General features: G+C 32.3%; 2 long non-coding RNA genes and 1 pseudogene across 2 annotated transcripts; 2 read left to right on the forward strand and 1 right to left on the reverse strand.

The window, feature by feature from the left end:
* The window catches only part of LOC101267736 (receptor-like protein 9DC3), a 5,905-nt pseudogene extending 1,721 nt beyond the window's left edge, over nucleotides 1-4,184 (forward strand).
* A 31,516-nt stretch (nucleotides 4,185-35,700) lies between these two features.
* On the reverse strand, nucleotides 35,701-43,864 carry LOC138348524 (uncharacterized). Its single transcript, XR_011221176.1, has 2 exons — nucleotides 43,759-43,864; nucleotides 35,701-36,170 (listed from the first exon to the last, which is right to left on the reverse strand). It is a non-coding gene; the product is annotated as an uncharacterized lncRNA (long non-coding RNA).
* LOC138348520 (uncharacterized) lies at nucleotides 36,143-38,214 on the forward strand. Its single transcript, XR_011221175.1, has 2 exons — nucleotides 36,143-36,281; nucleotides 37,930-38,214. It is a non-coding gene; the product is annotated as an uncharacterized lncRNA (long non-coding RNA).
* Nucleotides 43,865-72,089: the final 28,225 nt, after the last annotated feature.

Below are 72,089 nucleotides of genomic sequence, written 5' to 3' on the forward strand. Positions count from 1 at the left end.
GTTTCAAAGTGAATTTTCGTCGTTGTAAACATTATAAAATAAGAAAAAAGTTTACCAAGGAAAAAAATGTGAAACCTTAGCCGCGAAATGAGGGAGAATGGTGAAATCGTTTCTGGAAAATAATGAAATGAGGGGAAAATGAGTAATTAAGATTTAGGGATTTAGTCAATATGACACATGTGGAATTTAACAACTTTCGCTAATAAGAAGGTCACTTTTGACCCAATAGTTTGATGGAAGGGTAGTTTTGAGACGAAATATAGTTTAGGGGTAAATATGAGCTATTTCGAATAGTTTAAAGGTACTTTTGACCCTTTTTCTTTTAGTTATGTGGCAGTATAAATTTATTAGGGTTTCATGTGGCATCCAAATGACATTTAACAATTTCCGTTAATTAGAATGACACTTTTGACCCAATAGTTTGACGGGAATGATAATTTTAAAACAAAATATAATTTAAGGGTATATATGAGCTATCTCAGATAGTTTAAGGGTATTTTTGACACTTTTTTATTTTTTTAAATGATAGAAAATTCTAGAGATTATAATATTTAAGTTGTGTATTTATATAATTTTTATTAAATATCATCTATATATAACTTATTCTACGACTCTTACGTGATTTGTACGTAAAATGACAGTTTTTAGTGCAATATTATTAATACTGACCCGGCCGGCCGATAATTCACGAAACAACGCTAGTGCATTGAGTTGAGAAATGATTTTTATAAATAAAAAATAAACATCTTTCAGAAAAAAAAAATCTTAAAATTGAAAACAACAATTGTGAAGGACTACATAAACAAATCTCTCAATACCAACAAAAAAACAATTTATACCTTGAGACAAAATAAATTAAATACAAAAGTAGACCAATGACTAGACCGGTTTGCAAGTTACACTCTTCATTTTGTTTAGTTGTCATAAAAAAATTTTAGTGTTAAATAATATAAATTTTAATAAATATTTTAAGATATATTTTTTTATCTTATAGATATAAAAAAAAATACAATATATAATACTTTTCATATATTTTTAAAAAATCTAAAATTTTATTTTAAATATAATTTAATTTAATTCTAAAAAAATAATCAAATTAACTTTTGAAAAGCACATAAACATAACTAAAAAGGAACCAGGGAGGGAAGTATAATGTTTTCCCTACCTACTTATTTGACTTTTTATGCTTGACTAAATCCAAAGTCTGGTTATTGATGAAACGGAGTATTTGTTGTTATAACATCATATCTATTAGAAACGATTTTAAAAAATAAAAAATCATAAGTATCAGTCGTATATATGACGCTCGTTAAACAAACTATTGTCCAATAGGATATATAATTTATTAAAATAATAATTATTATAAGAATACTGACTTGTCATTGACCAGCAATACCTTTAGAAAAGTTCTCTACAATATAAATACTTGCACACTACACAAGTTCATCAAAAGGAAACAAATCCAAGAAAATTGCATATCAATATATTTGATGATGGTTCCCAAAAAAGTTCAATTTCTCATTTTCTTATATCTCTTTACAGTTACTTTCGCTTCCACGGAGGAAGCAATTACCATCCTAAAATGGAAAGCAACTTTCAAGAACCAGATTAATTCCTTATTGGCTTCATGGACTCAGAGTTCAAATACATGTGGGGATTGGTATGGAGTTATGTGTTTAATGGTAGGGTAAGCAAGGTGAAGGTGCTCATGTCATTGGTACACTCTATGATTTTCCATTTTCGACTCTCTCTTTTCTTGAATATGTTGATCTTAGTGTGAATAATCTCTCTTGAACTATTCCACCTGAAATTAGTAATCTCACTAATCTTGTCTATCTAGACTTGCACACCAATATGATTTCAGGCACAATTCCATTACAAATCGGCTCACTAGCAAAGCTCCAGAACGTTAACATCTATGACAACCTTTTAAATGGTTCCGTTCCTAGCTCATTGAGTAAGTTGACCAACTTGTCTATTTTGTCTCCTTATCAAAATAATCTTTCTGGCTCGATTCCTACTGAAATAAGTTATTTAAGGTCTCTTACTTCTCTAGATTTGGGTATTAATTCTCTAAATGGTTCTATTCCTACTTCATTGGAAAATTTGACCAGCCTTTCTATTTTGTATCTTAATCAGAATAATCTTTCTAGCTCCATTCCTGAAGAAATAGGTTACTTAAATGTCTCTTAGTCAACTAGATTTGGCTAAAAATTCTTTAAGTGGTGCTATTCCTGCTTCATTGGGGAATTTTACCAGCCTTTTTATTATGTACTTTCATCAGAATAACCTTTCTAGCTCCATTCCTAAAGAAATAGGTTACTTAAGGTCTCTTAGTCAACTAGTTTTGGCTCTAAATTCTTTAAGTGGTGCTATTCCTGCTTCATTGGGGAATTTTACCAACCTTTCTATTTTGTACCTTTATCAAAATAACCTTTATGGCTCCATTCCTGAAGAAATAGGTTATGTAAGGACTCTTGGTTATTTAGATTTCTCTACTAATTTACTTAGTGGTTCTATTCCTACTTCTTTGGGAAATTTGAATGAGTTGTATCTTTTGTCTCTTTTTTCTAACAACCTTTCTGGTTCGATTCCAAGTGAGTTGGGAAATATAGGAAGACTTGTTACTATGTATTTAGTTACAAATCAACTCATTGGTTCAATTTCAGATTCCTTTGGCAACATGAGAAATTTGCAATGGATGTATCTCCACAACAACAATTTTACTGAGAAAATTCCTTCATCTTTCTGTAATTTAATGAAATTGGAAGCGGTGTATTCGCGGAGAAACAACTTGAGGGGAGAAATTCCAAAATGTCTAGTTAATATCAGTAGACTCGAGGTATTGAAATAGAATATAATAATCTTGGTGATGATATCTCTCCATCTATTTGCAATCTAACATCACTAAGGATTTTAGATTTGGATCGAAACAATTTGAAGGGAGCTATTCCACAATATTTTGGCTACATGAGTGGTCATCTTGAGGGTTTAGATATCCACCAAAACAATCTTTATGGGACTCTTCCAGAAATTTCTAGCAATGGAAGTGTACTCAGAAGCTTACACTTAATTAGAAGGGAAAATCCCCGATCTTTAGCCTATTGCAAAAACTTGGAAATTTTGATTTAGGAGACAATCACTTCAACGACACATTTCCAATATGGTTTGAGACTTTATCAAATCTGAAAGTTTTAAGCTTGAGATTGAACAAATCTTATGGGCCAATTAGAGCTTTAAGTAATGAAAACATGTTTTCTGAGCTTTGAATCTAGATCTCTCTTACAATGCTTTCACAGAAAACTTGCCGTCTAGTCTATTTCAAAATTTGAAAGCCATGAGGACAATTGATCAAACAACGAATGTACCAACAGATCTTGGTAAATCTGGAGAGAGATATTACAATGCTTCTGTTACATTTTCAACGAAGGGAATGGAGTATGAACTGAATGGAATTTCGACACTTTTCAAGACTATCGATCTTTCAAGTAACAAATTTGAAGGACATATTCCAAGTAGTTTGGGAGATCTCATTGCACTTTGGGTGCTAAATTTGTCTCATAACAGATTTCAAGGTAATATACCACCATCACTTGAAAGTTTATCTTTAGTCGAATCATTGGATCTTTCGTTCAACCAGCTTTCAGGAGAGATACCACAACAACTTGTTGTCCTACATTTCTTTCATTCTTAAATCTCTCTCACAATCATCTCCAAGGATGCATTCCTCGAGGACATAAATTTGATACATTTCAAAATAATTCATATGAAGGTAATGATGGATTACAAGGATTCACAGTTTAGAAAGGTTGTGGAAGTAATTGAACACCGGAGACAAATAATAGCGATTATATATGAGTTAGATGATGAAGAAAGCAATTCTGAGTTTCTAAATGATTTTCGAAAAGCTGCTCTTATGGGAATATGGAAGTGCGCTATGTATTGGAGTATCTATTATATATATCATGATCTCAACTGGAATTTTTAAATGGCTTGCTGTTGGGAAAGACAAGGCACTAACAAAGAATGCCTGACAGGATAACAGTGGAAGAATACCCAAGTCTATACTTTCCCTTTTCGATTTGAACCAAGAGAAAACAAACAACCACAAGCAATATGATAGTAAGGCAGAAAGTAATTCAACCAAACAAATATAACAAGGCAATGATAAACCAATCACACAAGACACCAAGATTTACGTGGAAAACCCTTCGATGTGAAGAGTAAAAAACCACGGGACCAAAAGCTCCACTATAATCACCAAGAGTTACAATATTGTTCTCCAAAATTGGCCACAAAACAAGTGCCAAACAACGAGCAACAACAAAATAAGATTGCACCAAATCTAGAGAATTAAAGGAACAAAATCACCAATTTCGCAGCTACTATTCACGACAGCAAAACTGAAGCTGCAGACCACCAAATCCAACTCTGTCAGTTCCTAATCAAAGATTGAGATGAAGATAATATGCTGTCCAAAAATCAGCTCAATCGGACAAGAAACGAAGCGGGAATCGCAATTTGAAGTTGGTTGTTATGGCTGAAATTTGACTGCGAAAATCTGCTCTTTTTCTCTCTTTTTGGCTGCTAAAAAACTCTCTGTGTATTTGAAAATAAGACCCTAAATAGGTTTATATTTGCCTCATAAGAATGGGCCTATGGGCAAATATGGGTTGGTCCAAATTGGGCTTTTATTTATCCACATAGGAAGGGAAAAAAGACCCATAACCCAACACTTGCAATAATTTTTAGAAAGATGGAACACAAATTAAAATTGTTATGCGACAAATAATGAAGAAGTAAGTCAAAGGTAAGTGCTTGTTTGATCTTTGGTTATATCAACAACTAATTGAATGATCTACCAAAGCATATTTCTCTTTCCAAAATCAATTAGTAGAAGCAATAAAAATGGATTATGTTTCAAAATAAAGGTAAGACTTAATTTTCTCTTTGAGTAAAAATAAAAATCAAATGCTAATACATAGACAAATTCGAATATGCAGGTGCTCGGAGGAACATTTGGTTGAATACTCATGAGAAATGTAATGTCATGAACTTTAATTATATATCAAACTAGGGAACATGTCCGCTCTTCGCGCGCGGATTAATTAATATGTGGTAGGAAATTTTTTCTTGTCGATGTATTATATGATTATATTATTTAAGCATATCATTTTGTTTTCATTTGAAATGATGATACATGAACTTTAGTATCTATTTAATGAGAATAATACATTGTTAATGAATAAACTTAGAATATATACTCTGTTAAAAAGTTTGTTTTATTGCTAAAATATATATAGATTTACATCAAATACGGCATATCATTATTTATTAGATGATGCTTAGAGAATATATTTTCTGATCATAATTTATATTGATTATTTGGGGGCGATCCTTATTTGTCTTATCTATTGTAGTACTTCTGTATAAGTTTCAGGAATTGAAAGAAGGTTAATGTTGAACGATGATGTTTTTTACCTTAGGAACTAAAATAAATTAAAAAAAAACATTTGTTTTTGTGAAGGTGAGTACTCTAACTTCTGAGACAGATCAACTTTTAAGAATCACTGAAATTATCATGCTTAGTTGCACTCATCATGTCGAGCTCCAACATAGAGAACCCAAATTAGTAATAACGCCTAAAATATAACACAACTCCTCCCATTTCCATCTTGTTAAGCATGAATAGGTCTTTGCAATACTCAATGCAGTTCACTTAATAAGATTCCTTCTTGCCTTTTCCTATCCGATTACCTGATTTTTTTTAATAATCTGCAATATGTTGTTATCCTCTTCAACAACATAAACCCAAAATTGATTGTAACAACAAGTACTTATATGTGTTTAGTCTTAGTCTTAAAGGAAACTTATGGAAAACAATTATAAGAACTAAGTCATCCATGAGTCAACACCTACTTGAAACTATTCCTCAAATGCAACTGGCGGAAGGAAATTACAAGTAACTATGTTATTTTTTCGGAAGTTATCTCGTGGATGGGGTGGAAACCATCATTTGACAGGTGTATAAATACCTAAAGCATCTCCTCTTCAACAACACAAATCCAAAAGTGAATGTGACATCAAATACCCCTATGTGTTAAGTTTTATAGTTAAAGACAACTTATCAAAGACAATTTTAAGAAACTAAGTCATCCATGATTAAATATCCACTTAAATTACAGTTTATGTTAGCACCTCAATGTCTTCATTCCAATACTGATAAATAATATGCATCTCCATACATTCTCATGTATTTAACACTTCCCATTCTAATTTGATGAAAAACTACCAGCCGGGAAGTATTAACTCATTTTAATTTTGCAATAATAAGTGGCTGTAAAATGAATAGTAGGAAAGAGTACAACTCTGTACGTACGGCTAGATACCAAGCACCAAAGGAATGAATTGAGCAACATGGGAACTGATATAGGGATATATAATTGAAGAAGAAACATATCTGATTTTGTTGACAGTGACATCATATGCAAACAACGAAATAGATTAATAATATAAGTTGTCTAAGGTTGGGTAAAACCATACAAGTATGAAAATCATCACTACGCACAACATGGAGCTACTTATTAAACTAAAATTAAAATGGCAAAAGGACGAAATAACTTAACTAAGCTCAAAGGTGGCTAGTTATTATACTAAAGTGTAAATTATAATAGGACAAAACAACTAAAATTAGCTCAAAAAAGCAGAAAACAATCAGAAGCAACAACTATCGCTCTACTTCTTCAACTTATTTGTGTGATGAACACTTATTCCTCGTCATTTATGACCAACAATAATCCTTTACTTCTTGACCTTATTTGTGTCTTGAACGCTTAATTCCTCATCATCTATGATTAGGTTTCTTCGTTTTCTACTCTAGCACCATTAGTTACATGTACTTCATCCCCATAATCTTCCAAGTCAGTCAACAATACATCAACAAATACCTGATTGTTCTTCAAAAAGTAAATTTATCAACATATTTATTATAAACCATATTAATCCTTAAAGTGATTTGAATTTTTATATTAAACATTAAATGTAATTACCATATGTTTGGTCAAACCGTTGGTTCCCTGATCTTTTGGGTCGGTTTCATTTTTGGATAAGTTCTTCCCCTGGAAGAAGAACAGTATGAAAAATAAATTACAAAGTAATCATAATTGTAAATTACAAATTTATAGTCTATATTGCAATACCTTTTCTTCTTTCCTTAGTTTGTATTGTACTTCCAAATTATCATCTGGAATCCAAAGCTTTGATATTGTAAAATTCTCAAGACCTTCTTTCAAATTATAGTGATTTAATCTCAGTTTAAAAACAAATTATTTCCCGCAAAGGCTTTGGACTTGGACAGGAACATCATTGTTAGTTGTAGTAAGCTTGTTGAACAACTTGTGAGCAGATGTATCAAGGAGTTTCTCAGCCACCGCATTAAATAAGATAAAAGTAGTGTCTCCGGTCCTATCTGTCACTTTTAGGTGTATCTTGTACCTATGTTTACATAATAAGTTAGATTCATTCACAACATATACAAACCTAATACACAGTCCTTCGTAAATGGTTACCTGACCAAAGGAAATTTGCAATCTTTATTGCAGTTGTGGCATCGATAAATACTATTTGTTGGTTCAATCTTCTTCGAGCACACATTACATGAAATGTAGTACCAACCAAAATAGTTATGTATTTCTATTATCTTGCTCTTCACTGTAACAATGTATTCCTGCAATTTTAATTAATTATCATGAAATAGTGTAATGATCATGTTTAAATGGTAAACCAATAATATGAGAATCCTAATAAGAAAAGAACCTTAGTTCAGAGCTCCACTCAGCCTCCAGCAACTCCTTAATGTCCATACAGTTCAAAAACATCTCTTCCTCACGAGGAAGACTGTTAACATTAGAGCTTTTTATAATTTGAACTTTTGTGGACATGGTGGAAAAGTTTGGAGCCAAAGATCTGATGCAATCTATATCAAGATTGATATATATTTTGCTTGCATAGGTGATGGAGAAGCTAACCTCACCTATTATCAATGTATGGGTTAAAAATGAAAGCATGTCATTTCTTCAAAACGCTTGGAGTTAAATTGCTAGTTAGTACAACTAAATCTGTAACAATTACCACGAAATTCCTTAACTGTTGTAAAAGTCACTATCACTATATATGGGCCAGCATCATTGTTATAAAAATAAGAACAAAACTTCTCCCCAAATTCTTCCCATAAGATAATTTTTGCTTTAGCCAAACAATGCATAGAAACCATAAATCAATAATCAAATAATTTTATGGTAAGGAGATAACAAAGTAAAACAACTTAAAATGAGATGAGTGACTTACTAATCAGTAAGAATGTGGATTTCCCTCTTCTACCATTTTGAACCAACACTCTCGATATCACCAATTTCATATAAACAACCAACAACATCTACGAAAATTGAAGAGGAAGATTCATATGCAAGTGTTGTATTTGAATAGTTTAGGCAATTATTTAGCATTTACACGTAAATAAGCAACCAACCAACCACATCTATGATTATTGAAGATGAAGAATCGTATATAAGACTCGCATTCAAACAATTTAGGGTATTATTTAACATTTATACACAGAGAGGTTAGATCAACAATCTGTAATGTGATAGGCACCAGTTAAATTTCAATGCCTAGTTTATCCATAGTCTTTTTTTCCCTTCCTTTTTATACTAAGTGTTTCTCTTGAATATAACTTTTGAAATGATGAAGTTCTTTCTTTTTCAATATTATTAATTTTATTAAGTATGTGATAGAAATTTTAAGATATATATGAAGGTCATGAATGTCATCAAACACAATATCATGAGTTTTTTATTAATAAATTGTGCAGTTATGTATAACTTTAAATGTAATCGGTAAGACTTTAAATATAAATATAGACATGATAAGACAATGTTGTTGTTCACCCTTGAGTTAGTCACATCTTGATTAATAAATTCAAAACCGTTTACTGGAATTTCAACAATATCTTCAGACAGATTCTTGATTGCAGTTGAGGCAAAGAAAATGATTTTCAATGAGTTTTGAACAGGTCTATATCCCCAATGCTTTCAACAACTTTGAAGTTCTTGATGATAAATACAGAACTTCATTCAACTTGTCTTTGAACCTGTTAACCTGATTTTTTCTAATTATATCATGCATCAAATTACCTTGATAGCATAAGTAATTAGTAAGTAATTTGATAATTGAAACTACCCAAAAAATATGATATTTGGTAAATGAATCACTCAGCAATGTACCTTTTCATCGATAAATATCATACCCATACTGATAAGCTCACCATTTTTATTGAGATTAATGGCGTTCCACATTCTACAAATTTTTACTCTTATTGTAAAGTCATCTTTACCAGTAACCAATTCTGAAAGAAAAGAAATCGTCATTGTTAAAACTCAATTAAAAGAAATAGAGACAATGTAAATTTGAATATGGGAATGATTCACTACCCATGTATATATACTACAAGAATTAGGGTTATGAAAGGGGAGAGTAAATCAGTAGAGTAATTAGCAGAGCAATTATCACAGATTAATACACAATTTAATACATTAGAGTTACAAATAAGGATGAAACAATGAGTTTTATGGAAACCTATCTCTTAGATTCTTGGGAGGTAGAAGGTTGAGAGTAGATATGAGAAGAACGTTCTTGAGAGGGAGAAGCTCAGCAAGAATTGGATGCGTTTGGATGTTTTTAAAATGACTGAATTGGGTCATTATAGTCATGTATATTCAATTGGTTCATTTAATTTGGATAGATAGGACTGGGTTTAACTGTAATTAAATATTATATGTATTTAATAGGTGAAATATGGGCTGGAGGTAATCAATTATATTGTGGGGTAATTTTTATGTGATTATTATATGGTGAAATATTACGAATCAATAATGGATACGTAGTTGAGAACTTCCATAGTAACACAGGTCATAGAGATTACAAAGTAGTACACAATAATGAGTTTACTCATTTCGAAATTGTATTTGTCTAGATTTACCTACCAAAAGTCCTATATGACACATATTGTCGCCAAGAGGTTTCAGGTCGAGTATGAGACTCTGTTGTATATTCTAACCTAACTAAGCATGGTTTGTCTGATAAAAAAATGGCCTAAATTATATCTGTCTTTATCAGATTTTGATGAGCTACATATGGACTATATTGGAGTCTTATCGTATTGCAACTTTTCTTGTTCACAATGTTAAATATTTTTTCCCTCAACCTTAAACCTGAACTGGAAAACATGGAGAAAGAACTTATTTTCAGAAGACGATAACAAAGCATTCCAAAAGTGCAAATGAAAGAGACTTTTTGTTGTATATGCAAATTAGATTTACTTAGGATTATGGGAAAAGGATAAAATCTTACCAAACCACCACATGGTCACAAGTGTAAACAACCCTATATAACCGAACATTTTTTGCATATGTACTCCTTTTTCTTCCTCACATGTTTCCAGCAATATCGCAAAAAGATAGACGCAAGTTGCACAAAGTTCAACTATGTTCTTAATATTGATACTATCATTATATAACTTCTTTTACCTTGTGCAATCTTTTCAATGTACTTTCTGCCTCCAGTATTTCTGATATACCATTGGTCAGTCATTCTCTGTGTAAAAATCTTGATGGCTTCTCTTGTTCATTTTTAAGGTTTTCTTTCGGTTTTTCCTATTTCTGATTATGTTTTGGTGATTTTGCAATTTCATTTTACATTACTGATGGCAAACAAATATCTACTGCTTCTTCTAGCATCACAGTTTGCAATGCTATTACTGACATGGTAGATGTGCGCTAGCTGGTTGCCTAAAAGTACTTACCTTGTGTTCTTTTCTAGGCAATTTATGTGTTTCCACGTTCCATTTGATGACCATTTAGAAAGTATAACGTAAAGAGTAAATATGATTTGTAATTGGAATATGGAAGCAGTTGTGAAATTCTATTGCCAAAAAACTTGAAAATGTGTTGTGCGTGGAGAGTACTGCAGCTGCAAATATAAGGTAATCACGTAGTAGGAAATACATTTAAAACTGGCGCCTAGAACTGTAATTAACATATATTGTACAGATACTTAGTATCAACATGTCTAGGTTATGTTTGGATCAATTTAATTGACCCTACAATTCTCCAGCTTACGTTTTAGATGTGTACATATTCTGAATTTAATTGTATTGGCAACTCTCTACTCAAGAAAATTTTATCCTTTAAATCTATTCACTAAGGAAATATTATGTGGCACCTAACATTATCCAAAACTTTAGAGATTAAGGACCTAATGATTCCTTTGTATCCAAAAAGAGAATCTAAAGAGGGATTAATTAGGTACAATTGTTGAGAGGAGAATGCAGACACTTTGCAAGTGCATTTGCAAGGTTAGCATATTACTATAGATGCTTCCATTTTTTAGATGGCTTCTTAAATTAACCAACTGATTAATGATATCCATACTGCAAGATCATTGACTGAGAGTCTTCATCTGCACTCGACTTTTAGCTAAGTCTACATCAAGTACTGTCTTTTAAGATATTACGCTATCTAGCCAAAGGATGAGCAATCTAGTTACCAGTATAATGGAAAATGAGTAACACCCACAACCTACCTAAATTATAGTGTCAATCCATATCTATAGAGCCTCTCTCCTCCTAGTTTTAGTGATATCTTCTTCTTATTCCTGATTGTAGCTAGGGATCCATTCTTATAATGACTTCCATGTTTCAGGCAAACAACCTTTTTTATAATTAAGAGAGCTGGACATAAAGCTTTCATTCAGCTAACATCAATCTTTAACTTTATAATTAGGTACCAAGTACCAACACGTTATTTTTTCAATTTTCCTCAAATTATATAAAATAAAGTAGCAAAGGTAGGAGTAACGTTTGTTCACATCCCACCCTCTCCAGATCTCACTCGGGGAAAGATACTGGGCATGCTGTTGTTGAGAGTAGCAACAACTGAAATTTTGCTACTATAGCACTAAATCTATCTACCATCACAAAATAATAGAGCGCCAATATATGATGGTAATAGTCCAACATTGTCTTGGAAAACACAGCTCTACTTGACCCCTCTCGTCCGGTTGAAAGCCTCCTTGACCTCCTCCGGTTATTGGTTGGTCCAACGTGTTCTATAAGCTTGGTCTAGTAAACAATCGTGCTAGAATTAGAGAGTTAGATACCAAACGATATAAATATAATGTTGGTATGAAACATTTCCTAATAATATGCATTTTTTGATATATTATGTTATCGATGAGTTGATTGATATTTTCTTAGATAAAATTATGTATATAGAATTAGAAACCTTCTATTGTTTTTTCTCACTGTCACTTGCTCCATGTGCATCAGCCAAGTTAAAATTCAAATTGTCTCTCATTGTTCTAGCAGCAAATCTTGTATTTCCCTTCTTCATCATTGTTGCAAATTCGCCATAATCTATGCGTCCATCCTGCCAAACAGAAAAATTTATCAGGTTGACTTAACTCAGAAATGTGATGCCCATGACGAAGGGCTGGTTGATGAGGTCGGGTCAAAGAGAAGGACAGACAGATTTTTAGGCTGACAAGCTCCTCAAGAAGGGGTGCATATTAGTAATGACACTTTAGCGACTCACTTTGGAGTGGGAGAGGAAAGTGAAGGGCTTTATAAGGCATAACACAACTTCACATAATACACACATTCTTGGAATCAATGAGGATGAGGTGCAAAGGTCAAATATGTGAGGTATTTTGGGCCAAGGCCACCACAGCATACATTTGTAGAAGCAAGAAAACTGCTTATTGTATTGGATAATACCTTTTAATCTTATGTGATATGTCGTGAGGTATGTGACCTATGTTAGGTTCCAATTTAACATCACCAAGGCCAAATTCTATGCAAGCCTGTTGAAGCTCATCAATTGTGATATAACCACTGCCATCTTTGTCGAAGTAGGAGAATGCAGCAAGCAGATTCTCCTCTCTCTATCCATCTTATTCAAATGCAATGTTGCAGCAATGAATTCACTGTAGTCAATCATGCCACTGTTGTCAAAGTCAGCCTGCAAAAATATCTCACCGAGTCATTTTGCTACTTATTTTAGAGGGACTAAAATCTTGGACTGCTGTTCCCACTCGTGCTCTAGAATTATTGTATCCTGTAAGTAGGTAGGATCAATAAACAATACCTAGTGGCTAATGAGTGCAGCCAAATTCTCATGCTTTTATCTGATCATACACAATCTATGTGCCAAATGGTTTGTAAAATATAACTGAAAATGCATTTTGACAGATCTATAGAGATTCTAAAACAAACGATTTAGCAAGTACCGCTTTCATCATGGCCTTGATGTCTAACTCTCCTAGGTCAGATCCTACTTTTTTCAGACCATCTTTCAGTTCCTCATATGTAAGTGTTCCACTGCTATCTGTGTCAATCATTTTGAACCACTCTTTAGGCCTCCTATTTCTTCCTCCGAAAGCGTTTCTTCTATGACATGTTTGTATTAAGTGCTACAATTATAAGAAATCAATCTAGTATGCAAAATCCAAGAGTACACAATAAGGGTCTGCGCAACAGAAAACAATCTATTGGAAACCATCACAATCCACATGCTGAAAATTCAGATTCTGGAGTGAGATTTTTGTTTTGAGACGTTGGTAGAAGCAACATATTTGGCTGAACTTCTAATTGAGATACAATTATTTAAATTCTACATTTAACTTAAAGTCCTATTAGTACTTGAGAATTGAGAGCTTTGAACAACCTCCAAACAAGTATATCTTATATCATAGATACTTTTAACTTTAGTGTGTCTTGCTAGAAAAAGTCCCGGACATAAAGTTAAAATTGGTTCCACATTAATAACAACAATACTGAAAACATAGCAAATTAGTGCCCTTTGCAAATGAGACAACATAATAATATCTCGAGAAGCTTACTTGAAGGACATCCCAAGAGACTGTTCACCATCTTCAAAGATTTGCTTGAAAGAATTTTGAAAACAGAATGACCAAAGCTTTCTGCTAGAACAACTAATCCTCATATTTTTTCAATAGCTACTTTCATCTCAGCAACCCCAACCTGAAACACAAAATTATTAGTACAAAACCAACTATGACATCTTCTGCTGACATCATCTGCTGAAACACACTAAGAGTTTAAATATCACACACCAAGCATATGATGCTTATATTTTGTAACATTTTCTCAATCAGCTAATAAAAATACACGCAAGTCATAACTCTTATTACTACTTTATCTATTTAAAACTTTAATCTAGATAGATTGTATTTCATAAACTTGACCTAATAAAAGTGCCTCATTCAGTGCAAAAATTGCCATTCCCTCACCGAAAGAGAAAAGCATTGTTAGTGCAACAGAACAGAAAGCCACTAACAACAATCCAACGGAAAATTTCACTTACGTGCCTCTGCCATTACCTTTGGGTAATCGAAAACCAGTGGAGAATTAGAAATTGATGAATTCAGCTCCTATTATTGAAGTGCCAGCAAGACGAGAGACTTGAGCAAAAGTAAATAAAAGCACTAGAAATTGACATAGAGGACGCTTACTTTGAAGATCCTAATGAAATTCCTTGCCTTAACTGCAGAGTTCACAAATTGTCATTTCTTCATAGGATAAGTTAAAATATTTGTGTTTGTGGTACCATAAGCCAACTTCGAAAGGCACTAATAAGCGATTGTTAGCACCCAATTAGAAGTTATACACAAAAGGGATATTTGGGTAAAGTATGGAGGAACTTACCAAACAGTTCATGTTAACACCTCAATGTCGTCATTCCAGCACTGATTATCAATATGCAGCTCTATATATTCTCCTGTTACCATTATAATTTAAAGATAATCTGTCAGCCGGGAAGAATAAACTCATCTACGTCCTCAACTACTCATATTATTCCCTTCTTTTCTTATTGACCATTCAATTATTGAACTATTCATTTTCAACACATTTATTGATCTACAAATCTTAGTAAGATGCAGACACATATTTTTAATTTCTGCTACGAGTCATTACCACTTTAATTTATTGTCTCAGTTCCCCCAAGAGTTTCTGTGTCATCCTGGCTATGGGCGACATCCATACATTAGAAGCCATTTGTAAGTTGATTCATTTTGTGAAAGTCATTGATCATTAAGCTCCTGAGGAATGTTAAAAAGGTTAATGTTGAACGATGATATATTTTTTACCTTGGCAACTAAAATAGATAAATTAAATAAAACACTTGTTTTTGCGAAGGTGAGTACTCTAACTTTTGAGACGAACCAAATTTTAAGAATCGCTGAAAAAACCATGCTTAGTTGCACTCATCATGTCAAGTTATATCATAGAGAACCCAAGTTAGTAATAAAGCATAAACTATAACACAACTCCCATTTTCATTCTGTTAATCATGAATAGGTCTCTGCAATACTCAATGCTTCTTCTCGATTGCACAAGAATATCCAGACAGATGTAAGAAGAACATTCACTGCATGCTAAGATAAAGAGTTGATACCTAAAACATGAAAGAAGGGTACTCCCTAAACCAGCAAACCCTTGGTTTAATCACTTTTGTAGGTAGAATTATGCACATATTGTTTCGATAACCACGGTACCAGGTTCAGGTTGCACACACCTTGACTAATTTCACATAATATCTCCCAGGCGCCCGCCGTCAATAAGTACGAAGTAACTCTGTCCATCTAGATTGGGACAAATGGAAATTTCTCAAGTTATATAGTGTTTGTGTGACCTCCTGGTATTTCATCTACATCATTAATCTTCAAGTATACCTATTTGTTCCAAAACAGAACACTATTAGTTGAACAGTTATGAATTTGCATAATAAAATAAAAATATGGGATGAAATAAAAAAATACCTCATTTCTTTTTCAGCTTTAAGGGCATATATTTTGAAATACGTCTGTGTAAACGATATTTTTAATGAACATAGGATCTTCCATGTCGTCGTCAACATTTAGAATAGTTAAACCTTGTCTTTTTGTTACTCGGGATAGTGCTACATATAATTGGCCATGAGTGAATACTTGTTTAGGAAGATATAATCCAATATGGTTGAGAGACTGTCCTTGAATTTTACTAATTGTCATAGCGATACATGGTGCTACAGGAAGTTGACGTCAGTTTAACTTGAATGGCCACTTTGAATCATTAGGAGACATAATAATTCTTGGTATTGTTACTTTCGAGCTAATATTTTTTCTGAAGACGATATTTGCACTAATAGACCAGTTACCAAGATGTGTGACAATCAATCTTGTTCCGTTGCATAGTCCTTCACTTTGATTTAGATTCCTCAGAAGCATAACTGGAGTTCCTACTTTTAACTGTATTTCATGATTAGGAATTCCAAGAAATCTTAAGCTATTTAAAAATTCTGTCGGGTACAATAGATCTTCATCATTAGTGTTCACACTTTCTTTACACACATTGTCAGAGCTAAAATATGTTCTTCCTTCACCTTGAATCATTTTCATAATTGTATCATTAAATTGATGGACCATTTCATTCTTAGGAATAAGTATTTTTCTTTCTTACAAATATGTTGGGTCATTGTACTTCTGTAAGAGGGACGGGTAAACTGCGTTGATGATTGATCCGATTGGATCATTGGATGGCAATATATATATATATCAGTAGGCACTTTAATAAGGTCATTGTTAACATCACTATAAAAGGATCCATCCCCAATTTGTAACAACCACTTGTCGAAAGTAGTAACTTCAGCGGCTTAAAAATCAGATACTCTTCCACAACAAAGTCGCATATTTTGTTTCAACTCATAAATTTTAAAGAATGGCCCCAAATATGAGGTTTTGAGTGATGCATCTAAAATATCATCTCGTGTTCCTTGTTGAATCATCGGTAGTATTTGACGAAAATCACCACCAAATACGATTGTGAGGCCTCCAAATGGTTTGTCTGCGCTGTTTTCATATTTTAATCGGAGGATATCTCGTAGAGTCCTATGTAAGGCTTCAAAACAAAATTTATTTGCCATTGGCGCTTCATCCCAAATGATTAAAGATGTTTTCAAAAGTAGTTCGGCTACTGGCTTCCTTGTCTTATTTCACAAGTTGATTTTGCACTAATGTCCAAAGGAATATGGAATCGTGAATGTGTTGTCCTGCCATTTGGTAATAACAAAGCGCCTATTCCAGAAGTAGTAACTGGAAGAACTATTTTTTATTCTGATCTCAGCCTGGAAATTATTGTATTCCATAAAAATGTCTTCCCGGTACCACTATGCCCATTTATAAAAAATAATTGTCCTTTTTCGTTAACAACTGATTTTATTACTGCTTCATAAGCTATGTTTTGATAATCATTTAAAAGAGCGAATGATTTATCATGTACTTCCTTTAATAAACCTTTGTCATATTCTAGTTCCTCATTGATTAAGCGATTCCCTGTGTCATTCATCAAAGTAGAATTTGGAAGTGGCATTCCATGTATGTCTTTAAAACTTTTTCCTAGCTTCATATAAGTATGGTTTCTATCTCAAATAACGTATATGATTCAAGTTGTTTTTCATTTAACTTTAAATCTGCCAATTGAAATCTCTTTCGTTGTAATGATGTTATATCTTCTGATAAAATTTCATAGTTGCTCCTCCAAAGTTTTGACGAATCAGACACTTGACAGTGAATTATATCATCACAAACAAATTTCTCAACTCATTTCCTGATGCCCAATTTGCACCTTCAGCCAAGAAGTCATTCCATTCTGTATCATCCTCCAATAATCCCAATGCGTAGCATGCCTCCTTATAAGTATCATACCGGACTCCATTAATTGTTCTGATGCTTTTAAAAGAAGTGCTTCCTTTGAAAAAATTAAGTAGCATTCTCATGTAAAATCATTCTCCACTTGCAGGATGTGCGAAGTAAATTCTACCAACTGACTTCCCCTTTTTTCTTCTAGTCCATCTTTTGCATGTTGCGTCCCAGACCCAACGTGTAGGAAAATTTGAATATGTTAGCTCTCGCGCATCCTCATATTCTTTGTTTGCCTCAAACTATTCCGTGAATTTTGTTTTTACTATATCGGGTCAGTTTAGTATGCTTTCAGGACACCTTTCTTCTTGGAATACTATGGTGTTTTCTCCTTGTAAATGGAATGGAAAACGCTCAACTGCTGGCTGTCTATGATTAATGTCAAATGAAAAGATCCTCCAGCAAGCTTCTGTAGCTGATATGTACCTACAATCTAGATATCTTTTGATCTCATCATGTTCTGTGGGAGTATCTTAGCATTCTATACCAATTGTTGCTCTATCAGATCCCTTATTGACATATTTAAATAGGTACTTCACTGATCTCGAGTGATTGCACAACTCGACATTTATATGTGCATCAAATTTGACAATCAAATTCCTGTTATAAGGGACGACATATCTGTCATCTAAAAAGACATTATTTTTATTGACTTTTGTACCTGTGTTTCTTCTCCTATAAATTGGGAACCCATCTACATCAAAAGTCGTTTGATTATTGAACTTCTTTGGAAAATGCTTGGTGCATTTTCCTTGCTTCATACATGGGCATCCTGGATTGAGGTCTCCACAAGGTCCATGCATCATGTAGTTCTTTACAGCTTTATAACCATTAAGGTCTACTTCCATATCGGGTATTTCAGTTGTTATCATTGTGTTGATATGATCTATAGATGGACTTTTTAATGTAGGATGCAGGAAGAGTAGTATACGTGCATGAGGTAGTCCTTTTTTCTGAAACTCAATTGTATATAAACCTGCAAAGTTAAAGGTATAATGTGTTTGTTAGGATGCCGGTAAAGTGATCATTTGTTTTTTTAGAAAAATGTAAATGGTTGAATTAATAACTGATGTATTCTGTTAGTATGTTTAAGTTTGAACTTACATGCAATTATTTTTCCAAAAGGTTGTTGCTTTTTCAGATCTTGCATTAATTGGAATAACTTGATTTGGAACACTCTGTTATCATTACCAGATTGTTCTATTAAGCGAAGCATTTCATTTATTTTCGGCCACTTTGGATTGCATGTGAAAGTGAGGAACAAATCTGGATATCCAGCCCACCTGCAAATTGCCATTGCATCTTGATAATTTTGTGCCCGATAGTGAGGTCCTCCAGTGTGAGATGAAGGTAAGATAACTATTTTTCCTACCAAAGAACAATCTAAATCACCACGAAGAATGGCATCCATTAAGCCAGAGTAAAGATCAGCTCTGAGTTTTGGTTGATTATTCCAAATATAACGAAATCTTTCTTCCTCGATTGCCATGTAACCGTCAACAATGTATTGTTGTCATAGTCTACCGGCTAGCAAGAGAGTCTTACCCTCGGTAAGTCTTTGTTGTATTCTAAAGCAATAGAAGTCTCTCATTGTTAATTTTTGTCGCTTGTAAGTCTTGTCGATGACATCTCCCAAATTTATTCCAACTCTACATCTATCTTCACCATATGGGTGTATTAGTGGATATGTCATAGACATAAAACTTCGGTGTAGATCAGAAATTCTTTGAAGTCCATTTTTCCTATGCTCTACAATAATATCTTGCTTTAAGTTTTCTTCCGTAAGATCACCCACTATTAATCCAGCTACTTCAGAAGTTGTGGGTAAATTATATTGTCGACCATCCGTTGTCCTATTATATAGGAGACATAGGCGAAATTCACATTCAAGATGCTCTTTATATCTATCTCTAGCTATTCGAAATGTTTTAACCAATATATTATGCTCCTCCAACATTACTGACAAGCCCTGAACAATTTCTGGATCTAATGTCTCCTTCCAGCAGACAATTCATTCTGTTGTTTATCTCATTTTCAGTATCATATCTATATAGCTGAGCAAACTGGGGTCTTTTACCAATTTCAGGCAATAAAGATCCTATACGATGATAATTCTGACCACACATCCTGAAATCGTATGGCCCCTTTGAGTGATTGATAGATCCATCAACTCGGCCACCCATGGATGTAAATGCAAGCATTGAGTTATAAGCTCTAATATTTTTTCGATAATTAATACCTAGTTGTCTTGATGATTTACCCAAAAGATACTTCAGATAAGGTGGTGGTTCCCTCAATAAAGGAAGTTGTACACGACCTCCTCCCATACAACAAAATGAGAATATCGTTTTTGTTGTTTGTTTTGTTTTTATTGTTCGTTCTCATACCATAAAAGAGCTCCACAATATTGGCATGTGTACTTTGGGGGGACAAAATTCCAAGTTGTTGTGTAATGGCCTATCAATTTGAACAATTAAATATAAACATAATCATATAGTTAGTTAATGATTTAGTCATTCAGTTTCTCATATGAACAATCAGTCAAATTTTGACATTTAGATAAGAAATAAATGGGGATGCATATTACCATACCATTTTGATGAATGGGAACATGTCTGCTTGAAAAGTTTGTCAACTTCGCCAACTTTGTGAATCTTAACAGAACGTATTGGTTGTATTATTAGTTTTTTGGAAGGTTCTTATATTGTTTTTCAATTAAAACAACTTTTCTCTTCAATCTGGAATACTTTCATCTGCTGTTTTTGAGAGAGCCCACTTCCTTATTCACTCGACTACACTCGCTTGTTGATGCATTTGTATTTTTTTAAAATTTTAGAATCTGTTCGAAGGAAACTAATTCTGGTAGTAGCTGTTGTAGGAGGTTAACTTCCATCGAAATATTCAATGATCTATTGTATTCTTTAATGATAGCAGATAGCAATTCCATTGAACTTGTTATATTTGTTTTGAAAGAATATAATATGTTAGCGGTAGATATTTTTGGCTATATCGAAATACAATATACCCGAGTGCTACATATGTGAGAATACTTGCTGGAATCGTAGCTTATCTGAAACGCAATATGTGTTCTAAATAATGTTATTCAAGTAGAGTAGGATTGAGTATACAAATCACTGTAAATCAAAACACTCACCGAGATGATCTTTAAGAAATTGAATGGGATTGCAATTTTTGAATATGTTGCTGCATAAAGTTTTCTCAATTATTAAAAATTAAATAAATATCGCCCCTTCCTTGAATGTGCACCCTGTTTAATTTGAAGATAAAAATAAATGGATGATCGAATGATTGTAGAATTTTAATATAATTAATGAATGTTTGAATGGCTACAGATTTTGAGTGTAATGAATTTGAATATGAATAGAGGGAAGATATGAGAATTGCCTACACATTTAATAGGAGTGATTTGTGGAGAAAATGTAATTGGATAAGATTGGGAGAATGATTTGGGACTTGGTTGGTCATTTAATAGCATAGATCTACTAAATCATTTGGATGGTAATTGATATTAGCTATAATGTTTCAACTAATGCACACCTACGAATTTGATAGGGATTGTCTATGAAATGTATCAGATTTTAGCTCTAATTTGTCCTTTTCATAGGTAGTTAAAGCGAGTTATATATTCAGCTACACTCAACGAAAACTTGATGCCACCTATAGTGCATCCATTCTTGATGTGTCATAATTAGGCCATGTGCTCGATTAAACAGATTGATTGTTTATATAATTTGCAATATGATTTGGAGCTGTAATCATCTATAAATGAATAAAGCTTCTCATTTCACAGAAAACTCATGGCTTGAAGCTCATTGTAGTATTCTCTTTAAGTTTTCTAAAGCAACCGCAAATCTCTTTATCATGATTTATGTATGCTTTTTGGAATCATCAAGCACTCATAGTACATGTTTTGGGACAACAAAAAACACCAATGATACGATACAAGTGAAAAATTATAAATATTGACAAGGTAGTACAAGGGTTAATCAAAATTGATATCAGTAACGATAAATAGGGCGTCAAGCCTCACGTTGTACATTCATAGGTCTTGAAAACATAATAAAGGGAAATCACATTGATATCAAATTACTTCTTGAATTTAAAAATTGATAGGCACTTGGATTCTATATTTGTGCCTCTAGCATTGGAAGGATATACATAAGTTAATATGTAGAAAAAGCTCATTTTCTTGGGCCATGGATTTGTTTTCCACTCAAAAAAATGAAGTGCTCTTCTTATCGTCTTTAGCTGCTGATGATGAACGGTCTTGTTGACCTCTTTAGATACTAATGGTGAAAGGCAGAATGATCGTCTTTAGAGTTTGTACTACCTGACTCATCTTGGGCCGATTTTTTGTAGATTTCAACAAACAGGTGTGAGCTAACTTTGCCATCTTTCGAGCTGCACTGATGGAATACCGATTTTTCTTTTAGATCAGAAAATAGTTGGCCATGTTGCTTGCTTTCTCAGCCCATTCCCTTCTTGTGAAAACACAAGTAAATGCGATAATAACTATAAGTTAAAAGTCTTCATCCTCATTTAAGGGGGAAATTGAGTTGAAATGTCAAATATTACCACAATGTCAATCCACATAGATGTAGAACAGCAACGTTTCACAAAGGAGATATATAATTTGGAACTTTGTGCCATCCAATACAAGCAAATTAAAAAGTAAACCATCTGAAACAATGGCAATCGATCCAAGTAGATATAAAATATCAATATTTCTACAGAAGAGATAAATATAACTTGAAGTTTCTCCAGGGTAGATCAATCAAAGACTGCTTCTCCTTGGAAAAACATAGGCAATCCTCATACAAAAAAATACTAATACTATATCATAGGGGCAGACACATAGTCACAAGCGAAAATTCTAACCCCCGAACACTTCTTTGACAGGAGTTCTAAAAATAAGAAAAATATAATACGAACACACTTATATTAAGAGTACCTAAAGAAGTGCCTCGTGGCGGAGTATTCTATTAACTTTTAACTGCTAAAAGATTGGAATTCCTTTGAACCTAAATACTTGAGAGGTAGAGTAGAAATCTACTAAAAGTAAAGGGTGGGCATATGTAGCCATGAGATTTAGTAGTGCCTGTCAGCCTGTGTAATCCATAACCATCTCACACTTAGTGCCAAAGAAACAGTTATCCAGCTGAAAATGAACAGACGCAATCAGGTAACCAGTGTGTTCTGCTTTTGCCTTTTCGGAATACTATAGATCAAAATAAGAACTAAATTACATTATCAAACTGACCTTGTCTATAATGATGCAAACTCTACCAAACATATTTTCTGGGATGGAATAGAACCTCAATACTTCTTGCAAGACCTATCAAATAGCACATGATACTTTCAATACAAAGAAACAGATCCAAATTACATAGAGTTGTTTAAGCTTAAACAGCACCATAAATGACATCCTTAGAAGAATAAATTGTATGACACGCATTAACTCGAACTTATTTCCAAGGAGATTTGCCTAACTTCTGTCATACAAGGGAATTCGCTACTCACTGAACTCTACTCTACCCACTTTTCCACTCAATTCCAAGACAAAACCACTCATAAGGTAATTTTTGATGTATAGCAGAACTATGCAGAGAAAATATAAATCAGAATGTAAAAGTGAACAAGTCATCTGATTTATCATAATTTAATAAAAAGAAGTGAAGTTATCATCAATTAATACACATGTGCCAGTAATGTATATGGTTAAAATATGTTAGCAAAATAATTTCAAATGAATTCCCATTTAGTAGCACCTAAGATTAGCTATCATAAAAGTATCTAACTATTATTTTGTAAGAAGATGACGTAATCAAACTAATTAAAATAAGATGAGTGACTTACTAATTTGTAACAATGTAGATTTTTCCTTTTTTCCCGGTTCGCACAACCACTTTCCATATCATCGATTTCATGTAAACAACCAACCACATCTACAGATGAGGAAGACGTTTTGTTAAAAATGACGTAGTCATTTAAACATTTTAGTGAAACACACTATATATAAATATCGACTTGATAAAATACTATTATTTTATACATATAAGAAGAATTAGGGTATGAAAACCCACAAAAATCAATTAAGATTAATACAAATTAAAAACATGAGAATTACAAATCATGAAGATCAAAACAGAAACCTAACATGAAAACATAATACATACCTTATGAAACTTAGGAAGTTGGGAGGGAGAAGATTGGCTACTTACTTATGAAGTTGGGAGGGAGAAGATATCCTCTACTCTTTACCATACAATTTTGTATTGTGCCTTGGATCTCTTAGCTATTTCTTGTAAATGCAATTGATTTGCCATGTTTTCCTGCGAGTTATCTAGATGGTTTGAAGCTACCACAGACGACGAGTTAGTCACACTTGAAGCTTTAGTATCATTAAGCACAGTATTTCTATTTGCATCTAACTCGGAGTCAGTTGAAAGTTCACGAGTTGTTTTTACTAGTTGCTTTATAGAAAGGTCCCATCTAGATTTATTGTTCTTCTGCATTGAAGTTTCCTCGTCCATGTCCATCATTTCATCAAATAGATTATATTTTTAATAGTTTCATCTTCAAAAAAATCAGAGTCATTTTCCATGGGTTTGACAACTGAATGATTGCTCTATGGTTTTACCTCATCCTTCTCATTTATGCTCTCATCGATTTACCATCTTCACTCACATCACCGTTATCCACAGTTTTCAAGCGATGAGCCAACATATGTACATCATCAAAGCTTGAAAGCGTTCCAGAAAATCTTTCACCAACCTTAGTTGATTCAACAACAGAAGGTTCTTTACTCGACTGGCTTACCTTTTCGGGTAGCTAAATATTGCTCTCGGATAACAGAGAATGAAGAGCATTTCCATATGGAAGCATCAAGGTCTGACAAAATAAATGAGTCACAGCCACCAAAACCACTACCAAAATCCATTTCCTTTTATCAATTTGATAAACATATTGAAACTCCAAGTTGTACTCCATTCTTAAAGTTCAGCTCAAAATCAATAGCTCGTCATAGCAATAAGAATCCGCTTCATCATTTCCTGCATAAAAATCTATTATTCGTAATAAGCAATCTTTGTTCGTGGCTACTGCCTTCCACTTAAACAATACATATTCTTGAAAAAGATTTAAGGTTCAAAAGTTAGCCCAATCTCTATATAAAGATAGATTTTGAAAAATATGTATTTTACACTATATTCAAGATGTATAGAAATTGAACTATCTACTGCATAAGAGCTTGACTACAAAAACAACATATCCAATGTAGTTCTACAAAGTGGGGTTTGGAGAGAGTAGAGTATACACATATCTTTCCCCTAGCTTAGAGGTAGAGAGGCTATTTCCTTAGATCCTCAGCTCAAGGAAAAACAGTCCAGGAAAAGAATAATCAGAACTGAAAGCATACTAAAACATTCTGATCAGTAACTACAATAAAATAATACGATAATCGAAGTACAAGAAACAACAAATATTGGTCAACACCCAATACAATACAGTTGGTCTAACTACCAACAAAATAGCTTGACTTAGCTGTCAAGAACAATCTTTAGCTGCGAATTCAAGCTCCAAGTACTAAAACAACAACAGGGTATCTCTTAAATATGAATATAAAAGTTGCTAAAAGCAAGAAAGAAGCTGAATTTTTTTTATCAACAAGCTATATCTTTAGCTTCAAATTCAAGCTCTATGAGCAGAAGACAGGTAATATGTACCAAAGCTAGTATATATCAATACTCTAACTATATATTGTGAACTGATATGTTGAAGGTCTATGATTGTTGCTCTAAATTATGTTTAAATTTCTTACCTTAGGTTGTATCCGCTGACCTCGTACCACATTTCTGTGCGGGAAATGTTTGCCCTTCATTTTTATCAAATATGTTTTCTGATGCAGGTTGGGTGGAAGTGTGAAAGTGATTTGCTAGTGGATGATATTGTTGTCGTTTGCCTTCTGGTAGCGTATTAAATTGGATAATTAAGAATATGTTAGTGGGCTGGATTTGAACCGTTTCGAATGGGCTGAATTTGAGTGGTTGACAGAGAGAGAGAGAGAGAGAGAGAGAGAGATTTATGCAAGATATTAGTGTATTCAATAAATGTTGTGTGTATTGGATGAAATGTATGCATTTCTTGATTCAAGTATGAAAATTTGTATCAGGTATAAGTTTTACTGTGCATTGAGATGTACCACAAATTTTTATGTACCACTAATACAAAGGTTAACACATGTACATGTATTGGATTAATTAATGACATACTAAACTTTTAAATCCCTATAAAAACATTTTCCATTATTCAAAGCTAAAAAGTGTGGAGAGTATTATTGTAAAGAAATATTTTTATTATTGAAGTTATTCAATGATTTTATAAATTATTAACACGCTAAATCAAACATTACATAAGAAATAATCTCAACATAAGTAATTTGAGTATTAACAATACAAGCATTATGAATGCACGTTATTAATATATAATAGGGAAAGTGACCCCACAAATCAATTTAAGGCTTAATATTACAACCTGTAGATGTAATTTTTTTTATATTACTACTTATCAATATAAATATGAAGTCGTCTATCACTACAAAATGAAGATTTTCAAACAAAAATAATTAGATCGTGAGTGGAAAAAATTCTGAAGAAAAAAAAACAAAAAGAAAAACTTTGAAGAAAATCTATAAAATCAGATTTTTTAAATTAATTTTAACAGATTAGAGTGAATTAAGAAAAATATGTATTCTTAATTAGTTTGAATCTCCAAAATTTATGGTAATCAACAATTATCATTGATTAATTCAAAATTAATTAATGCATCTTTATCCGTTTTTTATCTTCTTTTTTTTCAAAATCAATTTTTTGTCCTTTTATATCTTTTTATTTTTTTATAAACAGTTATTTTACAATTATTTAAAAAATTACATGTTTCAATCTTAATTTTTTTATTGTTACAACATGAAAGTATTATTTTACCGCTATAAATTAAAAATATTTGTCTAATAAATGTCTTTTATAGAATTTTCACATAAATTTTATTCATTATTATTTGTATACATCCAACTAAATGATCCCAAAGAATACAAGTAATGCTTACCAAATAACATACTAATCAAGGGTGAATCTAGGAAGGCCTAAGGAGTATCACAATATTGCTTTATCGAAAAACATACATATATACATATATACATACATACATACATACATACATACATAGAGAGAGATATGAAAGATATATACAATATAGTGTTAACTTTTGTTAAAAAGTGGCACACGGTTCAATTGGTTAAAGTGTGTCCATGGTTTTTGTGGGGGTCGTCAGCTCAGACTGAAAAACTTGTAGAGATGGCTATATTGAACGGTGCGGGTTGAGCTTAATTCAAAAAAAAAAATTAATTTGTCTGTTTAATTTTTTTTTTTCATTTTCAATCAGCATAGCATAATTTGTAAAATGTTCTCTTTTTCTGATTAAGTTAGATATTAAAAATAAAATTCATGAAAATAAATTCATTATTTTATTAAGTTGTGTTAATTTAATAGATAATGACTTAAAAATTTATTTTTTAGAGGTTAATTAAAAAACGTGTAAAAAATTGTATTATTTTTTATTGAATCATTTTCATTTACCATCTTCAATATTTAAGTATTTTAATTTAAAAAAATTATTTTAATTAATAATGCTCTATGACTTTTATTATGTGTAAAAATTATAGTTAAGTTTGAACCTACTTATAATTAAATATACCCTCCAGGAATGTTCATGGTGATGATTAAAAACCAAATCGAACTGCATCCAAACCAAACGATTAAAAAATCGATATTTATTTTGGTTTGGTAGGGTTTGATTTTAAATTTTTAAAACCGACACTATTTGATTTGGTTTTGATTTTGATAACTAAAAAATAGAAAAATAATCCAACTGAAGTGATTAATTAGATATATAAATTTAATAATTATTAATATATTACTCATAAATAAAATGTAAATATTTTGTCAAATTTTAATTAACTTAAGTCTTTAACTTTACCATTTTCTCAAGCCCAACACTTTAGCCAAACTATAGCAATCCTAAGTCCAAATTGGTCAAATTCATTTTAGTCTTTAGCTAACCTACTTCACATAAAATAGTCATACTTTCTCTTAATTGAATCACTTTGTTCGTATAATGATAATTCTAGTACTGCTTAATTGAACCGACAATAGTTTTTTTGTGGATTGTTCATATAGTAGGTGTTTGTGTCTATCGAGATATGTACATTCTCAAAAAAATGATTACTTTCAAACAGAATAAACCAGAAAAACTGAACTAAATCGACGGTTATTTTTTTGGTTTAACTTGGTTTGGTTTTAGAAATTTAAAAAATCGACTAGATTGGTTTGGTTTTAGAAATTTAAAAAATCGACTAGATTGATTTGGTTCTGGTTTGAAGCAATAACCGATCTAAATGGAACGACGAACACCCATAATACTCGCAAATCGGCCCACCCCATATTAATTTTGTAAAAAAAACCACTTCAACCCGCCCAGCTCCGCACAGCCTCAAACCCACACTGCCCCCCATCTGCCCTGCTCCATCGCCATCTCTAACAACCTAGTATTATATTTAATGAAATTATTTTTGAAATGAAAACTTATCCAGGAAAAGTTTTAATAATAGACATAGCTAATACATGCATTATTTTATCTTATATACTCTATTAAACGACAAAGAACTAGAATTTATCTGATACCAAGTTCTAATATGAGAACTTATGAACTAGATTGTTGAACAATTGAGAGAAGAAACAAGACAGAAAGAGAAAAAGTAATCGAAAGATTATATTGTTATTGATGTTTCATCTATTACAAATTGATTTTCTAATACAACTATATATATTTCAAGGGATGTATCGCGTTCTCCAATGGTTACTATTATCAAGGGTCGTATCGCACGCTGCGGTGGATGCATGGACAGATGTCCCCTATACGTCCCAGACTAAAATACAATAGGTGTGTACCATTAGGTCAAACATGCATCACTATACTTGACATTGCATTTCATTGCATTGCACTTATTATTGGTGAACTTGATCTCGTGTGTTGCTGATCACGTGAGTACCTTTCTTGTGGAACTTGTGACCAATGAATATTGAGTTTGTTGTTGAAGATATACAATTGTTAAAGTGTTGATATTGACGAAATGAAATTGTTAGAGTGTTGTTGTTGAGTATATAAAATTGTTAGAGTGTTGTTGTTGAGTATATAAAATTGTTAGAGTGTTATTGTTGAGCTATGTGTTTCGCAAACTGTGAACTGTTAGGTTTGGCGGATTTTATGCAGGTTGTAGTTGTGGACGTTCAGTTGGGGTGGTAGGAAGTAACCGTATCCTATTCTCTTAACTTGCGTTTAGGAGTTTACTTGTTGAATACCATGTGATTTGGTACTCACCCCTTGCTTCTACAAATTTTTGTAGGTTATGAGCCTGGATTTTTGTGGTACTTGTCATTCTCTTCTTTCCAAGGCTTCTTGTAGAGGTTTATGAGGTAGATGTTTTTCATGTCAGCGGACCTTCTTACCTTATCTATGATCTTGTTTTGTTCTAGAAACAATGTCATTTGAGACTTGTATATTTCTTTTGAATTAATCCTTGTACACGTGACAATCAGATTTTTGGGGAATTTTTGAGTGGATTATGAAAATTTTTGCATTTTATTGTAATGGTTGAGTTTTAGGTTGACTTGTCTTGTGGGATAAGACGAGTGTCATCACGTCCATTTTTGGGTCATGACAAATCATAAAAACACCTAGATTAAAAAATAAATATATAATAATACAAAGAAGTATTAGATACATGTGATATACCTAGGATAAAATGGACAATGCATATAATAATTTTCCTAGATAGTCACGCCTGTTTGAGAAATTACCTCATGATATCAATTTTATTTATTTTAGGATTATAATATCGCCCTACTTTGTAAATTTTCTTCAAAATATATTTGACACAAAAATATATCTTTCTCCCTCCTAATAAGTGTCATGTCATACTATTCCGTTTTTACTAATAATTTTAAAAACTAACTTTTCAAATCAACCCGTATAATATGCTCGGTAAAATAAATAATTACATAACACAAAGTGAACATTTCAAAACAAATTAGAGTAAATTTTGTTATTATAATTTAACATTAATTATTTATTCTAAATCGTTTTTCAAATCATTCAGTCTCCAAATTCTTATAAAATGCGCAAGGTAAACATCAAAAACAAGTAAAAGTGAATAAAAAAAAAGTGATGTTAAGGAACAATTTTCACGTACTCATTAAAAATACAAAGTATTATATCAATCAACTCTTTCTAACGGTTTTTTTTCTAGCAACTATTCTCTCTGTCCATTTTTATTCATTCAATACATTATAAATAATTATTCATTATCAAGTGATAATTTATTACTTAATTCCCAATTACTGTTATTATAAATTGTAGTCATTTTTAAATGCATTATTTAAAATATAAAATTTATTATTTTTGAAGATTAATATAGTAAATTATGTTCATATTTTTCAAGAGATATGTCAAACTAATATTGAAGAAATAAATATGAACAAAAGAGAAACAAAATTTCCTAGTTTAAAAAAAAAGTAATAAAGATTATTAAGAAAAATAGAATAATATGATATGGCATTCCATTAGAAGTGTGCACTTTGCATATTGTTTTAGAAATTAATGAAGGAATGAATTGAGAAATGATTTTTAAAAAAATTAATTAATATTAAATCTAATAATAGAATAGAAACTATCTATCTTGTTATACCATATAAATATTATAGTGAAATGTCTAATATGTGGAGTTCTTTTAGGATATGGTTAGGAATTCTATTTGGGGATCAAGTTAGCTTTTTTTTAATAAATAAAGAAGTTTTTCTTCATTGTAAATAAGATCCCCATGAATCTTGAATATACTTCAAGATGAATAAGAAGTTTTTTCTCTTCTCCCTACTTTATTCTTTTTCTATATTTATATAGTTTCATAACACATTATCAGCACGAAACTCTAATCAAGGTAGGGGCCATGAATGATTGACCCAATTGTAAAAAATATGGATCTGTAATGTTTTGTGTATTCGTTGATGTGTTACACATGATATACTAGCATTAATTAATGTCTTTTACCTTATTGGAGGTATGTTTACAATTCTTTTTAAGTTTGTGATTTTATTTACATTATTATATGGAAAAAGAAATGTGATGGCCAACAGAGGCAAAGTAATTGAATGGATCTTTTACTTCTTATTTTTCTAATTTTTAATATTATTATCATTACTTATTAGTAATATAATTGATTTTTCTCATTAAATTTGAGAAACTTAACTGGTTTAGGATATATGTATGACATATACATATCTAATTTAGATTGTTAGAAGACTTTGCAAAGTGAAAATAATTTTAAAAGCTCAAGAGTGAGCTTTGTTGCACTTTAGCATATTACGTCATTGGTTGAGGATAAGACGATAAATTCATATACAATTGCATTAAGAGGGTAAGACGATTGATTCATCCATCACACTAAGAGGGTAAGACGATGGGTTCATGTCCAATTGCACCAAGAGGATATGACATCGAATTAAAAGTTTCGATCACTACAGTGATAAAAGATGTTGAGTTCAAGTCTCACAATTTATGACCTAAAATCTCTTTATATGGATAAGACGTTGAGTTTAGTCTCAATACAGTATATTGATGATATTTTGACTACTAAAGCAAAAAGTGTGTTTTTGATAAACAATTGTCATGAACCCTATTCAATTGAAAGCTTCTATTCCCTAAAGTGAATGTGATAGTCGTGCATATTCTGTCTGAAAGAAAACAAGTGATTGAATAATGAACATGAATATGAAGTGAGGTATTAAATCTATCATAATTTGATATGCTCACATGTTTGTGTTCCATTCATGAACACTATTAAAAAACAGTGAATACCGACCTCCGGAGGTCAGTATTGTTGAAAAGAATAAAAAATTACAAAAACTTTAGAAAACCGACTACTTTTTATGCAAAATAAAGCAGAATAAATTTCGACCTCAGAAAGTCAGTATTTTTCAGAAAAAATGAGTTACAATTAAAACCGACCTCTTGATGTTGGTATTAAATAAAATAAATGAATAACCATATTTTATTTTTTTCAATTAAATATAAAAAACAAAATTGAAAAATATTTTTATTTAATATTATTTAAATCGTCTTCCGGAGGACGATTTTATGTAAAATAAAAACAAAAAATTTATAATATCGTCATCTATAAGTCGGTAAAATTAAATAATATATAATTGTATTAATTTTTATTAAAATATTTATATAATGACTTCAATAAAATTAATAAATTAATATTTTTGATTAACTTTAAATGAATTGTCTTCCGGATACGATTTTATATAAATTAAAAAATAAATTAATATAAAATACTGATTCCAAATTCAATTACCGACCTCATGATGTCGATATTTTTACTTCATCCAAATACCGACATCATGAGGTCAGTATTTTTACTTCATCCAAATACCGACATCATGAGGTCGATATTTTTACTTCATCCAAATATCGACCTCATTTTTATTTCATCCAAATTCAAATACCGACCTCATGAGGTCGGTATTTTTACTTCATCCAAATACCGACATCATGAGGTCGGTATTTTTATTTCATTTAAATACCAACTTCATGAGGTCGGTATTTTTATTTTATTCAAATACCAACTTCATGAGGTCGGTAGTTTTATTTCATCCAAATACTGACTGCATGAGGTCAGTATATTTATTTCATCCAACTCCAAATACGGACCTCATGAGTTCAGTATTTTTATTTCATCCAAACACCGACCTCATGAGGACGATTTTGCGTACGATGAACAAAAAAAAAAGATATTATAATATTGACTTTCGGAAATCGATAAATTTAAATATTATGCAATTAAATTTGTTTTAATTTAAATATTTATATCATGTCTTTCAAAAAATTAATATTTTTAATTAAATTTAAATAAATCGTCCTCCGAATTACGATTTTATCTAAGTTAAAAATAAATCAATATATAAAATACCTACCTCTCAATGTCAATATTATTTAATTAATATTGTTACTTTTTATTTAACTTAAAATTTAATCTGATACCGACGTCATGAGGTCGTTATTTTTTTTTTTATTATATCTAGTTACTTTTAATAAAAGTGACATTTGGAGGTTGGTTTGTTTAAAATATTTCTATTAATCATAATTTTTGCTATTAGCATAATAGTAAAATTTCATTTGAATTTTACAATTCATTGTTAAAAAATGTAACAATTTTGTATACTTTTATAAATAAGAACTTAGACTTCGTGGAATAAATAAAAAAATATCTATAATTTATAGTTAGAATATGGAACTACGTTGATATAAATTAGGATATATAATTATACTTCTAGTTCTAGAGTAATGTACAAATCTATCAGTCTGCCGTCTAATCATAAACTTAATATATTATGTTATGGTGTAGAGGTGAAGAGCTAACATATAATTGATTCGAATATGAAATGTGAGAAAGTATTATGATGTACTTTCGATCGATCTTGAATGTATGTCAAGTGTAGTGATCACTTCCTAATTATGATGACATGCAAAGGGTACTTCATCTAAGTATAAAATACGTTAATTAATCATATATCTAATACTATCAATCCAAAAAATATCAATGATCAATTTAAGGAGATCTTTATATTAGATTTGATATTGATAAGTTTTCATTGATGAATAAAATTAAATTTATATAATTAGGTGTACAATTTAAAAATTTATAGAATTAACTTGATCAATAAATTAAATTATATAATTAAACTTCTATTTATCTCTCTCTCTCTCTCTCTCTCTCTCTCTCTCTCTCTCTATCTATTTATCTATCTATCTATCTATCTATCTATCTATCTATCTATCTATATATATATATATATATATATATATAACTCTATCTATCTATCTATCTATCTATCTATCTATATATATATATATATATATATATATATATATATATATATATATATAGTGACCTTTCGATGTCAATATTATTTAATTAACATGATTAGTTTTTATTTATCTTAAAATTTAATGTGATACCAGCCTCATGAGGTTGATATTTTTCTTATTATATTTCATTAATTTTAAAAAAAAAGCGACATCCTGATGTTGATTTGCTTAAAATATTTTTATTAGTCATAATTTTGGCTATTTAGCATAATACTAAAATTTCATTTGAAAATTAGAATTAATTGTTGAAAAGTTTACAATTTTGTATTCTTTTATAAATAAAAAGTTAGATTTCGTGAAATAAAAAAAAATCTATAATTCATATTTTGAGTATGTGACTACGTTGATATAAATTAGGATATATTTATACTTATATTTCTAGAGTAATGTACAAATCTATCAGTCTGTCGTCTAATCATAAACTTAATATCTCATATTATGATGTAGAGGTGAAGAACTAACATATAATCCATTCGAGTATGAAATGCGAGATGGTATTATTATATATACACTTTCAATCTTGAATGTATGTCAAGTGTAGTGGTCATCACTTCCTAATTATAATGACATATAAAGGATACTTAATCTGAGTGCGAAATACGTTGATTAATTATATATGAAATTCATTATCAATTAAAGAAATATCGATAATCAATTTAAGGAGATTTATATATTATATTTGATATTGATAAACTTTTGTTGATCGATAAAATTAAATTTATATAACTAGGAGGTATATAATTTAAATTTATAAAATTAACTTGATCGACAAATTAAATTAATTAAATTAAACTTCTGTTGATTTATATATATATATATATATATATAATTTGAGATATATATTTTGACCTCACGAAGACGGTCGAATCGCCTCTATATTATAATATTGTAGTATTTTAATTGGGTGTCATTTCTTTAAATTCTTTCTAAATCATTTAAAATTTAATCTTTTTAATTCTAATTCCTTTCAATTTAGCCTATTCAATTACTATTCTATTTAAATTTTAGCCCATTCTGTTTCAATTTATTTCAATTTTATTATGACTTATACTTAATTAATTGACTTAAGTCATCCACAACCACTTAAAGTTGTCATCATATTTCACTTAAACACCTCAACTAAATAATGTACCTATTGTACACTTAAATCTTAAAAAATTAATACCTATTTGACACAAACTGACAATCAATTGAAAAATAAAAATGAGTGTAACTCAAACGCAAATTCCTATTAATTTTACCAATAATATGATGACACGTGGCATTACATTTAATTTTTTTAAAACCTCTATATAATTAATTCATAAAGTATTTTAAAAACTTAAGAAAAAATCTATTTTTAATTAAAGCCTCCACCCTTCCCACTTTCCTCCTCCTCCTTCAGAAATACTCATTTCTGATTTTCCATAGAGCTGGTGTCGCTCCATCTCTTTCTTTTCTTCCATTGGTATAAATACTACAATAACACACCATTGTTGTCTATTAAACTAAATATGCATTCTATTTCATTTCAATAACATTAAAATTTTTCACTCATTGTCTCCATCTTTTATACATTAGAAATTATTTATTAGAATTGAAAAAAAATTAATAGACTTGCCCAAAAAAATCTATTCATATTTTTTTCATCATTGTAAATGAAAATTCTTCGAGATATTTGAGACGAAAATCGATATAAGAAAAAAGAGAAAAATAGGAAAGAACAATGAGGGTGAGAGAAAGAGAGCTGGGGGGAGTGTGGTTTGCGTGTCTGTGTAAAAAAAGAGATAAAAATGGTGAAAGAATAATATGAGAGAAAGAGGGAAGAAAAAAACTTAGGGGTAAAAATTAAGAAAAAAAAAGGAAAAATATTATTTTTAATAAATTAACGCATTCAAGGAAAGTGAATTACACGTTTTTTACCATGTCAACATTTTGTGCTTAATAGAAATGACTTTTGAACAAATAAAGTGTTCAATTGGCACAAAAATTAGTTGAGATGTGTAAATGAATTATGCGAACAACTTTGAGTGCAGTTCACTTTTCCATCTCCCTTCTTTCTCCCTCTTTAACCAGCGCCACTTTTGCCCCTTGTCCTTTTCTCCGTCAACGCCAGTGAGGCAAATAGAAGTACCGGCGAAATCAACCGAGAAAGCTTTCCTCTCCTCTCCGCCTCTCTTCTTTCTCTCTGCCTCCGCCTCTTTTCTCTCCTCTCTTTCTCCAGAAAACGAGAACAACGAGAGCTTGCATCTCCGCTCCTCTCTTCTCTCCGACCAGCATCGATGAGGGCGAGCAGTAGCAGCACCCAGCAAGACGCACTCCAGCATCAGAGACGGCAAGTTTGTGAGTTTGACGTGTTTCAATGAATTAAAGCCGAATGATTCGCCAGCAGAAGCAGAGAAGCTTCCATGAGCGTTAACATTGAGTGTGTGAGTTTGTTGTCCTTAATTACAGTCCTTTTATTTTCTTCATCAATACTTGTGTTTTTTTTTCCCCTTTAGTTATATCACTTTAGCAAGTACCCACTTCCAGTGATTTAATCTAGAACTTTTGACCTTATAGCCTTTTAATTTTATTTCGATATAGCAATCTAATTGTTGAGTAACTTGAAACAACTAAAAATTCCTAATTGATCTTTATGATAGAAACACAAGATATTATATGCTGACACAATATTTAAAGGAGCTATAGCTACAACTTGCTTATATAATGTGGAAAATTATATATGAAGTTTAATATTTCAATACATTAATGAATCAATCACATTACCCTACTTCTTATTGATTCTTTTAAGAGTTTCAAAATGCAAAATAATCTCTTGTTATCTCTAACTAAAGAATATAGTCACAAACTGATGATGCATATTTTCTTTAGTAAGTTACACAGAACAAGTAAAGTATGTGTTAATTCTAATTCACAGATGTAATGTGATTTAGTTGGTGAATGTAGTCTTGGAATTAAGTTAAAACTCTCAAATTAGACGTATAAAATTGTTAAGTTCTTCAAATAATTTAAAATATGTAATAAGATTTAGTTGGTGAATATAGTGTTGGAATTAAGTTAAAACTAAACTAATTAGACTTATAAAAATGTTAAGTTCTTTCAAATAAGTTAAAATATGTAATATGATTTAGTTGGTTAATAAATTATTGGAATTAAGTTAAAACTAAACTAATTAGACTTAGAAAGTTGTTAGGATGTTAAATAAGTTAAATTGGTGAATATAGTGTTGGAATTAACTTAATACTAAACTAATTAGACTTAGAAAGTTGTTAAGTTGTTTAATAATTTAAATTGGTGAATATATTATTGGAATTAAGCTAAAACTAAACTAATTAGAATTAGAAAGTTGTTAAGTTGTTTAATAAGTTAAATTGGTGAATATAGTCTTGGAATTAAGTTAAAACTAAAATAATTAGACTTAGAAAGTTGTCAAGTTGGTTAATAAGTTAAATCGGTGAATATATTATTGGAATTAAGTTAAAAACTAAACTAATTAGACTTAGAAAGTTGTTAAGTTGTTTAATAAGTTAAATTGATGAATAAAGTGTAAGAACTAAGTTAAAACTAAACAAATTAATTAGATTCAGAAAGTTGTTAAGTTCTTCAAATAAGCTAATGTGATTTAGTTGGTTAATATAGTGTTGAAATTAAGTTAAAACTAAACTAATTAGACTTAGAAAGTTGTAAGTTCTTCAAATAAGTTAATATCATTTACTTGGTTAATACAGTGTTGGAATTAAGTTAAAACTAAACTTAATAGACTTAGAAAATTGTTAAGTTCTTCAAAAGTTAATGTGATTTAGTTTGTTAATATAGTGTTAGAATTAAGTTAAAACTAAACTGATTAGACTTAGAAAGTTGATAAGTTCTTCAAATAAGTTAATGTGATTTAGTTGGTTAATATACTGTTGGAATTAAGTTAAAACTAAACTAATTAGACTTAAAAAGTTGTTAAGTTCTTCAAATAAGAAATGTACTTAGTTGGTTAATATAGTGTTGGAATTAAGTTAAAGAAAGCAGAGAATAAGAGGTATGTAGCGCTTCAAGCCCAACTAACTTTTCTTTTTGAATCAGGAAATATTCTTCCTCCATGTCCGGCAAGCAGTGGTGATGGAGCTGATGATGAGAATGATAAGGGTGATAAGGAGAGTGAGGATGATAAAGAGTAGTTGTATTGGTTTGACATTTTAGACTTCTATATTTTTAGAATTGTTTGATCGTAATTTAGTTTATTTTGAAGGTTTATTTCAAAATAGTTTTGTGTATACGTTGAAAATATTGTGTTGTTTTGATTGGATGAAGTTTATTTAAAAAAAGCTCATTCGACATTCTTTGGGTTGGATGAAGATTATTTTGAAATAGCTTAAAGCTTATTTGGAACTCTTTGGGTTGTTTTGATATAAATAAGCAGGTGGGATACTAAAATTGCAGCTCAATGCTGCCAGTTTTGTAACAAAAATACCAACCTCCGGAGGTCGGAATCTCAAAAATAAGAAATAAAAATGCCAACCTCCAGAGGTCGAAATCTCAAAATAAGAAATAAAAATACCGACCTCTAGAGGTGGGAATCTAAAAGATAAGAAATAAAAATACCGACCTTCGGATGTCGGAATCTCAACAATAAAAAGAAATAAAAATACCAACCTCAGGAGGTCGGAATCTAAAAAATAAGAAATAAAAATATCGACCTTCGGAGGTCAGAATTTAAAAAGAAATAAATGAAAATATTGAGCTCCGGAGGTCGAAATTTCAAAAATAATAAATAAAAATACCAACTTTCGGATGTTGCAATCTCAAAAATAAGAAATAAAAATACCGACCTCCGGAGGTTGGTATTCCAAAATTTGAGAATTACATTTTCTGATCTCCAGAAAATGAAAATAAAAAAATAAAATAATTAAAAAAATATATAAAAGTGACCTCCGAAAGTCGGAAAATGAAATAATGAATTTACCAAGTTAAATTGAAATTGAAATTGACCTCGAGAGGTCAGTAAATATCGATTTTCAGAGGTCGGAATGGAATATCGATCAAGATTTTTCCGGCCTAAACTGGAAAGTCGATTCTTCCACTATTTCTTTAATAGTGGAAGAATGAGAACTTTAGATAAATATTAAAGATATATATTCATTCTCTAAAGTGAATAAAGTGTAAGTCATCATGCTAGGCGTGAAACGATCGCGAAATTTGGTTGTAGATGTGGTATCACCAAAAATGTCTCTGGGCAGACATATGTTAAAGAAAAATTTCTTACTTTATCTTTGACTTTTATTGAATAATAATTAATGCAATTGAGACACATTCTTTTCTAATTCCAATACTTTCTTATTGTGGATGATTGTCTGGGATATCATTAGTCTATAATGTTTAGACAAATTATGAAAAATTAAAATGAACATTTATGGAAGAACCTAAAAGAATTCTTTTAAATGGTGAACTTTCTTGAACTGCTTGTTAGTAAGATAAGTTAATTGAGAAACCATCATAAACGAAAGTTTAGATTGAATCCCCTGCATTTTAGGAACGTATACAAATTTTAATTGACCTATTCATCCACCTAGTGGATTGTTTAGATATTTAACGTACCTAAAAAATGTTTCTTCTAGATGGTCTCATGTGTGCATATTGTTATCTTGCAACTTGATGTTTGTAAAATTATTGACATAAATAATATGATTGCAAATACAATTTTCTGATAATCAGATTCGTCTATTCAATAATCGAATCAGACTTATCTTTAGAAGAGGTAGAATATTGAGAAAAAATAAATTTGAAATTTACTCTCGAAATATTAAAGTTGAAATTTTTTCATATAATAGTAAAAAATTGGAAATTTACTAAAGCAAAAAGACATATGACATAGTAAACTTTGAGTTTATGCGTACTAATAATTTATTAATTGGCACGAATAATTTGGTCATCCCAAAGATGTGCATACTGAGTAATGAACATACATTGGAATTTCAAGATTCTTTTTAATTTGTTGCTTATTTTCATGATAAGTTGATTGGATCAACTAAAGTTGAGACTAAATCCTTAAATTCTGAAATATTAAAGGTGAATATGGACCTGTTCACCTATCATGTGACATGATTAAAAGATACATCTATAAGATAATCACATGATTATTTGTTGTCAACCTGTAGTATGACATTTGCAAAATTGTTTGTACAAGATAATTGTGTAAAGAGCACAATTTTCAGAATATGTAATCAAGACAATTTATCTGATAATATTTATAAATACTCAAGATATTGAGACATTAAATGTCTGAGGTAGTGAAATCATTGCTTGAGAAAATAAAGCTCCATGTAATGATATGAAATATGATACCGCATACAAAAGTAATTGTATGCATCAGACCAATAAATTATGATCAAATTTTCTTTCAATTGATCTATGGTCAGAGATCAAATATTTTTCATCTGATTATTTTGATATGTGGTATGTAATCAATGAATATACAATGATGCACAAGGATAGATTCTCCAAAAAATTGAGATATATATTAGTTTGTCTAACATAAGGGGGAGATTAGAAGCAACATAAGAGTTGTAAATATTACTATTGAATGTTCCTTAAGGAAAGAGTCTATGACATGCATGAGGCATGATAGACTAATTAATTCTAAATAAAATAATTCTTGAAAAAGGGAGAGGATCAAAGAATTAAAATGGTCATAATAAAGAGACAATGTGCTCGTGAAGATCCTACGGCTTAACACTTTATGAAAACTCATGAGAGGAGTAGCTACATGAAAATAATAAAGTGGTGAGATCTCAATAAGTTATGTCATATTGTGAATCAATCAAAATGGTATATTGTCGACGATATCTTTGATACAATATCGCGTAAAATTATAAAAGATTATGAGGATATATATTTTACGACTATAAATGCATGTTGGTATAGAAATAATTATCAAGTGAAAAGTGAAATGATGCATCTTAATAAGCGTAAAGCTTATTTAAATTGCAATCTAGGCACTAGAAGATGTCAAACGTTTAATATTAAATGTTGTCCCTTGACAAAAATGATATGAAAATATGCAATGGGTTCAAAATCTAGAGCGTATACAATTTTTTGTAAACATATTTATAATCCTCATAAGGATTAAATAGATTCAAAATACATAATGCATATACAAGTATTGTTATGCAAGTTGACGACTAGAACCGAACACTTGAAGAGTTTTCAAAAGACAATAGATTATTTGCTTAAAGAAGTTGAAGTAAGGAACTTGCATAAATCTTTGACACCGAAGAGAAGATTCATAGAAGAAGATTTAAGGAAACATATTTAGTCAAAACATTTCTACACTCATAAGCTCCCAGAAATAGTGATATCAACATGCAACATGTTTGTTCAAGTAATAATATAGTTCATTTACTCTACCAAGTCTCTATCAACTACAACTTTCAAGAAGATGGTGCATAAGCTTGGAAAACAAAGATTCAAGTCTCTGGATTGATGTTCTCATTAGAGGGAGTTAATACGAGATATACTCTTTTTTCGCATAAGGTTTTGTCCCATTGAGTTTTCCTTGTAAGGTTTTTAATGAGGCATCTATAATGCGTATTATTAGATATATGTACTCTTTTTTCTTCACTAGATTTTTCTCCCACTAGATTTTATCAAGGAAGGTTTTAACGAGGCACATAATCTACTGACGTTCAAGTGGGAGTTTATAAACATATTAGTATTATAGTGAATGTCTAATTATGCGGAGTCCTTTTAGGATATGGTTAGGAAACCTACTTGGGGAGCAAGTTAAGTTTCCCCTATAAATAAAGGAGTTTTCTTTCATTGTAAATAAGATTCGTGAATCTTGAATATACTTCAATATGAATAAGAGGTCTATTCTCTTCTCCCTACATTATTATTCTTCTAAATTTATATAATTTTAAAACATATCTCTTAATATGCTAAAGTAAAAAACTAAAAATTGATAAATAATCAAGAATTATTTTTTAATTTTTAATCTGAATATAACATATGAGTTATTTTAAAAAGTTAACTTTTTAAAGAGAAAATACAAAAAAAAAAACTCTGAAATTGGGAGTAAAACTTAATTTAGCATTTACACTTTATGGACGTTTAAACACCCCCCTTAATTAATAACTTTCGAGTGAAATAAATATCACTCTGAGAGTATAATACAATCTCACCCGCCACATCATAATCATGTAAGCATCATATCATTAATTTTTTTTAACATTCACTTTTTTCCTTAAACACTTTTTAAAATACATTACATAATCAATTAATTTATTATAAATTACATTTTCTTAAATCAAAATTCAAAATGTTGAGCAATTTTCACTAATTTTAAGTTGTTTTAACAAGTGTCCCCATCATTTAAATAATTTCTCTTTGATGCAAATTAATTTCTTAACTAAAAGAATTATTTTCTAAAATCAAAGATTAAAATGTTGAACCCATTTTTACTAATTTAAATATTTTTAACAAGTGGGCCACGCTGCTTAAATTCCTCCTCTTCTACGCCTCTTCCTTTTTTTTTTTGTTCATTATTGCTGGTACTCATTGAAAAGGTCTCGTCCATTTTCAATCATTAATGGTTATTTTTTACTTCTTACAATTCACCATTTTCTTAAACAAAATAACATATTAATTTTTTTTAAGACTCTCTCTCACCACCCACTCTCACAAATCTGCCATTGGGAGAATGAATCTTTTGAAAGTAATTTTTTTTTGACAGAATGGATCACTCAAACAACAAAGTTATATTGAAATCGAAGTCAAAAATATAATGTTAGTGTTGAATTTTGTGGCTATAAAAGACTGATGGAATGAAAATAGGATGTAGAGATGGGTGATAATGATGAAAAAAGAAATGACTAATATGAGCGAAAAAAGGTATAAGAATGCTTCAATGGAGAAAAAGTATTTGAGGAAGACAACAAAATAAACAGAGAAAATAAATAAATATATATTTTTTAAAATGTGGCCCGCAATTTGTTTTTTACCTCTAAATTAGAAATTTCACATTTTCATAAAAACATGATTTATAAAAAATATTTAAAATATTAATTATATACTAGCCAATTAAAGAATGACATGCGAACAATTTTATAATTCAATTTTTTTTCATTTTTAACTCGCTTTTAGGAGAGTTGATTCACTCTCTCTACCACATTACCCCTTAAGGGTAAATAATTCACTGGAAAGTTATTTAAGGGGTATTTAAACATTCGTTCAGTTTAAGTGCTAAAGTAAGCTTTGCTGTCAAGTTAAAGATTTTTTTTTTGTATTTTCTCTATCTCAATAGGAGAGAGCATAATGTGTTTTTTACGTCAAGTATATTTTGAGGAAAATATGTAAAGTTAGGTAATATTCTAGTCTTTAATATTACTAGGTAATTTCTCAAACATGGGGACTATCCAAGGAAATTATTCCTTAAATTAAAAGTTATGTCAAACGTACAAAATTACCCTTTAATCTTATTGTCTTAAGCATGTTATGTGTAAAAATAAAACTTAAATATTACCGGAATATTATTTTACAAAAAAGTCATGATACTCTATCGTATTTATGACGTTGAACTAATTTGAGAATCCTTATATTTCCCTATTCATTTATGGACTAAACGAACTATTGACCAATAGGATAATTTTCTTTTAATAATAATAATAATAATAATAATAATAATAATAATAATAATAACCTGGCTCTAATACCACATTCCTTGTAACTGGCTGGCGGTAGTCCGCACGGCCAATTTAAGCATATGGAACCAAATGCTTCATCCAGAATCGCTTCAATGTAACTACAGGATCTTTTACGAATTGTGCAGTTTTAGGGATGAAAAATCTTTTACGGTTCCAGTATAGCCCAAACAACAAAATAAATAAATTTAGAAATTACAGATATAAAATAATATACCTTATGATTATCTTTTATGCACAACTGCTGGAGATTTTATTCCACACTAAAAATTTACAAGAGATATAAGCTTTAAGAGAGAAATATATGCTGGGGGCTAATGCCTACCTCCAACTAAGAAAGAAGGATCCTTTTATAGAGAAGGATCACGGAAAATAACAAAATAAATGACTTAAGCGCTTACATCATGCGCATATAGTGATGGCCGACATTGGGACCTACTACTTTTATAAAAGTTAATTAATTATTATCTTTTTGACGTTTTTAGTCTTTTGCTATTCCTTTGCCTTTGTCATTTTTTGAACTGGAAGATTCTTCCACCTGACTGCTGAATTGCTGCAGGAATTCTTCGATGTCCATTTCGTCTTCGTCTTGGGATTCTCCGGCTAGACATTCATCTTCATTTGAAGTAGAAACTGACATATTATCTGTAACTTTTTTCGGGATATTTTTTCCCAAATGCTTTATTAAGTCTCTTTTTACCTCCTCCATATAAGAAGCTAGAATTTCAGACTTGGATATGACTCCTCCCTTCATCTGAATTTTTCGGCAAATATGCTTAAAGGGACTTGTATCTTCCCTATCTGTTGATGAACCATTCTGGTTATTACCTTTTTCAATGGAAATGTTAATGGATTCTATTATCTCTTGTCCATGTAATTGTCCTTCTGGATTTTTGTGGAGTAATTTACTCCAAAACTTTGTATGAAATTTCCTCTTGAGGCAAGGAAATTCTTGTCCATCTGTTTGGACTTCAACTGTCCATTTCATTATCCATGGAATTGAAAATTCTATAAAGAAATACATTATTGAAATCCCTTTAAAATAAATATCATCTTTTTGTAATTGTAAGATCTTGAGGGATATATCCACCCATTCTGCATATAATCGTTTATAATTCTCAGGAAGAATATTTATTGTGGGACCATATAAAGTCCACCAATTACAAAACCAATTTGGGATGTTTTGATTAAAATTATTAGAGCAAATCTTGATAAACCATGAATACTTTCTATTAGCGTTCTCATATAACAGAGCTTTATTAAAGCTTTCCACATAATCCCAGTAATTAAATCTTACTGCTGTTTTCTGTTCTGGGTGAGTATATTCTCTCTCCCTCATTGTACTAGTTCCCCATTCTTCTGGAGTAACTATCTTTTTTATGATTATTTTAGAAAAGTTATAAACTTTTCTAGTATTTGCTGGGTAAAAATGTTGGAATTCAGCTGATCCCATGGATGAGAGTATAATCTCATAATGCATTCTGAATTTATAAGTCGGGACAGCATATGATGCTGTGTCAAAATACCTTGTCATGATTTGCCAAGGTTCATCTTTCCATTGTAGATCCCTTGGGTCTAGAATTAATATTATTTCATCCAAATCATTTTGGTCATAGACTTCAATATTTTCAATGACCTCTTCATTGGCCATTGCTGAGTATGATGGCTGTTCTTGTTGTCTGGATTTTATAAAATCCATAAATTCTTTATACATTGGATTGCTTGCGTCTATCCCTGATATGCCAGTAGATGTGCTAGCAGATGTTTTTGTGATATTTGCGGCTATAAGCCTCTGATTTTCGATTTGAGCTAAGACATTATTGTTCGTCCTTCCTCCTCGTCCTCTCCCCTTTCCTCTATTAGAGGAAGAGGGCCAAGATGGCCTCATCATGCTGCAAAAGAGAATTATTTGATTAGGTATTCTCTAGTCAGAAAATCAGGAAGACTATTATCTATTCCTTTTTTATAAAGTATTTCAAAATCAAAAGGTGCCAATAAGGCCTGCCATCTAGCAAACATCTGTTTAGAAACATCATGTTTTACATCCTTATTAAAGATGAATTTAGCAGCTTGACAATCAGTTTTTATGATAAACTTTTGATTATAAAGGTCTCCTTGAAATTTTAGAACACTTTTTACAATAGCCAAGATTTCTTTAGCTATGGTAGCATAATTTCTTTGGCTATTATTCCATTTTCCTGAATAAAATTGTATTAGATATTCCTTATTATCATCTGGGGAGATTTGTTTTAAAATTCCTCCATAGCCTATATCAGAGGCATCTGTTTCAACAATCTTGTTCCAACTGGAATTAGCTAGAACAAGACATGGAAGGTTATTAACCTTACTTTTAATTTGTTGAACAGCTTTCGTATGATCCTCTGTCCATGGCTTAGCATTTTTCTTAAGCCTTTCATATAATGGAGCAGCATCTTTTGCCCAGTCCTTTATAAAAGGAGAAATATAATTCAAGCTTCCTAAAAATCTTTGAAGCTGTGTTTTATCCGTAATGATATCAGGGAATTTAGATGCAAATTCTATGCTTCTCTGAATAGGAATGATTTTTCCCTTTTCAATATTGTGACCCAAAAATCTAACAGTAGTTTGGAAAATATGCATTTTTGCTTTAGATATAACCAAACCATTTTGAATAATGATTTTCTTAAATAAATCAAGGTGTTTGAAATGGGTTTCTAAACTTTTAGAAAATATCAAGATATCATCTATATAAACAATTATAAAATTGCTAAAAGGATTGAAAATATCATTCATAATTTTTTGAAATTCCGATGGGACATTTTTCAAACCAAATGGCATAACATTCCATTCATATTGTCCCATGGGTACATTAAAAGCTGTTTTATATTTATCAGCTTCAGAAATCTGAATCTGCCAATAACCAGATTTTAAGTCAAATTTTGAAAATATAATAGCTTCATGAAGACGATTTAGTAAATCCTTTTTATTAGGAATAGGATATCTGATCCATTTCAAAACTTTGTTCAAAGGTTTATAATTTATAACGAGTCTAGGAACTCCTCTTTCTTGTTCTGCATGTTTATTAACATAAAAAGCAGTACAAGACCATGGTGACTTTGAAGGTCTTATTAAACCTTTCTGTAAGAGACTATTAATCTCATTCTTACATAATTCTAAATAATCTGAATTCATTTGGCAAGGTCTCGCCTTAGTAGGAATACAATCTTCTGAGAAATTTTCTTCATATTGAAGACTAACAATATGTTTTTTCCTCTCCCAGAAAACATTTGGGTGATCACCACAAATTTGTAAAGAAAATTGATTTTTTAAATATTCAATTTTTCCTGTAATTTAGGATTTTGTAAAGTCTCTTCAATAGTAAGACTACAAATTTCATTTTTCAAAAAGCCTATTTGCTTGTTCTTTAAAGAAATTAAATCTTTAACTTCATTTATGAATTTAGAATAAGGTGGAGATATAAAATCAATCCTAACCCTTTTCCCCTCAAAATTTCCAGTAATACCAGTATGATCCCAAGAAGTAATTGGATAAATTTTCCAAAAGAAAGGCATTCCAAGAATAATTTCATTTGAAATGTTTTTTATTAAAACAAAACTTTCAGGAATGCAAACATTGTTTGTACAAATATAAGCTTTGGGAATTTTATAATCAATATCCATCTTATGACCACTAGCATTTCTTAAAATATGAGTAGTCTTTTTAAAATATTTTGAAGGGATCAACCCTTCTTGAATACAATTTAAATCAGCTCCGCTATCAATAAGAGCAATAAAATCTCTTTTTAAATTATAATCAATAACTATAGAAATTTTTGCAAGAGGTTTATGAGCTGTAATTAACTCAATAGTTTTTAAAAATGATTCTTTCTTTTCTTCTGTAAAATCTTCAGGAGTTAAATTATTAAGAGAATCTACAGAATTATCAGTAGTCTGCTTACCTTCTTGAGTTTTATTAATACTCTCAATAAATGTAATTCTTTCATCAAGAATAATATTCTTATTTTTTAAATCATTAATTTCTTTTTTAAGGTTATTAACTTCTTCAGATAAATCTTGAATTGTAGTTGGAATATTATTCTTTTGAGACCTCTTATGAAGTTGTCTCTTTAATTCAGCCATTGTATAAGTAGTGTTCTCATTCTGAATTTCTTTTCTAGGAGACTCTACTTTATTAGTAGAAGTACTTCCCATTTTGTCAATAATCTGAGATCTTATTATAGGATCATCTATTAATTTGATCATCTCTATCCAATCATCACTACTAATGACATTAAGATTAAGATCTTTGAATTGAGAATAGAGTTTATAAAACTCATCTGTATTCTGCTTGTCTTCACAGGTTTCTCCTATTTGACAAGGCATACATTCTCCATCTGACGAAGAGATATAACTCTCATCATGGAGAACCCTTAAGTCCTCACTGGTATGGGATTCTTCTCCCCCACTATCATCAGGGCCTGATACTTCAGGTGAAGAGTTTAACAAGATTTTACATAATGAATCCTTGAGATTATCATCTAAATTAAGACTCTTAATTTTGTCCTTAACTCTACAATCTCTGGCATAGTGGCCTATCCTTCCACATTTGTAGCAAGCATCCGAATTATTATGCTTAAAGGATTTTTTATCAGATCTTTTGGATTTCCTATTTTCACGTTTATACAAACGTTTCTTTTTTCCTATGAGGTTTATAAGGCCTATCTGTATAGTCCTTATCTTTCTTCTTTTTAGAAGATCTTTTTGAAGATTCTGGGATGTCAATAGCAAATTGTTCACAGAATTCTCCCAATTGCTGCTTCTCATTTATATGATATCTCTTGATTTGTTGATTCAACTGTATTTCATTGCATAAAGCTAGCCCTTCTTGAATCACGGCTGCTATAAGTTTTCCATAAGTATAATCTTCATATTTAATATTAACCTCATCCCCTCTAAGGACTCTCCTAATTCTTTCTGCAAATAAGTTTGGAAGTCCATCTATGAATTTGGATTTCCAATGAGAACTATTACATTCTGGTAACTCCATTACCCTGGACAAAAATGTGTCCTTGTACCATCTCCAATTAGTAAGAGATCTACACTTAAGATTCTGTAAAAGAGTCCTAATTGTCTCACTATTATCTGACCATCTTCCAGAGAAATGTTCTATAATAGTCAGAACCAATGTATAAACTATATTTGTATTATATTAGGTCTTTAATTTGGTCTAATCTTAAAAACATAAAATCTGATATTAACTAGGATTTATCATGTGTTTGTATTTATTAGGTCTTTAATTTGATCTAATGTTAAAAACATGCAGTCTATTATTAACTAGAATTGAATAATAATTTTTTTTTATTTTCCTAACAACTCGTTTTTGACTTAGAGGAAACAATAAATTAAGGCTTAATTTCTAATATTTAATTATTAATTTATTCCTTTGAATATATCTTACCCTTTTGACAACACTAATATTTAATATATATTTATTTTGTTTATGTCATTTCATGTGAAGATATGGATAATTCTAAGAACATATTATCAAAATATGAAGATATTTGTTTGATTGATTCTGGTACAACACATACGATATTCAAAAATAAGAAATATTTTTCTCATTTAAGTATGGATAAAATAAATGTTACTAAAATTTTTGGTAGTACTAATATGATTGAGGGTTTTGGAAGAGCCATTGTAATTTTGCCCAAGGAACTAAACTCATCATTAATAATGTTATGTTTTCTCCAAAATCTAAGAGAAACTTGTTGAGTTTTAAAGATATCCGTGAAAATGGTTCTCATATCCAATCAATGGATGAAATAAATCCTGAATATCTTGGTATCACCAAGTATGTCTTTGGGCAGACATGTGTGATAGAAAAGTTCCCTGCTTTATCTTCTAGCTTGTATTGGACAAAAATTAGTGCAACTGAGGCACATTTTATAGTAAATAAAAAGTTTACTGTTTCCAATACATTTGTACTTTGGCATGATCGTCCAGGACATCCTGGGTCAATAATGATGAGACAAATTATAGAAAATTCGAATGGACATCCACTAAAAGACCTTAAAGTTCTTTTAAATGGTGAATTTTCTTGTACTGCTTGTTATCAAGGCAAGTTAATTGTGAGATCATCACCAATGAAAGTTAAGATGGAGTCCCCTGCGTTCTTGGAACGTATACATGGGGATATTTGTGGACCTATTCACCCACCTAGTGGGTCATTTAGATATTTTATTGTTCTAATAGATGCTTCTTCTAGATGGTCTCATGTGTGCCTATTGTGATCTCGTAATTTGGCATTTGCAAAATTATTGACACAAATACTAAGGTTAAGGGCACACTTTCCTGATAATTAGATTAAGTCCATTCGTCTTGATAATGCTGCAGAGTTTTCATCCCAATCATTTAATGATTATTGTTTAGCAATTGGGATAAGAGTTGAACACTCCGTTGCTCATGTTCATACTCAGAATGGTCTCGCAGAGTCATTAATTAAATGTTTGCAATTAATAGCAAGACCATTGCTTATGAAAACTAAGTTGCCCACTTCTGTGTGGGGACATGCAAATTTGCATGCTGCAACACTTATTCGTCTCAGACCGACAAGTTATCATAAGGTTTCTCCATTGCAATTGGTTATGAGTCAAGAACCTAAATATATCCCATCTAAGAATTTTTGGAAGTGTTGTGCATGTGCCTGTGACACCACCAAAGCCCACTAAGATGGGATCTCAAAGAAGGTTAGGAATATATGTTGGGTTTGAGTCACCCTCCATTATTCGCTATCTTGAACCATTGACTGGAGACATGTTTACTGCTAGATTTGCAGATTGTCGATTTGATGAGACAGTTTTCTCAAAATTAGGGGGAGAGAATAGTGAAATAAAATAAGAAATTTTGTGAAAAATTTATCATTGTTTCATATTGATCCATATTCTTCTACTTGCGAACAAGAAGTACAAAAGATTATTCATCTGCAGAAAATTGCAAATCAAATGCCAGACGCATTTACATATTTGAAAAGGATTACTAAATCATATATTCCTGCAGAGAATGTCCCAATTCGAATTGATGTCCCTAAAGGACCATCCACTAGAGTCATAGCTAATGATTCAAAAACACACCTAAAGCGTGGTAGACCATTGGGGTCTAAGGATCAAAATCCTAGAAAAAAAAAGATTAAATGTCAAGATGACGCTATGAAAGAATCTCATATGGAAGTTCAAAATTTGAATAAGTCTGATATTCATGAAAGAATCAATGAACTTGAAACTCAACGAAATAATGAACTATCCATAAATTTAAGAGATGTTGAAACTAATATGAATCGATCAGAAATAGTGCTTGATTATATCTTTGCATATAATGTTGCAACAAATATCATGCAAGATAATGAGGATCATGAACCTCAATCTGTTATAGAATGTCGACAACGAAATGATTGGCCAAAATGGCAAGAAGAAATTCAATAGGAGTTGAATTCACTTGCCAAGTGTGAAGTTTTTTTGACCTGTAGTTCAAACACCTAATGGTATTAAACCTGTTGGTTACAAATGGATTTTTGTGCGAAAAAGAAATGAGAAAAATGAAATACAAAGGTATAAAGCACGCCTTGTGGCATAAGGATTTTCTCAAAAGCCTGGCGTCGACTATGAAGAGACATACTCACCCTTTATGGATGCAATAACATTGCTTTATCTCATTAGTTTCACAGTCCATGAGCAACTTGAAATGCATTTGATGGATGTGGTTACATCCTACCTTTATGGATCACTTGATAATGAGATTTACGTGAAAATTTCTGAAGGATTTGCGATGCCTAAATCATGTAGTTCAAAATCATGAGAAATGTATTCAATTATGTCGCGCCCCATTTTCGCAGAAAACGGGTTTTGTGCGCGACCTGACAACTCTTTTGGGATTTTGAGTTTGAGGAGTCGCCACCTAACGAATTAAGGTGCGTTAGGGCACCTATCTAACCTAAGTCTAACTAAGGTCAACGAGCCAGAGATTAAGGTAAGGGTTCAAATTACCTCGAGGGGAAGGTGTTAGGCATCCCTCGAGGTCCACAAGTGTGGGTCCCGGCCGTATCTCATGCAATCTATGTGGGGTTACAAGTAGCAATCAAGGTCATTTATTTATTTAATCTTGCTAACTGATAACAAATATAAAACAATTAATTTTATTTTATTAATTTAAACATGCAAGGCTAGATGATAGCAATAAATAAACAATCAAATTTTATTTTTTATTTAAGCATATGAGATATGTTATAAACAAAATTAGCAAAAATTAAGCAATTAGTATGTGCGAAAGTAAAGTTTTAAAAATTGCAAGTTTTGAATATGAAATTTTTTATTTAAAAAAATATTTGTTTCTTTACAGGGATGATGCCACGATATTGTTGATCGCGCTCCTCCACCATAGAAACAATATTGATTTGAGGTCGGTCTAAAAAAAATGGTTTATGTTTTTTTGAAAAAAAATGATTTAATAGATTTAGTTCACACGTAGGCACATAAACATTTACATATAAATGCACATAATTTCTGTTGAAATCCATGGGTAGGTGGTACTTCCGGGGACGCGTCGGGTTTTAAAAAAAATTGGAACTAGACCTCGTAGTTCCTTTGACTTTCCCACTAACGATAGGTTAGGAGATAGTGCTTATAATTTATTTTTTTAAAATAAACAATGTCACAATTTATTAAATGCAAAGGTTTTGATATGAAATATTCAAAAGCCAAGTAGTTTGTTAAATGCATGAATTGATTCTAATTTAGTGTTATTAAAAAAAACATATTGCATCATGAATGCGGAAGACAAATAACATTACTAATGATATTAACCGATTTTGGGGGAAGGGCACAAATATGCACAAACAAATTTTATTTTTACGGATATGTTAAAAGTTATTTTCAAGCCTATAGACATGAATTTCAAGGTGTTTAAAAGAAGGAGTAACACATATGCATGCTTTGTAAATCTAAATGATATGAACAAATTAAACCTTAGGCATGGTTTCTACATGACAAGATGATGCTAAAAGTTATAACATTGTTAAAACACCTGATCAGCCTACTAAATTATTATAATTTTATTTTAACATTAAAAATTAATGGAATCTAGTTTATTATTTTTTAGACTTATTAACAAAGCATCAAACAGTTGATTAGATTATAACACCTTCAAACAATAATTCTAGGTGATTAAAGACAAACCTATAGGCATGATTTCTAAAAAATTTAATGAACAAGTAAGCATATAAATCCCCCTCCCCTAGACGACCCCCAAATAATTTTATATATATGATATTTAGAGTTACAATTGTTACAACATTCGAATAAATAAAATAGGCGAAAAATAAAATATATATATATACATTCAAATAAACAAATAAATCTTTCTTCAATTAATCTTCAACTTGAACTTCAAGTTTGAAACTTGTCAAAGTAATCAAATAACTACACAAGTAATCACACTTATTAGTCAAGGTGAGAGAATATGCAATTATTTTATGACGAATTCTACACACAAAAAAACAGACAATAGCTTACACAAATATGTGAATGTGAAGACAATATAAATGTTAAGAATACTAACCGGTTAAGCAAAACAAATTGATTCAACTTTTAAAGTAGCAAAATAGCGAAGAAGAACACTTGAATATTTACCGGAATATTAATGTGTTGTTAAAGTAGCAAGAGAGCAATGAGAGAAGGGAGAGTGATGAGAGAATTTGTGATTGAAAGTGAATGAGTGTGTGAATTGATGAGTTTTTTGTATGTATGAGCAATGAGAGAATGAGAAAGTTTAAGAATAATGTAGCATTTGTGGTAAGAAAGTAAGAATGAGTTAGAGAATGTGAGTTCTTTTCAAAGATGTCAATGTGTATGAAAGGAGGGGAGGGAGTCCTATTTATATAGCAAATAAGGGGGAGCACAATAATGGAAATAAAATAAATCAAGGAGTTAATTATAATACTATTTCCTTATTTTGATGGAAGTCAAATCAGCCAAATTATTTAAATATTTTACCAAATATAAGCAAGTAATAAAATGAGAAGAGTAATATATATTTACCTTAAATAAATGAGAATCCAAAAAAAATATTTTTAAAATATTTTTTGCCAAATATAAAATCAAGTAAAAAAAAGGTTAATTTTAATTGATGAAATATTATCCACATAAGAGTAAAATTATTACACCATTTTATTTTTAATTTTACCTAAATCGAACATAGGCTTACCAAGGAAGGATCAAATAAGTGTCTATTTTGATTTTAATAAAGCCAAGGGACAACGAATAAGAACAAATGATGAATTAATAAATACTCACAAACGGCTAAATCAATAATCTTAACAGGACTAGGAAAGTCAAAGATATACTACAATATGCTCATAGCAAAGAAAATGATTTAAAGTTACACAAACTAATATTATATAAAAATACCTCAAGTTCATAAGCAAAGAAAGATATGCATCAAATGTAATATTCAATCCTTATATAAATATTCACTAATAACAAAAAAAAGAAAGGAGTGAGGAATAACATTAATAAATTGATTAATAAGAGGGCAAAATTCACCTACTTACTAATTAATTATCGTATCAGAAAAATGCAAGCATAATCAAGTACATAATAATCACTAGTTCATGGCACTACCAACCCAAACATATTTAAGAAATTGACACGATAATCATACAACTTAAAACAGACTATAATATGATTGCTTGCATAATCATCCACCATAGCTTAAAAAAAAACAAAGAGTTGAAGTAGAGGGTATAGAATCAATTAACTTACCTGGACGGATCTGTTAAGATCCGTCTTTATTAAGCTCAAAATCTTTAAGATACTTCTCGATATCCGCTATACGTTCTCGCCGGAGTTGGAGTTGAAGCTGCTGAAAATCGAAGAAGAGAGGGGGAGGGTCGAGGTCGCCTGGCTGCTCGCTGAGACTGTCCTGTGGCTGCTGGAACCTGCAAAAAAAAATGAAGAGGAAGGAGAAAGGGAAGGGGGAAGAGAAGAGACGGGAGGGGAAGAGAGGAGGAGAGAACGATGGGAGAGAGGGGCACTGCCAGCGGCTGCTGGCTGGTGGTTCAGCGCTTGCTGCTACTGTTCGAAAAAAAAAGAGGAGAAGAGGGAGGCGGAGAGAGGGACAGGAGGAGAAAGGGATGCTGCCAGTGGTTGTTGGTTGTGTCTTCTTCGCCAGTGGGGCTGCTGGCTGACGTTGCTGCTGCTGCGTGCATCGGAGCGGTTGCTCGCCACTTGCGAGAGAGACGAGAGGGGGGCAACGAGGAGAGAGAGATGGAGGAAGACGAGAGGGAGAGAGAGAGAGGCGGTGGCTGGTGAGAGGAAAAAAAAGGGAGGAGGCGATGGGAGAGGGGAGGAAGAGAGGAGAAGGGACGACGGAAGAGGGAGAAGAAGAGGGGGGTGGCGGCTGTTTGAGGGTGGCGATTATCGCCGGCGAGAATGAAGGAGATGGGGCGGCTTCTGGAGAGAGGGGAGGAGGAGCGACGCTATAGAGAAGGGAGGCTCGCCGGCAAGAATGGGGAGAGAGAGAGAGGCGGCTAGAGAGAGGGAGGGGAGGAAGAGAGAGTGAAAAAGTTTTGGTTTTAGTCATTTAGGGTATTAGAATTTAGGAAGAATAGGAGGTTAAATCTTGACCGTAGAATTTGATAAGAGATAAAGGGCTAGGATTCGATTTTTGAATTTATTTTAAGATGTACGGATAAGATTAAAAGTTGATGTTTTGAAATTAGATTGACAAATATATAGAATGGCTAAAATTGCAATTAAAGTGGTTAGTATTGAAATGAAAGAGTGGCTATGATTGTAATAAAATTTTAATTGGAGTGGTTAGAATTTAATCTAGGATTTAACTTAAAGGATAGATGGATGAGATTAAAGGATGGAGTCTTGAAATCAAATTGGAATGGCTAAAATTCTAATGAAAGAGGGGCTATGATTGAAATATAAATTGAATTAGAGTGGCTAGAATAGAAAGAAATTATAATAGGCTAGAATTTAAATAATTTTAAGGTAGGAATTACTATTTAACTAAAATACTACATACATTAAAATATTTTGTATAATTGAAAATCATCTAGATTTTAAAAACATTTGAAATTCATTAAAAATATAAATAATATTTATAATTAATTTATAAAGTAAACGATACTAAAATATATAATTTTGAGAAAAATCGACTAAAACTTCAAAACTTTAAGTAAATTTTAAAATATGTATTTAGTCGAATATAATCCTAAAAATGGTTAAAGGTCGGTTAAAATTGGGTTCAACAGCTGCCCCTTGGTTGATTGAGAATGAAGAATGAATTGTCAGGCAACCAACGTTGACTTAGTAGCCGATTTTGTCCGATCGACGAGAGATGTCAGTTGGATCAATTGAAACGATATAGAGTTGAAAAAGGGTACGACCGAGACTTTGGTTTTTAGTCGCCCACATATCTCTGGTTATACGAGAATCAGGTCGTGTGTAGTTCTCGATTCAAGAGCAAATGAAACTCTTAAAAGTTGAAAGAGCGCTAAGGTATTTGAAAGGCACGATATCGGCTTGAATGGATGAGATTAGAGTAGTGAGAAAAGAGAGATAGAGTGGCTAAAAGAGCATGACAGAGAAGCGAGAAGAGCATGATAGAATAAGGTAATCAGCCTTTGAGCACGGTTCAGAGTATGAGTAGCAAAGAATTGATAGAGTCATTGTTTAAATCAGCCAAATTATTTAAATATTTTACCAAATATAAGCAAGTAATAAAATGAGAAGAGTAATATATATTTACCTTAAATAAAAGAGAATCCAAAAGAATTATTTTTAAAATATTTTTTGCCAAATATAAAATCAAGTTAAAAAAAAGGTTAATTTTAATTGAGGAAATATTATCCACATAAGAGTAAAATTATTACACCATTTTATTTTTAATTTTACCTAAATCGAATATAGGCTTACCAAGGAAGGATCAAATAAGTGTCTATTTTGATTTTAATAAAGCCAAGGGACAACGAATAAGAACAAATGATGAATTAATAAATACTCACAAACGGCTAAATCAATAATCTTAACAGGACTAGGAAAGTCAAAGATATACTACAATATGCTCATAGCAAAGAAAATGATTTAAGGTTACACAAACTAATATTATATAAAAATACCTCAAGTTCATAAGCAAAGAAAGATATGCATCAAATGTAATATTCAATTCTTATATAAATATTCACTAATAACAAAAAAAAGAAAGGAGTGAGGAATAACATTAATAAATTGATTAATTAGAGGGCAAAATTCACCTACTTACTAATAAATTATCGTATCAGAAAAATGCAAGCATAATCAAGTACATAATAATCACTAGTTCATGGCAATACCAACCCAAACATATTTAAGAAATTGACACGATAATCATACAACTTAAAAAAGACTTTCATATGATTGCTTGCATAATCATCCACCATAGCTTAAAAAAAAAAACAAAGAGTTGAAGTAGAGGGTATAGAATCAATTAACTTACCTGGACGAATCTGTTAAGATCCGTCTTTATTAAGCTCAAAATCTTAAAGATATTTCTCGATATCCGCTATACGTTCTCGCCGGAGTTGGAGTTGAAGCTGCTGAAAATCAAAGAAGAGAGGGGGAGGGTCGAGGTCGCCTGGCTGCTCGCTGAGGCTGTCCTGTGGCTGCTGGAACCTGCAAAAAAAAATGAAGAAGAAGGAGAAAGGGAAGGGGGAAGAGAAGAGACGGGAGGGGAAGAGAGGAGGAGAGAACGATGGGAGAGAGGGGCACTGCCAACGGCTGCTGGCTGGTGGTTCCGCGCTTGCTGCTGCTGTTTGAAAAAAAAAGAAGAGGAGAAGAGGGAGGCGGAGAGAGGAACAGGAGGAGAGAGGGATGCTGCCAGTGGTTGTTGGCTGTGTCTTCTTCGCCAGTGGGGCTGCTGGCTGACGTTGCTGCTGCTGCGTGCGTCGGAGCGGTTGCTCGCCATTTGTGAGAGAGACGAGAGGGGGGCAACGAGGAGAGAGAGATGGAGGAAGACAAGAGGGAGAGAGAGAGAGAGAGGCGGTGGCTGGTGAGAGGGAAAAAAAAGGGAGGAGGCGATGGGAGAGGGGAGGAAGAGAGGAGAAGGGACGACGGAAGAGGGAGAAGAAGAGGGGGTGGCGGCTGTTTGAGGGTGGCGATTATCGCCGGCGAGAATGAAGGAGATGGGGCGGCTTCTGGAGAGAGGGGAGGAGGATCGACGACTATGGAGAAGGGAGGCTCGCCGGCAAGAATGGGGAGAGAGAGAGAGGCGGCTGGAGAGAGGGAGGAGAGGAAGAGAGAGTGAAAAAGTTTTGGTTTTAGTCATTTAGGGTATTAGAATTTAGGAAGAATAGGAGGTTAAATCTTGACCGTAGAATTTGATAAGAGATAAAGGGCTAGGATTCGATTTTGAATTTATTTTAAGATGGACGGATAAGATTAAAAGATGATGTTTTGAAATTAGATTGACAAATATATTGAATGGCTAAAATTGCAATTAAAGGGGTTAGTATTGAAATGAAAGAGTGGCTACGATTGTAATAAAATTTTAATTGGAGTGGTTAGAATTTAATCTAGGATTTAACTTAAAGGATGGATGGATGAGATTAAAGGATGGAGTCTTGAAATCAAATTGGAATGGCTAAAATTCTAATGAAAGAGGGGCTATGATTGAAATAAAAATTGAATTAGAGTGGCTAGAATAGAAAGAAATTATAATAGGCTAGAATTTAAATAATTTTAAGGTAGGAATTACTATTTAACTAAAATACTACATACATTAAAATATTTTGTATAATTGAAAATCATCTAGATTTTAAAAACATTTGAAATTCATTAAAAATATAAATAATATTTATAATAAATTTATAAAGTAAACGATACTAAAATATATAATTTTGAGAAAAATCGACTAAAACTTCAAAACTTTAAGTAAATTTTAAAATATGTATTTAGTCGAATATAATCTTAAAAATGGTTAAAGGTCGGTCAAAATTGGGTGTCAACAAATTAAATTGCAAAGATCATTATATGGTTTGAAGCAATTTGGGCGCATGTGGTATAACTGTTTTAGTGACTATTTAATCAAGGAAGGTTATACAAATGATGCAATTTGTCCATGTGTCTTTATAAAGAAAACAATATCGGAATTTGTTGTACTTGCTATTTATGTTGATGACATAAATCTTATTGGAACTCCAATTGAGCTTCAAAAGGCAATTGATTATTTAAAGAATGAATTTGAGATGAAAGATCTGGGAAGGAAAAAATTATGTCTTGGTTTGCAAATTGAGCATTTGACAAATGATATTTTTGTTCATCAATCTGCCTACACATAAAAAGTGTTGAAAAGATTCTGTATGGATGAAGCGCATCCATTAAGTACTCCAATGGTTGTTCATTCACTTAATGTGAATAAGGATCCATTCCGACCTCAAGAAAAGGATGAAGAAATTCTTGGTTTTGAAGTATCATATCTTAGTGTAATTGGTGCACTAATGTATCTTGCTAATACTACGAGGCCTGCTATTGCTTTTGCTGTTAACTTCTTAGCAAGGTATAGTTCTGCTCCTACTAGGAGACATTGGAATGGGATCAAACACATTTTGCGATATCTTAAAGGGACAACTGATATGGGCTTATTTTATTCTGTTAATTGTAGCTCAAATCTTGTTGGTTATGCTGATGCAGGATATTTATCTGATCCACACAAAGCTCGATCCCAAACAGGCTATGTGTTTATATGTGGGGGGACTGTCATATCTTGGAGATCTACAAAGCAGTCCATCGTAGACACTTCATCTAATCATGCTGAAATAATAGCTATTCATGAAGCAAGTAGAGAATGTGTGTGGTTAAGGTCTATGATATATATCATTCGAGAGAAATGTCGTTTGAAATGTGATAAAGTACCCACAACTTTATATGAAGATAATGCAGCATGCATAGCACAACTTAAGGAAGGATTAATAAAAGAAGATAGAACAAAATACATTTCACCGAAGCTTTTCTATACACATGAACTTCAAAAGAATGGTGATACAAATGTGCAACAGATTCGTTCAAGTGACAATGTGGCTGATCTATTCACCAAGTCTCTACCAACTGCAACTTTGAAGAAGATGGTGCACAAACTTGGAATGCGAAGATTCAAGTCTCTGGATTGATGTTCTCATTATGGGGAGTGAATACGCGCTGTACTTTTTTTCCCTTACGAGGTTTTGCCCACTGGGTTTTCCTTGTAAGGTTTTTAATGAGGCAGCCTAGATGCGTATTAATAGATATGTGTACTCTTTTCCTTTACTAGAGGTTTTTTTTTCTTAAAGTTTTTTTTAGTAAGGTTTTTAACGAGACATATCATCTATGAATTAGGCATTCAGGGGGAGTGTTATAAAGTATTTGCATTATAGTGAATGTCTATCATGTGGAGTCCTTTTTAGGATATGGTTAAAGAATCCTCCTATTTGTGAACCAAGTTAGATTTCTCCTATAAATAGAGTGTTCCTCTTTATTGTAAATTAATTCATCAAGAGAAATAACAAGTCTTCTCTTCTTTTCTCTCTAGTTTTATAACACAGTCAAAATATTTCTTTTTTTGTTTCAGTGTAAGAACTTGTTTAATCTTAAAAGAATAACAACGTAAACCAATAAAAAAAAAGGGATAACTTTAAAAATCTCCCTTAAAGTTTTGCTCTAAAACACTCACCTCTCTTGTGATTTACGATATTACATCTACCTCCCTTATTTTTATTTTTTTTAAACAATTCTTTAAATATATTTTATATACTTATAAATTCATTTAGATTTGACAATTTTATCCTTCTATATATTAATTTCTTCATATTAGTGAATATTATATAAATATAAAATAACTCATTTAACAAATACTTTAAAAATAAATCAATACACACAAAATATGCACATTATACAAAACTTCTTCGTAGGCAACCGATGGTAGCATATAAAATGTTATTATTAATTCCAACATTGGGCTCTTCATTTATACTCTTACAAGTTATAATAACTCTTCATTTTTTTTCTTTAGCACAATAACTAGTAAGAGATAACTTACGTGCAATTATAATGCCATTCAGCAGCACTCTCATAAATGTGGGGAGGGTGTAATTAAAATATTTAAGTGAATTAAGAGAGGGACTATTCTAATACATATCAAATTAATTTTAAATGAGAAAAAAATACTCTCTTAATAGGATGTTACGTCGTTTTGATATATTAATTATATTTAAAATAGAGAGCAACGAAAATAATAACAATCTTTTAGAAAAAATATATAACCAATTTATTAAAAGGGTAAAAAGGTATAGTAACTGTCTACGGATATTTTCCTCTTTCAACTTTTGATTTATTATCTTTTTACATTTCGAGTGTGTTTGCCTATTTGGTACGAAGAAAAATATTTTCTGGACAATGTTTTTCAATTTTTTCATGTTTGTTGAGATAAAAGTTTTGGAAAATGTTTCCCAAATCAACTCATTTTTCTCAAAATTAAGGAAAATGTCTTCCCTTCAAAAATTAAGGAAAACATTTTCAAAAACTCTCTTCCAATTTCAAATTATATTTTTTCTAGGAAAAACATTAGTTTTAAAAAAATATTTTCAATTTTAAAATTTTATTTTTTCACCCAATCCCGACCTCCCCACCCACCCACCAGCCAGCCCCCCCCCCCACCACCACAAAAAAAAAATTAATTTTGCTTTATTAAAATATTTTTAACTTCAAATTTTTATTTTTAAACTCCTATCCCCCCCCCCCCTCCTTCAGCCCACCACCCACCCCAACACCCAAAAAAATTAATTTTGTCTTTTTAAAAATACTATCAACTTCAAATTTTTATTTTTTAACTTCTACACCCCCACCCACTACACCCCCCCCCCCAAACCACCACCACCACCCCAAAAAATAATAATTTTGCTTTTAAAAAATATTTTCAATTTCATAAACTATTTTTTACTCTATTAAAAATAAAAGATGTTTTTCAAAAACATTTTTATTCATAAATCAAACACAAATCATTTCCGAAAAATATTTTCTACTCACCAACCAAACATGAGAAACTAAGTAAAAAATCTACTTGTTTTCCAGGAAATCATTCTCTAAAAAATCATTTTTCATGAAAAATATTTTCCTCCATACCAAACACACCCTTAATATTTAATATTATAACATAAGATTACTATTTAATATTAAGTTAATTAAATATTTTAAATATTTTAATTTAGTATAGAGTAAAATGACAATCCAACTTTGAATTTATTAGAGATGAAAATAAAAAAAACAACTTTTTTTTTACTTTTGCAAACCTCCGCCTAAATTTTAAAGGGACCTTCTTTTGTAAGTGAGAAAATTAGTTTGTAATGGCTAAGGTGCAGTAGTAAATAAAATTTATATAACTTCTCTAAAAAATGAAAATTACATTTCTCAATTATCCGTTTAATGTATGTATACCTTGGTTTATTGTTTAATTAGAGAATTTGATCGCGCTTTGTGCAATTATAAAAAATATGAGTAAATTTATTTTAAAATCAATTACGATATATGAAAACGATTCAAAACGAGTCGTGAGAGACACCCACACTTAATTTCCTAAGTGTGCGAACCAAGGAATTCAAATTCGTCGATTCACTTGCTGCACTCCATATAAAGAAAACAAAGCAAATATACAAGTAGGACTTAGTACGAGGCAACATGTACTGAGTAAGTATCATCGGCCAACCAAAAATAGTAACTAATATACAAAGCCTAATAGTATAGAATCAATTATAGTACTTAATAGATGATAATCAACAAACAACATGAACAAGTGACAACTGAATCAAATACGTAATCAATCACAATATCAAGCACACACGAGGACTCATGCCTCCATGCCACGTTCGTTGGGAAATGAGTTCTTTGAGATTGAGTACATTAAATTAATTCAATATTCTTTTCCTTTAATGTTACCGTGTCGGAACGTGACACTCTGATTCAATTATACTGTGTCGAAACGTGACACTCCGATCCAATTATATCGTGTCGGAACGTGACACTCCGATTCAGTAATATCTTTAACTTATCATTTATTATCACTACTTTCAATTCATTGATAATATTTTATCAAGACTTCTTTATTCAAGGCATCACTTCAATAAAGATGATTCAAGAATATAAATTCCACTGGCTCAGGATTTCAGACCAATCACAAAACACACAACCAAGCCACCAATCACACAATTAAGTACATAGAGAACTTCACAATATCATTCAATGCATATCATCACTATTAAGAGTTTGCTATCAAATAGCGTAAACCATAACCTACCTCAACCGAAGAATCGAAGTCAGCCTACTACTTCTCCAATGTTTTTCCTTTCCTCAATGCTTCTGAACCTTTCAAATCTATCAAGTTTATATGCATAATTTGTAAGATGACAATCGTATAAACACTCGTATTATCACTTTGATAAAATTGATAAATATTATTGTATGTAAACTAGCCTTAGACCCAAAACTCACCTAATTCTATAATTAATTTTCTAAAGTTCAAACCTAAGGATACGTATTAATTCCTCCCATATGAATAACATTAATGATATTAAATTAATATAATACACCTTATATTTAATTACCTATCTCAGTATATCAAAATATAACTTATAATACGAGATCACAATATTGATATTAAACGATTGAAGCCAGTGATTACTAAACCAGTGGCAGCTAACCCTACACCATACTCCAATCACAAACTTTACATACTAAATATATTTGCCATTAATTATACCAATATGCAAATCCACATAAATGAAGCAACTAAATCATATTACCGTAAATTTAATTACATTTATTAATCAAGTTAGGATAATTATATATGTAAAATAAGAAATATTCGAATAAGAAATGAATGAACCAGTACATTATTATTTTCTCTTGTTGCATGCATAGGTAAGCATATTTGCCTCAATCAATTGGCAATAAGTAGCCAATGATTGAGGTATGTAATTTTCCCAAAAATTTAAGAACATGAACATAAATATCGGTTCCCACTTCTTCTTTTTTAATTATTTTTCCAACCCAATTATACTACAAAACTTCTGTCCCATTTTCAATCTAACTATATGATATTATATATTAATTAATCCTTACCTTGAGGTTTTCAATCACGTGGCTGCCCGTCTCTCAATTCTCTTTCTTTAATGTCTTATTATAATAATGTATACTACTCATTTTAGCAATCACTTTGTATTACAAGAACTTTTACCTGAAGCACAAAGTACTTTTCTTGTGGCGGCGATCATCATGCTCCTTTGACTCTCTCCCATACTGTAGATTAACAAGTTAAACCTTACAACCATATTTTAATATCCTATTAAAAGACTAATTATTAACGTGGCAATAATGACCCACTATTAATTTTAATATTATTTTATTTAACCACCAACAAAATAATTTATTAAAACTACCCCCATTAATTCTATAACTATAGTTATGAATAATCCAATATATCTATTTAGAATATATCGGAAGTATTTTATAAACTAAAGTCTCTATTACTCGAAATAATCAAATGAGTCGTTACATTAGATACCAATTTACCTATCGTTCGTCCTCGAACGATCAAAAGAAGGTAAGGGTAAGAAAGTGTAGTTGTACCAACAATTCCTTCAAAAAATTAGTACCCTAGGTCTCATATCAAAAGTATCAAACTAATCAATTGGAGGTCTACACCTCGTCCCATACAATGCATCAAATGGGGTCATCTCAATAGTTGAATGATAACTATTATTGTATGTAAACTCGACTAACAACAAAACTAATTTCAATAACCACCAAAGTTGATTGTATTCACATCCTTAACATGTCCTCAATGACCTTGTCACGACCATTTTGTGGAATCTTTTCTCATATAACCATGATAAAATCTCAAAACTAATACGGGCTATAATCAATAGTGAACTTGAAACATCCATCATACACTCATAGTGCATACACCATCATAGATCTTATCAATATTGTCTTCTCGCAATGTAAAATTTTCATGAGATTAATTATAAAAAATTAATCATTAAACATCAGGTACTCATCAAGGGAGAACCAAACTTATCTAACCCAAAGAAGAAGATGATCAAGTAACCATCCATCGAGCGATACACCCAAGCATACATAACCTCTAACAACATTGTCGAAATGCTAGATTGGTAGTTATTATAACCAACCCTTAAGAATGACAAAACTAGACTCAATGGTCTCACATTCAATCTCACATAACCAAAACATGATACCAATGATGAGATGAATCTTAAGTCTATCAAACAACTTTAAATTTTTATGGTAGCTATCCTATAAATTCTCATAAGTAAAGGTGTATGTGTAAAGTCACTAGTATTCTTCAACTCTTTCAAATAACACCAAATCTTTCATAATTGAAATGAGTAAGTCTAACAAAAATGTGACCTTACAATAAAATTGATACACCTAATCCACTACTAAGATCTCATTCATAGAAATGAATACATGCATGAGAATAATTAGTGAATCATACTCCAAACCATGTCAAGTTTAAATAGATGATCACATAAGAATGTTCAGAATAACGATCGAATAACTCAAGATACTCCTTACATAGTGCTTACATCAAACATTTTTATTGATCAGATTTTATCTTCTTGATTTTTAGCCACCAACAATCAACCAGTTTGGGCCTCGCTACAATAATACATTTGGTCCTTGTTACAATAATACATATATTTGATTTATCAAACCCTACATATTTCTCATAATACTCCATTAAATCCAACACTCTTAATACAAATAAAAATTATAACTATACCCTTCATTTGCCTTACTCTTAAATTGTCACTCGTATCTAGTCTTCTTAGAAAACACATTGTCGCCTCTAAAAATTTCAAACTTTAGCTCCTTCCATTTTCATTTAAATATCGCATAATAGATACGTGCCTCACCAAAGGCCGATGATATACTTTCAAAAGTAATAGTACTCTCCCTTCGAGATAGAATTGTAAATAACATACAATGTCGGTTCTACACAATATTTTATATACCTAATTTATGCTACCATTCAAATCATTCTATAACTCATACCAACACTTCAAAAAAATTTAGTCATTGCCATTAGTTTATATACTATGAGCACATAACCTCTATTTACTATCAAATGTCTATGTAACACATCATAACATTCAATGTAGTTGATATACCATGGTTTCACGATATTATTAATACTTTTTCCTTAAGTTTAGTGTGTCCAAAAGCCTTTTTGTGCAAATTTTCATATAAGTTTCTTTATATTTTGCAGGAAATCTGTCCAAAGCTGAATGCGGAGATTTTGAGCGAAGGAACGCAGAAGAGACCACCTACAGAGCTTATGACGGTCCGTCGTGCTTGTGACGGTCCGTAGGTGGCAGTGTAGTGCAGTTGCTGAAGGAAGATGGGGAAGTCTGACCAAGTGTGGGGTTACGAATCTTGTGACGATCCGTCGTGTCTATGACGGTCCGTCCTGCAGGTTTGTCATGAAGTTCAGAGAAGTAATCCCAGTACCTATATTCCAAGAGTTGAAGTGTTTTAGAACGAAGGCCCTCGACGGGCCGTTGTGCCTATGACGGTCCGTCATACTTACCGTCGAGGGTAATGAAGAAGAGCAACAGAAGAAATTGCATAAGTATGGGACGACGGAGTCCATGACGGTCCGTCATGACCATGACGATCTGTCGCGAGGTCCGTCGATCCAGTCGCGTTTTGGCAGATTTCTAGCAAATAGAGTCCTTGTTTAATTAGGTTTTTATTTTTTATAAATAGTTCAAAAACCTCGTTTTTGAAGTTAGACTCCATATAGTTAGACTCTGGATCATTGTTAGACTCCGTATTGTTAGAGACCGTATTAGAAACCATTGAATTGTTAGACTTTGATTATCATTGATTGTTGGTGATTTTTGGTGATTAATCACGCAAACTTTCGGATTTTACTCTTTCTCATTGAAGTAAGTACATGAACTCTTATTTAATATAGTTGAATATTGTGATTATGACTATGAGTAACTAAACTCCATAACTAGGGTTGTGGGAACCATAGGCAAATAATGAGATAAAACCTTACTAAAATAACAATTCTAGAATGGTGTCTTGCATGTATTAATAATTCTTTCGCTTAGAAGTCTTTTTAACGGATGACAAACATTAGAACTCGCCTTAATGCTACTTTTCGGACCAAGGAGGTAAATACTAGGAAAAGAATTATCAACATATATTTAGTATATACTATCCAATAAGCTAGTATTGATTTGTACGAGGTAATAACTTAGTCAAATATCGAAAATGATGCTTAATATGAGGTAAAGATAAGGGTTAGGAAAGCAACACACGTAGCCGGACCAAGGTGCGGAGTGACATTTTCTAGATGTCAGATCAAGGATTTAGAAATACATAACTTATCACTTTGCATGCAAGATACTAGGAAAGAATTGTTATAGTTAGAATTATCAAGTTATGAACCTACGGGGAACACGTAAACCCTAGTTACTTTGATTAATTGATTAAAATCCAACATTCAAAGATGTTAAGTGTCTCTTTCAATTGCGTTAGTTATTTTCATTCATTTAGAATTAGAAACCCCCCTTTTATTATTTTTTTACTTTCTAAGGAAGTCATTGACCAAACAATAGTAATAACAGGTTGAAGTTAAGTCTAGACTATTTTCCTCGTGGGAACGATCCCAACCTCACTAGTTGGGTTATTTACTTAACACGACCGCTTTAGTTCTTATTTGAGAAGTAAGTTTGAGCGTATCAAATTTTGGCGCCGCTGCCAGGGAATATAACTTTTAGATTAACTTGAACTTATTACTATAGTTTAGTTGATATTTTCTTGATTTTACTTTGTTTTATTGTTGTTGATTTTTTTTAGAACTATCCTCCTTGTATGCCAAATACACGGAGAGGAAGAGAACCCTTGTTTCCCTACGATCACGAGTTAGAGCGTACAATGCGCAATATGATTTGAAACTTGGGAATAAATGATGATGATCCGAACCAGAACATTCCAGCTCCGGTTGATGTTCATGGTCAGATGTTACCCGATGCTCCGGGTGAACACCAACAGAGGGGACAAAATCCCGTTCCACGGCCCCAAGCATACTACAGAGGTTATGATAATATAGCAGACTCGGATGCGACACTTGTCTTGCCTCCTCTACCCACAGGCCACACCTTTGTGGTAACTAGTAGCCTGATGCAAATGTTCACTGCCAGAGGTTTGTTTTCAGGGCTACCTTCTGAGGATCCACATGCCCATATAGTTAAGGTAAGGGCAGTGTGTAAAAGTTGTGTAGGGAGGCCTGATTTGGATTTAGATGTAATAGGTCTCAGAGTGTTTCCTCTCTCACTGACGGGAGAGGCTGCTATGTGGTTCACTAAGCTCCCATACAACTCAATCTTCACTTGAAACCAACTAAGAGATGTCTTCTTAGCACGCTACTATCCGGTCTCCAAGAAACTAAACCACAAAGACAGAGTGAATAACTTTGTGGCACTACCAGGAGAGTCAGTTAGTAGTTCTTGGGATAGATTCACCCCATTCTTGAGAAGTGTTCCAAATCACCGTATAGATGATGAGTCACTGAAGGAATACTTCTATCGGGGACAGGATGATAATAACAAAGCGGTGTTGGACACTATAGGAGGTGGATCTTATGGGGAACGTCCTTATGCTGAAATTGCCGAAAAATTAGAGAAAATCTCCCGGAATAACAAAGCTTGGAGTACTAGGAAGTCTGATATAGGGAGAAACACCTTCGCAGTGCAGTCCACTCACAACCCAGCCACAGATGAGATTCGTGAAGAAATGGCTCAGATGAGAACTAAGCTTGGGTTGGTACTGAAACATGTCACCGGGGATGCAGAAAAGATATATGCAGTCAACTACTTGGCTAAACCACCACCTCCTAATGATGAATGCTATTATGCGGAGGACACTTATGCAGTAAATGAGCAGACAGGGGGTTTCCGACCAAGCGCCCACGACTCAAATCAGGATAACTGGCACCAAGGTCAAGGGAACCAAGGTCGGAACTATGGTAACTACAACCGTGAGGGTCATTATGTCTGAGATGGAGACTACAACCACAACAACAACTTTAACAGGGGTAACTATGCTAATAGAAACGACAGGAATGGGCTCTATGTCCCTCCTCAAAATCGTGAAGTTACTCCTAGGGATGGTGGAGATAGTATGGCGCGAGTTGAGGATATGTTGCACAAAATGATGAGAAGGTTCGATGCTAGTGATGAGCACATTGGGCAAATAGTTGATACACATGCAATTTTGATTAAGTAGATCGAGTTGCAAATGGCCCAATTATCTGCGACAGTGAACACACAGCAACCGGGCACTCTTCCTAGCAACACTGTCCAAAATCCAAAGAGTGATGCGCACTGTATAGCAATCACTACTCGGGGTGGTAAGCAAACTATTGACCCACCTATGCCGTCTACTGAGGAAAATGTGAGAAAGGATAATGATAATGTGGTAAAGAGGAAAGTAATGGAAAAGATGCAGAAGTCCCTATGAAGGTAATTCCCATGCCTAGGCCACCACCACCTTTTCCTTAGAGATTAGTGAAAAAGACCGAGGATGGTAAACACCGGCGTTTCATAAAAATGTTGAAGCAGCTTTCTATCAATGTCCCTTTGGTAGAAGCTCTAGAACAAATGCCCGGTTATGCCAAATTTATGAAAGATCTGGTCACCAAGAAAAAATCGTTCACTTTTGAGGATGATGATAGACTGCAGCATTGTAGTGCTATTGCTACAAGATCCCTCGTACAAAAGAAAGAAGATCCGGGTGCGTTCACTATTCCTTGTACACTTGGGTCATTACATTTTACGAAAGCATTATGTGATCTGGGGGCAAGCATAAATCTCATGCCCCTTTTAATTTACAAGAAGTTAGGTTTGGGGGATCCAAAACCCACTGCGATGCGGCTACTGATGGCTGATCGGACACTGAAACGGCCTATAGGGATACTCCATGATGTGCTAGTAAAAGTAGAGTCATTCATCTTTTTGGCTAATTTTGTTATTCTTGATTGTGAGGTCGATTTTGAAGTGCCTATTATTCATGGGAGGCCATTACTTGCTACAGGTAGAGCCTTAGTTGATATGGAGAAGGGCAACTGAAATTTTGGTTGAACAATGAAGAAGCGACCTTCAACGTTTGTAGGACCATGAGGCAGAGTGGTGAGCTCCAATCGGTATCAGCCATATCCCACAAAAAAAAGATGAAGAAAGAGAATGAAGAAAAAAGTGCAAAACAAGAGTTTATGGTTGGGGATTTTGTGCTTGTAGACAGTTGTGGGGTTCCTTGTCTTCCGGGCAAGCTCAAGTCCAAATGGAATGGCCTTTACTTGATTACCCAAGTATTCCCTCATGGAGCAGTTGAGTTAAAAGCCAAGGAGGAAGTGCGGTTTGAGGTTAATAAAGAACGAATAAAACTTTATTTTGGGCATAAAGCATCGGGGAATAAAGTAATAGAGGCAAACCATCTTGATTAAGGCTGAGTAATGAAGTGTCCCCAGTCGTGGCTCGACATTAAATCAGGCGCTTGTTGGGAGGAAACCCAATACTTATAGTCTTTTTAGTAATGGTAGCATTTTTCTACTAATGGGTTTTTAAATTTGCAGGCATATCACCAGGAAATTCTGCAGAAAATTACTCTACAGCAGCCACTAACGGATGCATCAACGGACCGTTGCGCCTGCGACGGACCGTTGTATGCCTCCGTCGTACCAGATACATTTTTCTGTTATTTTCAAACCAGGGAACACACGACGGACCCAACGACGGATCGTCACAACTGAGACGGATCGTCGTCGGGGAGTCATTGCGTCATTAATGAGTCGTACCCGATCCGACCCGGCTGGATTCTTTTTCAAAATCAGACCTTTTAAACCCCCCAACCCCTCATTTCACCCCATTCCTTCATTTTACCTCCCATTTCCCTCTCTTTTCAACTTCCACATTCTCTCCCTCGATCATTGTTCCCCCAAAATTCTCCAAAGCCCTAGAAGTTATCATCTACTAGTCGAAGTTGCTCCTATGGGTGTCTTCTTGGTCACCGAGTACTTGCCCATCTGATTTTTCTCCAATTCTAAGGTATGTGTCTCTAATTTCTACTCATTTATCTTGCATTTTTGTTTATTAATTAGTATTAGCTTAGTTCTTCATCATATGTTCGTCTCTTTTATAAGGTTCTGTCTAACCTAGGTTAAAAGTGTTCGAAATTGCCGTGTTTACAACCCTAGACATAGGTGCTTTTGCATTGCTAGTTTCCTAGGTAGTTGTGTTAGACAAATGTAGGTCCAAAACACTACAACTTTGACCAGGGTTCATCGGGATGCATGGGGTACTCCCAGTTCTGTCACTGATATACAGAATGAGACCCCGATGACGAACCATCGTACCCACGACGGACCGTCGTAGGGTTTGTTCCAAAAGCCCTAGCACCCTATTCCAACAGACATATGTGACGAACTGTCGTCTTGACGATGGTCCGTCCTGCACAACCGTTCTGGTTGTTAGAGACCCTATTTCTAAGGGTCTCTCATTTTTTTCTAAGTGTCACCCAACGGACACATGTGACGGATCGTCGTCTTCACGACGGTCCATCCTGCACAACCGTTCTGGTTGTCAGAGACCCTGTTTATAAGGGTCTCTCACTTTTTTCTAAGTGTCCTTCAACGGACACATGTGATGGACCGTCATACCCACGATGGTCGGTCCTGCATGACCGTCATGATGGCTTGAGACCCCTCACTTAAGGGTCTCCACATTTTTTTTCAAGTGTCCTACAACGGACCGTCGTACTTGTGACGGTCCGTCCTGCACATACCGTCATACTAGTCAGAGACTCTCCTTCAGGGTTCTCTATGTATACGTAGTTTAAGTAAAACATGAAGGACCCCATGACGGTCCGTCATAGTCACGACGAGCCGTCACCAGGACCGTCGTGTGTCCCTGTTACCATAGTAATGACATAGTATTTTAATTGTTTTTGTGGTTTTGCTTGTCTTGTTTGCCACTTCTCATACTAATATTGATCCTTTACAGGTACTATCTACTATGGCACCCAAGCAAGACCGAATCTACGCACGCGGGCGATCAAAGTCTTTCGCCCCGTCTGCCCGCATGGTCATTGCCGCGAATGATGAGCGTGACCCCGAGTATGTGCCCCCAGACACTTCCACCCTTTCCCGTGCTGCACGTGCACCCAAAGCCACACACAAAAAGTTAGCGTCCGACGTAGTCACTGCCTTCCAGTCTGATGAGGAGCGCACACTGACCGGCAAACCCTCTGGGTTAGCCACAAATGAAGAAGGAGCGTCTGGATCCTTAGGAGTATCGTGGTCTGAGGAAGCCTCCGGCTCTGCTGAGGTTCCCGCATCCGCCACGGCTACAGCATCAGCCTCATCTAATAAGGCTGACAGTTCGGAATCCACATCAGGTTCACCAGCTCAGGCCCCC

Source organism: Solanum lycopersicum, chromosome 1 (genome assembly GCF_036512215.1).
Source record: "Solanum lycopersicum chromosome 1, SLM_r2.1".
Taxonomy (NCBI): domain Eukaryota; kingdom Viridiplantae; phylum Streptophyta; class Magnoliopsida; order Solanales; family Solanaceae; genus Solanum; species Solanum lycopersicum.